This window comes from Rattus norvegicus, chromosome 7 (assembly GCF_021556685.1).
Source record: "Rattus norvegicus strain SHRSP/BbbUtx chromosome 7, alternate assembly SHRSP_T2T, whole genome shotgun sequence".
Classification (NCBI taxonomy): Eukaryota; Metazoa; Chordata; class Mammalia; order Rodentia; family Muridae; genus Rattus; species Rattus norvegicus.
Window position 1 is genome coordinate 98,635,798 of NC_141540.1, and position 69,720 is coordinate 98,705,517.

The 69,720-nt window shown below is 40.5% G+C and overlaps 1 protein-coding gene and 1 long non-coding RNA gene across 4 annotated transcripts; one reads left to right on the forward strand and one right to left on the reverse strand.

Annotated features, from left to right (window-relative positions):
- Positions 1 to 25,414: 25,414 nt before the first annotated feature.
- Positions 25,415 to 54,389, reverse strand: LOC134479733 (uncharacterized). Its single transcript, XR_015625524.1, has 5 exons — positions 54,300 to 54,389; positions 34,598 to 34,798; positions 32,036 to 32,203; positions 30,999 to 31,127; positions 25,415 to 26,558 (listed from the first exon to the last, which is right to left on the reverse strand). It is a non-coding gene; the product is annotated as an uncharacterized LOC134479733 (long non-coding RNA).
- LOC134479734 (uncharacterized) lies at positions 30,792 to 54,922 on the forward strand. 3 transcript variants are annotated; one of them, XR_015625523.1, is made up of 5 exons: positions 30,792 to 30,846; positions 35,680 to 37,383; positions 39,531 to 39,581; positions 42,000 to 42,095; positions 42,895 to 43,539. XR_015625523.1 is itself a non-coding variant. In XM_087559765.1 (5 exons), the coding sequence occupies exons 2-5, from the start codon at positions 37,361 to 37,363 to the stop codon at positions 43,056 to 43,058; spliced, it is 240 nt and encodes a 79-aa protein (XP_087415891.1). In that variant the 5' UTR covers positions 35,680 to 36,544; positions 37,284 to 37,360; the 3' UTR covers positions 43,059 to 43,539. The 3 variants fall into 3 exon arrangements, 2 of the variants coding, with proteins under 2 accessions (XP_087415891.1, XP_087415892.1); XM_087559765.1 differs by lacking the exon at positions 30,792 to 30,846 and having other exon boundaries at positions 35,680 to 36,544; positions 37,284 to 37,383; positions 42,989 to 43,539; XM_087559766.1 differs by lacking the exons at positions 30,792 to 30,846; positions 42,895 to 43,539 and adding an exon at positions 54,443 to 54,922.
- The last annotated feature ends 14,798 nt before the right edge of the window (positions 54,923 to 69,720 follow it).

Consider the following 69,720-nt stretch of genomic DNA (forward strand, 5'->3'; position numbering starts at 1 on the left):
GCTTTTGGTAAAATGGCCATTTTTACTATATTAATCCTGCCAATCCATGAGCATGGGAGATCTTTCCATCTTCTGAGTTCTTCTTCAATTTCTTTCCTCAGTGTCTTGAAGTTCTTATTGTACAGATCTTTTACTTGCTTGGTTAAAGTCACACTGAGGTACTTTATATTATTTGGGTCTATTATGAAGGGTGTCGTTTCCCTAATTTCTTTCTCGGCTTGTTTCTCTTTTGTATAGAGGTAGGCAACTGATTTATTTGAGTTAATTTTATAGCCAGCCACTTTGCTGAAGTTGTTTATCAGCTTTAGTAGTTCTCTGGTGGAACTTTTGGGATCACATAAATAGGTGGTTGCTTCTTAATAGTAACACACCAAACACTTCCTTCTTCCCTCCTGACTCTATGCATGTGCTCTTCCCTGCCCTGTATTGAAAAATCCACCACATTCCTTTGTAGTTACTGTATTAAAGTCAGTTCGTTTTCTAGTTTTGAGACAATGTGCACTTCTTGCCTATACCATTAAGTATCTTGGGAGTCATTATTCTGAAATTACCATGAGAAAAGACAAAATTTGGTTTTAAAAAATGTAGGCTGAACAAGCCATCAGGTGTATACCCAATAAGCAGTATTTTTCCGTAGCCTCTGCTTCATTTGCTATCTCCACTTTCCTGCTTTTGAGTTCTTGCTCTGACTTTCCTTCATGATGGACTGTAAGAGTCAGCTGAAATAAAGCCTTTATTCCCCAAGTAGTTTTTGAACATAGTGTTTTAACACAGTAGAAACCTAGTAAGGCAAACATGACATTGCAGAGTTTGTCTTATGATTTGAATCTGTACATAGGGTATAATTCTCAAATGCATAAGTATTGTAAAAAAACATGATTTTCAGTGTCAAGCCATCTATTAGTTATAGAAACCCATTCTCTTATATATTATGTATGAAGGCACTTCATAGACATTTTTATTACTTTGATCAGGCTCTGATAACTTCATATGACTGGAAGTTACATTGATGAAATTATAAGTATGCTTTGAAAAAACTGAATCATCCCTTTCCACATCCTCACCAACATATGCTGTCACCTGAGGTTTTGATCTTAGCCATTCTAACTGGTATGAGGTGGAATCACAGGGTCATTGTGATTTGCATTTTTCTGATCACTAAGGATTTTGAACATTTCTTTAGGTGCTTCTCAATCATTTGAGATTCTTCTGTTGTGAATTCTTGGTTTAGTTTTACACCCCATTTTTTTGATTGGGTTGTTTAATTTTTTTTGGTTGTTAGTTTCCAGAGTTCTTTATATATTTTGGACATTAGCCCTATATGGGATGTGGGCTTAGTGAAAATTCTTTCCCAATATGTAGGATGCTGATTTGTCTTATTGAATATGTTCTTTGCCTTACCAAAGCTTTCCAGTTTCATGAGGTCCCAATTATCAATTCTTGATCTTAGAGCAAGAGCTATTGGAGTTCTGTTTAGGAAATTTCCCCCTATTGGCTAAGATGTGGAGAAAGAACATTCCTTCATTGCTGGTGGGATTGCAAACTGGTACAACCACTCTGGAAATCAATTTGGAGGTTCCTCAGAAAATTGGAAATAGATATGTCTAAAGACCCAGAAATGCCTCTCTAGGGAATATATCCAAAAGATACCCCACAATGCCACAGGGGCACATGTTCCACTATGTTCATAGTGGCCTTATTTGAGATAGCCAGAAGCTGAAACAACCCAGATGTCCCACAACAGAAGAATGGATACAGAAAATGTGGTTCATTTACACTATGGAATAGTACTCAGCTATTAAGAACGAGGACATCCTGAATTTGGAGGCAAATGGATGAAACTAGAAAATATCATCCTGAGTGAGGTAACTCAGTCCCAAAAAGACATGCACAGTATGTTCTCACTGATAAGTGGATATTAGCCAAAACAAAAAGTTCAGAATACCAAAGATGCAGAACTGGAAAAGGTCAACAAGCTGAAGGGCCCAAGTGAGAATGCCTCAGTCCCACATGGGAAGGAGAAGAAAGCTACCACAAAGGGGAAGAGAGGGACAGCAGGGACAGCAGGGACAGGAAGGAAAGGGGATGGGGGTAGGGGAAGAGGGGAACATGGTCTGGTACTGGGTGGGAGAAAAGGATTGAAGCCTTGAGGGCCAGCTGAAAGAAGGGAAGCAGGCGACCTCAGGAGGAAGGAGGTTGGGAGGACCCTCTAGGATGTACCAGAGACCTGGGAAGTGAGGGACTCTCAGGACTCAAAGGTGTGGGGGGCCCTAGATGAAATGCCCTACAATGGGGAGAGGAAACTTATTGAACCCACCTCCAGCAGAAAGACAGGGCATCAAGTAAGGGATGGGATTGCTATCCCACAGTCAAAGCTCTGACCCATAATTCTTCCTATCTGAAAGAAATGCAGAGATAGAAATGGAGAAGAGCCTGAGGAAAAGAAGGTCCAGTAACAGGCTCAAAGTGGAACCCAGCTCAAGTGGAGACCCCAAGACCTGACATCATCATGGAGGCTATAGGGCATTCACAAAAAAGACCTATCTTGACTGCCCTCTGAAAGACCCAACAAGCAGCTAAAAGAGTCAGATGCAGATTTGTGCACGTAGCCAATGAACAGAAGCTGCTGACCCCTCTGGTTGAACTGGGGAAAAACTGGAGGAAGCTGAGGAGGAGGAGGGTGATCCTGTAGGAGGACCAGCAGTCTCAGCTAACCTGGACCCCTGAGATCTCTCAGACACTGGGTCACCAACCAGATAGCATGCACCAGCTTATATGAGGCCTCCAACACATATACAGCACAGGACTCCCAGATCTGTGTTCAGTCAGAGAAGATGCACCTAACCCTCAAGAGACTGGAGGTCCCAGGAAGTTTAGAGGTCTGATGGGGTGGGTGGGGTGCGGTCATCCTGTGGAGACACTGGGGAGTGGGGAGGAGGTATAAGATGTGAAACTGTCACTGTCGGGGGAGTAGACTGGGAAGGAAATAAAATCTGGAGTATGAAAATAAATAAATAAATAAAATTTTTAAAAAGACTAAATCATTTCCTTCTGGATGTGATGTTACATGGGCATCACTATCCTATAGAAAAGTGGTCAATTACATCTGATTACCACCATTGATTTATTGATTTAGTCAATAATGTGGAGGAAAAAGTGTGTCTTTAAATAGCCATTAAAATTATTATAATTTGCTTGAATGTTACAATGTGTATGTTTATCACCTTTAATAAGTTTGTAATTTGAAGCAAAAAAAAGCAGAACAGATTATCTATTGGGAGAAAAATAATCTCTCATATGCTCAATCAATGTTTTTCTTCAGTATTTGAACCCAGAAATCTAGCAAATGGAGAGACTGAAGCTCTCATTCTTCTGATAACTGTCACTTTTTCTCTATAAGGAATATTCCACATTAACTGTGGCAGGGGACTAGGCTCTGAACTGAAACATCAAGAACAACATATGCAAGGAACCATCTATAGAGGAACACTGGGTTCCTTCTCTGCCTGGGTTGCTTCAGAGAACAAAGCCTGTCTGAAAAGCCTGTGCCACACAAGCCTGAGAAAGGAGGGTGTTACGAAAATAACCCATAAGAAACAGTCGTGGGCCACATAGCCCAGCACTTTCTGGGCACTTCCTTCCACTCCCTTCTCTGCTTCTATTCTTGAGAGTGATTTTCCATTCCTAAGAGAGGCTACCTCCATTTCTGTTTCTAACCATGGGTCTCTGGTGTAATCCTTTTGTTCTGGTCACAAAAGCCTGGGACCTGCTGCCTTCTGAACTCGGATTTACAGCTCATCACTCCTAAACCTGCTTCCTTGACACTCAGTTTTCTTGCTGTTTCTCTGACCTCCAGAGTGACTTAAATGCCACAACTGGTTTTCTCATTTCCTCTCCTCTTGCCAACTTTGGGGATTTTCAACTTCCAGTCCTATTGTTTTCCTCCAAAAGTTTAACAAAAATTATCCCTGAGCTGAGTCTGGTTTTAAATCTTTTTATTAATATGACTGAAACATCAAAAAAGAGGATCTTAAATTCCCTAGTAACAAAACCAGCTAAATGGGTATCACCTGACAGTGCTGTAGCCAGTTTCCAGCTTCAGAGGAACTAGACTCTATCTTGTAAAAGTGGTATCATGAACCACCTATCCAATCAAATAATATTTTAATCAACTAGAGTGGACCCTGGCTTCTGCACCTTCATAGCCAGAGCATACCAGCTAGATCCTTTCCTCTCCCAGGGACATCTGAACGGGCAGCAGATTTAGTCAAGCACCTACACTATCCAAGTGACTTGTTTTGTGAGTCACACCAATCTACACCACCAAATTCTTGTTTCCTAGTCTAGATCCCCTTCCTCACCAAAGACCCAGCTTGATAATCCTGACTTCTTAACCCTGAATCCAGTCCACATTTGCTTTAGATTTCATTATTCACCCAACCACTTTCTGATAGTTTGGATTTTATTAAGGTAAGACAATGTGTAGAGGCAAGAAAATAGCTTAGGGTGAACAATTGGCTTTCATCTCTTTCCCAACGTGCAAAATAAAATAGCCAGTAAATTTGGGAAAGCATCGAAGGACGCTGTGTACAGAAATAGGGTGTGATTTTCAAAGCATGTGTCACTGCCACGGTAATGTGTGGACAGATCCCTATTGTAAAGGCACTGCTGTAACAGAGAGCCAGATTTCCTGTGAGTGGGCTGTTGACTGTTTGCTTGTTGCTACAACAAAAGCCTTTGAAAGAACATCAGGGGAGGTCAGGGTGGAAGGTCCTCCTGTGCCTAAGTACAAGTCTTTATTCTCTTCCTTGGAACTAGTCAGTACCTTGCCCACTAGTACACACAGTAAAACCTGAGCCAGGGAAATGTTGAAAGTGGAATGTCTTTGGCTTCTTTTCATCTTATTAAGAGTTGGGATATACAGCACTTCATTTCAGCAAAGTCCTTACCAGGCAGGCATATGTTTCAAGATCTGTATAAGATCTGCCTCATTGGTTTTCCTGTTTCTCCCTTGCTCTATCTGAGTCACCTTGTGACTCACACTATCTGTTCCTGGTACTCTCTTTCCTTCTAAGTCGGCCTCTTTCGATTTTGTCCTCATCTCCCTCTGTATCAGTTTGTTTCTACCCTATCTGACTGTCTGCAGGATTCTGCATCTTACCCCTATTCCAACTACTCCTTAGCCTCACTAAAGATACTCTCTAGCCTCTTTGTTATGTCATGATTTCTAAAACACTTCTCTTAGAAGGGCCCGTCTAGCTGTGTATAGTATCTTCCACACTTATCATGCTTCTGTATTTCCCAGTATAATACTAAAGACCATGACTTTATACATAGAAGAGGTGGGCCACAGTGGACTTTCTTTTTCATCCATTTTGAGTATTTCCTATACCAGTGAGAAAAACAGCAGCATGTTAATTAGATCCCTTCATTGACTGCACATTAGATGCAGGGTTGAAGTTCAGGTACACCACTCTTAGGTATGGCTAGGTGACACACTTGTTCTACCTGACCTGAAGTTTTCACTCATCTGACTCTATGGATCATAACATTAAGCCAACTAATCCTTACAAGTTTATATGGGGGTGGGGAGACTGACAAGAAGTTCAGCAGTTAAAAACACTGAGTGTTCTTCTAGACACTCTAAGTTCAATTCCCAGCAAATACATAGTGGTTCACAATGATGCGTAATGTGATTTGATTCCCTCTGCTGATGTACATGAAGGCAGAACACACACACACACACACACACACACGCAAACACACACACATAAACACACACATAAACACACACACAAACACACACATATATTTGTGAAAGTAGTTCACTAAACTCAAAATATTTATAAAAGTAAAGAATAAAATTAGTATAAACATTGCCTTCAAGAGGAAGCTGAGAATTGAGGCAGAAATAAGCAAGCTATCTTTGCACGTTACTGAAAACATGAGGAGGGCAGAAGAGCCACACATCTGAGGATGATGCCGAAGAGAAGAGCCTTGAAGCCTTAAAGCCTGAGTCACAAGGCTGGATTCTCCACTTTTTTTTTTTTTATTAACTTGAGTATTTCTTATATACATTTCGAGTGTTATTCCCTTTCCGGTTTCCGGGCAAACATCCCCCACCCCCCTCCCCCCTCCCCTTCCTTATCGGTATTCCCCTCCCAACCCTCCCCCCATTGCCACCCTCCCCCCAACAGTCGAGTTCACTGGGGGTTCAGTCTTAGCAGGACCCAGGGCTTCCCCTTCCACTGGTGCTCTTACTAGGATATTCATTGCTACCTATGAGGTCAGAGTCCAGGGTCAGTCCATGTATAGTCTTTAGGTAGTGGCTTAGTCCCTGGAAGCTCTGGTTGCTTGGCATTGTTGTACATATGGGGTCTCGAGCCCCTTCAAGCTCTTCCAGTTCTTTCTCTGATTCCTTCAACGGGGGTCCTATTCTCAGTTCAGTGGTTTGCTGCTGGCATTCGCCTCTGTATTTGCTGTATTCTGGCTGTGTCTCTCAGGAGCGATCTACATCCGGCTCCTGTCAGTCTGCACTTCTTTGCTTCATCCATCTTGTCTAATTGGGTGGCTGTATATGTATGGGCCACATGTGGGGCAGGCTCTGAATGGGTGTTCCTTCAGTCTCTGTTTTAATCTTTGCCTCTCCCTTCCCTGCCAAGGGTATTCTTTTTCCTCATTTAAAGAAGGAGTGAAGCATTCACATTTTGATCATCCGTCTTGAGTTTCGTTTGTTCTAGGGATCTAGGGTAATTCAAGCATTTGGGCTAATAGCCACTTATCAATGAGTGCATACCATGTATGTCTTTCTGTGATTGGGTTAGCTCACTCAGGATGATATTTTCCGGTTCCAACCATTTGCCTACGAATTTCATAAACTCGTTGTTTTTGATAGCTGAGTAATATTCCATTGTGTAGATGTACCACATTTTCTGTATCCATTCCTCTGTTGAAGGGCATCTGGGTTCTTTCCAGTTTCTGGCTATTATAAATAAGGCTGCGATGAACATAGTGGAGCACGTGTCTCTTTTATATGTTGAGGCATCTTTTGGGTATATGCCCAAGAGAGGTATAGCTGGATCCTCAGGCAGTTCAATGTCCAATTTTCTGAGGAACCTCCAGACTGATTTCCAGAATGGTTTTACCAGTCTGCAATCCCACCAACAATGGAGGAGTGTTCCTCTTTCTCCACATCCTCTCCAGCATCTGCTGTCACCTGAGTTTTTGATCTTAGCCATTCTCACTGGTGTGAGGTGAAATCTCAGGGTTGTTTTGATTTGCATTTCCCTTATGACTAAAGATGTTGAACATTTCTTTAGGTGTTTCTCAGCCATTCGGCATTCCTCAGCTGTGAATTCTTTGTTTAGCTCTGAACCCCATTTTTAATAGGGTTATTTGTCTCCCTGCGGTCTAACTTCTTGAGTTCTTTGTATATTTTGGATATAAGGCCTCTATCTGTTGTAGGATTGGTAAAGATCTTTTCCCAATCTGTTGGTTGCCGTTTTGTCCTAACCACAGTGTCCTTTGCCTTACAGAAGCTTTGCAGTTTTATGATATCCCATTTTGTCGATTCTTGATCTTAGAGCGTAAGCCATTGGTGTTTTGTTCAGGAAATTTTTTCCAGTGCCCATGTGTTCCAGATGCTTCCCTAGTTTTTCTTCTATTAGTTTGAGTGTGTCTGGTTTGATGTGGAGGTCCTTGATCCACTTGGACTTAAGCTTTGTACAGGGTGATAAGCATGGATCGATCTGCATTCTTCTACATGTTGACCGCCAGTTGAACCAGCACCATTTGCTGAAAATGCTATCTTTTTTCCATTGGATGGTTTTGGCTCCTTTGTCAAAAATCAAGTGACCATAGGTGTGTGGGTTCATTCCTGGGTCTTCAATTCTATTCCATTGGTCTATCTGTCTGTCTCTGTACCAATACCATGCAGTTTTTATCACTATTGCTCTGTAATACTGCTTGAGTTCAGGGATAGTGATTCCCCCTGAAGTCCTTTTATTGTTGAGGATAGCTTTAGCTATCCTGGGTTTTTTGTTATTCCAGATGAATTTGCAAATTGTTCTGTCTAACTCTTTGAAGAATTGGATTGGTATTTTGATGGGGATTGCATTGAATCTGTAGATCGCTTTTGGTAAAATGGCCATTTTTACTATATTAATCTTGCCAATCCATGAGCATGGGAGATCTTTCCATCTTCTGAGGTCTTCTTCAATTTCTTTCCTCAGTGTCTTGAAGTTCTTATTGTACAGATCTTTTACTTGCTTGGTTAAAGTCACACCGAGGTACTTTATATTATTTGGGTCTATTATGAAGGGTGTCGTTTCCCTAATTTCTTTCTCGGCTTGTTTCTCTTTTGTGTAGAGGAAGGCTACTCATTTATTTGAGTTAATTTTATAGCCAGCCACTTTGCTGAAGTTGTTTATCAGCTTTAGTAGTTCTCTGGTGGAACTTTTGGGATCACTTAAATATACTATCATATCATCTGCAAATAGTGATATTTTGACTTCTTCTTTTCCGATCTGTATCCCCTTGACCTCCTTTTGTTGTCTGATTGCTCTGGCTAGAACTTCAAGAACTATATTGAATAAGTAGGGAGAGAGTGGGCAGCCTTGTCTAGTCCCTGATTTTAGTGGGATTGCTTCAAGTTTCTCTCCATTTAGTTTAATGTTAGCAACTGGTTTGCTGTATATGGCTTTTACTATGTTTAGGTATGGGCCTTGAATTCCTATTCTTTCCAGGACTTTTATCATGAAGGGGTGTTGAATTTTGTCAAATGCTTTCTCAGCATCTAATGAAATGATCATGTGGTTTTGTTCTTTCAGTTTGTTTATATAATGGATCACGTTAATGGTTTTCCATATGTTAAACCATCCCTGCATGCCTGGGATGAAGCCTACTTGATCATGGTGGATGATTGTTTTGATGTGCTCTTGGATTCGGTTTGCCAGAATTTTATTGAGTATTTTTGCGTCGATATTCATAAGGGAAATTGGTCTGAAGTTCTCTTTCTTTGTTGGGTCTTTGTGTGGCTTAGGTATAAGAGTAATTGTGGCTTCATAGAAGGAATTCGGTAGTGATCCATCTGTTTCAATTTTGTGGAATAGTTTGGATAATATTGGTATGAGGCCTTCTATGAAGGTCTGATAGAATTCTGCACTAAACCCGTCTGGACCTGGGCTCTTTTTGGTTGGGAGACCTTTAATGACTGCTTCTATTTCCTTAGGAGTTATGGGGTTGTTTAACTGGTTTATCTGTTCCTGATTTAACTTCGGTACCTGGTATCTGTCTAGGAAATTGTCCATTTCCTGCAGATTTTCAAGTTTTGTTGAATATTGGCTTTTATAGTAAGATCTGATGATTTTTTTGAATTTCCTCTGAATCTGTAGTTATGTCTCCATTTTCATTTCTGATTTTATTAATTTGGACACACTCTCTGTGTCCTCTCGTTAGTCTGGCTAAGGGTTTATCTATCTTGTTGATTTTCTCAAAGAACCAACTTTTGGTTCTGTTGATTCTTTCTATGGTCCTTTTTGTTTCTACTTGGTTGATTTCAGCTCTGAGTTTGATTATTTCCTGCCTTCTACTCCTCCTGGGTGTATTTGCTTCTTTTTGTTCTAGAGCTTTTAGGTGTGCTGTCAAGCTGCTGACATATGCTCTTTCCTGTTTCTTTCTGCAGGCACTCAGCGCTATGAGTTTTCCTCTTAGCACAGCTTTCATTGTGTCCCATAAGTTTGGGTATGTTGTATCTTCATTTTCATTAAATTCTAAAAAGTTTTTAATTTCTTTCTTTATTTCTTCCTTGACCAGGTTATCATTGAGTAGAGCATTGTTCAATTTCTACGTATATGTGGGCATTCTTCCCTTATTGTTATTGAAGACCAGTTTTAGGCCGTGGTGGTCCGATAGCACGCATGGGATTATTTCTATCTTTCTGTACCTGTTGAGGCCCGTTTTTTGACGATTCTCCACTTTCTTAGTGATGCTGCATCAGCTGAAGTCCCACCAAAAAGATGGCATACTCAATTAAATGAATATTTTAATAAAGGGACTATTTTCAAATAGCAGTATGTAGAGAAACTACATGAGACACTTGCTAGGGCTATAGACTGAGAAGGCAGGTCTCACTCCTAGTCCTGAGAAATGCAACTAGTAATAGTGACCAGTATAATATCTGAAGAGAGCAAGCTACTGTGACTTTCTGGTGATGTGGTCATCGAACTTATGGAAAACATACCAAGAGAGCCAGAGGCATAAGCATCCTGATCCTAACTGCTTTACTCCTATCAGAATTCTACCTTTGGCTCTCCAGTTCTCAAATTGTAGCGAAAGGAGAATGTGTGGAAGCCATTTCTGTGTTCCTTGCAGAATAAACCTCCCATGGCAGAAAGGAAAATAAAGGGCCAATCTTTCTTGTGGAGCATCGTTCTTGGTGGAAACACGAGATAACACACATTCCTAGTTTCAGACAGGTCTTAGGCACATGCTGAAAGGTACTTCATATTTCTCAGAGTCCCAAGCTCTGAGAAATTTGAAAATTCTGGGGCTATGTTACCACACCAATGAAAATGTCTGTTTAATCATGAAACCCAGAGGAGTTCCCAAATTATGCTTATTTTAACTGAGTACCCAGAGCTACCAAAAATTAACTCAAAGGATTTCATGTGGATTTGAAGAGGCAGAAGTGCCAATCACTCCACTGTTTACTCCCTTATCTGTACCGTTTATGCAACATCAGTACCACACTGCGAAGATTCTTATTCTCCCAGCCATTGACATGGACAGAGACATTCAGATAGCCCCATCTGTACCACAACTACCAACACCCTTAGACTGAGGATCCTCCTGGAAACGCATCTCTATAAAACTGGTGTCCATCTGTTTCACCTTTCTTTGCCCTACAACCACATTGTTCTAATCTTTAAAAGTGGTTCCTTTCCTCATCTCAACAACTAAAAGAGGTAACAGATGTAAGTGTGTAGAAAACAGGAAAATGAATCTTAGTGATGTGAGATAAAACTATGGGACAAATTTCCACAACAGCCTTTGGGATCTAGGCAAGCCCCATTCTGACCAGTGTTAAGGTATAATGGTTTCAGCAAGAGCAGCCTGCTCGGAGGGTGGTGTTGTTAATGCTGCTGAAGGGAAAAAAAACTTTTAAGAGATGGGGCCTGCCTTCCCACTCTTCAACTTGCTAAGAAAGAAAAGAAAATGCCACACAGGGAAATAGAGGTGATTTTAAAACTTTGAACAATGCTGCCTATTGATAAAAGCATGAATGTTTGTTTTCTTTTTTTTTTAAAGAAAGGGTAGGAGGCAAACTCCTTTTTCCCTTGGTAGAATTTCATGGCTGTGGAATACACTGTATCTTGGTAACTGGATCCTCACCTTAGAGACAAAATAGTCAGAAAAGGAAACTAAAAAAAGTAGAATGCAGCTCTGTTAAACACACACAGATAATATACACAAATACCACACACATAAGGGGACCCAACTGATTTTCCCTTCTTGGATGATAAATTCATGGGCCCCACCCATGAAGCAAGAACATCAAGAAAAATTTAAACATAAATATTGTCTTGGCTGCCTCATATTTATATGAACCATGTGAAAATTATTTAATCTCTCCAAAGCTTGTCTATAAAGTGAAGAAATCAATACCTGTTACTTTGTCTTGCTATGAAGAATCAATAAGGAAACATTATATTGAAGTGGTGATAATTGATTTCCCCTCCCTGAGGCCTACTTAGGACAGATCTCACTTGTAGGTTTTCATGCGCAGTGTAGTGACGACGCTTTAATATCAGAGAATATAGATTCAAATCCTGGCATAGTCCACTCATACTTCAGTGGTTTACAGCAAGGAATCCATTCGCTTTTGAAGTATAAGAAATAACCAAAGTCTCTCCACAATAAATAATAATAAATAATGACAGGATGAAACTCTACAGACCAACTAAAAATTGGCTGGCTAGGTTGGTCTCAACTGAAAGCCTTTTGCTATAATCCCTGTCATTGACTTTTTGCCATTGGATAACCAAGTAGTGTGCTCTTTCCTGGGAAAGACTATTTCTTCCAGTCTAGTCTCAGCATTTCATAGTTACCTCATTGCCCCCCTCCTGGTCACTCCCTCCCAGAATCCTTCCACCTTTTCCTCCTCCCCTTCTCCTCTGAGCAGGTGGGGACCCCCAAGTTTCCCCTCCACCCTGGCACTTCAAGTCTCTGGGAGGCTAGGCACTTCCTCTCCCATTGAGGCCAGACAAGGCAGCCTAGCTAAAAGAACATCACCCACTTACAGTCAACAGTTTTTGGGATATCCCCACTCCAGTTGTTTGGGACCAACATGAAGACCAAGCTGCACATCTACTACATATGTACAGGTCCAGCCAGTGTATGTTCTTCGGTTAATGGTTCAGTCTCTGAGAGCCACAAGGGTCCTGTGAAGATCCTATCCCCTTCAGGGCCAGCAATCCTTCCTGCTATTCTTCCATAAAAGTCCCCAACCTCCATCCACTGTTTGGCTATGGGTGTCTACATCTGTCTGAATCAGCTGCTGGGGAGTGTCTCTCACAGGACAACTTGCTCCTGTCTGAAAGCATAACAGAGTATCATTAATAGTGTTAGGGGTTGGTGCTTGCCCATGGGATGGGTCTCAAGTTGAGCCTGTCACTGGTGGGCCACTCCCTCAGTTTCTGCTGCATCCCTCATGCCTGCTTGTAGACAAGATAAATTTTGGATTGAGGGTTTTGTGTGTGGGTTGGTGTCTCTATTGCTCCACTGGTATTCCTTCCTGGCTACAGGAGATGATTTCTTCATGGTCCATATCCTCAGTGTAGTGAGTCGCAGCTATGGTCACCCCCATTGATGCCTGTGGTTCCTTATGTAGTGTGGAGGCTTCAGATTCTCAGACAGAAAAGAAGCATCACAGTAAACCCCAGGGTACATTGGGTTGTTGTCAGTCATTGGCATATCCATTCACCTATGAAACAACTGCTATCCAGCTGGGGTCAAGAAGGATGTGTGACTCCTTTCCTGAGGAAAAGTAAGAGAAATCAAAGAGAAAGGTGGGATAAGACACATGATAAGCAAAGGTAAATTAAAGACTCACGTGAGAAAGGGGAGGACGTTCAGCACTAAAGCCTGGAGGGAGATGATAATGAAAAAGAAAATTCCATTGTCTTCAGGATGGCCTCGTTTCTTATGAAGGAGCTTGGATGGTAGATCAATAAGCATTGGGGAACCGTGGCAAGATTTCTTAAATCCTATCTTTTGCAGCAACACAAATGAGACTAAGGGACATTGTGTTGTATGAGAAAGAAGTGTGGCATGCTCCACCCATGTAAAAAGTCGAGTGTAGGAAATTAAAGAGCAGAAGCATGGTCAACATGCAGGAAATGTGAGTGGGTAAAGGAATGGAAAGGGATTGGTTTCAAGTAGCAAAATACAATTAGCTGCAAAGAATAAGTTCTAGTGTCCTGTGGCACAGTAGGATGACTCTAGTTTAAAATAATGTGTTGTTCCTTTCTCACCCCATAGGAAAGGAACTTCTCCTGGACACGGATGGAAACTGTTACAGAAAACCACAACTGATCAAAAGGCAGGAAGCAAGTGATTGTGGGATACACCCCTAGTGACACATCTACAGCACAACTTCTTCACCTAAGGCTTAGAGATCTTAGAAGAAGGTACGAAAGATTATAAGAACCAGAGAACTGGGAAATCTGCTGAGATTGTCTCCTAGAAATCACAGAGAAGCTTCACCATGGTACCTCAACAATGCCATTGCCTAAATAAGACCTGAATAAGGATACTACTAATAGGCATGCTAACATGGAAAGGGGAATTTCACAGGGCCCCACCCACAGTTAAAAATCTACCGACATCTAAGGAATTCTGGGAGAGGGAAAAAAGTCTTCCTTAGGGATGAGTCCTCTAATTGGTTATCTAACACGAAGGGAACAGCCCTCCAATTATGGGCATGGGCACACAGAAGACACTCAGAGGCCTGCCCACTCTGTGGCCTACTGGCAGCAGGGGCCACTATGATGTGCAAGTTTATGGTGGAGAGATGGGAGAGAAAGACATGCTGAGTGATCTGAGCACTGTGAGGAGAGGAGCAGCTGAAGACACAGGGTAGTGAGGAACAGCCTGATCTGAGTAACCTGCCCTGCCACCTGAGGCACTAGTGCAGTTCTGGCCCATGCTGCCACTAAGATCCATGTCAAAGTCTGTGGCCATTCAGATGTCACTGGTCTATGATGCCACCTGGGACCATGTTGATAGCCAAGGGATGCACAGAGCTGGCCCCACCACTCACTGACTGTAGCAGTCAGGAGAGCAGGCCTCAAATCATACCAGTAACTCATTGCAATGAATATTTGTAAGTAACAATGTCTCAACTAAAGGGTATACTGTGTGGCGAACTGTGCTACACTATAGCTTCTAGAATGAAAATTTGCATTTTATTTTATTTTATTCAGGGGGGGTGGCTGCAAGTGGAGGGTGGATGTAAATGGACAGGAAGATGAGTGGGCTTCACAAAGAATCAATGAAGAGTTAATCTAAAAATAAATAAAAGGGCTAGTTGCCTTGATTTGATCATTGCACATGATATACTATACATGCATCAATATATCATACCAATATATGCAATTAGAAGCCATTAAAATGTTACAGGTGATATGCTGAAAATGACTCTGAACTTTCTAACTCAACTTCTACAAGCTATGTAGCTTAGAGTTCTAAAATGGTATATCATCACAGAACAACTACCAAGGGTCCTTCAGCTTGGCTACCATACACACTGAAGAAGCAAGAGGAAGGGTTGGGTCTGCTGGAGGTCAGCTCGTCCTTACAAAGAATCTGGTGGGGAAACAGAAGAAGAGTCAGCTGAACAGATCTGAACGTAGCAGCTTTGAACCGCTGAGTCACAAGGAACTGAGGAGGTGGTTTTACTAACTACAATTGGGGAGAAAAACATTACTCAATGGGCTCACACGGGAACCTTCTAAATCCCAGACAGGTTCTTACCTCACCCCCATTCATATCTTTCACCTCATCCCAGGCCATCAGAGTACCTGAGGTCTTAGTATACACAGGCATTACAGGTAGAGCTTGAGACCCATGCAGTTGTCTCAGGGATCCCCAACTGTTCTTCACTTGTATTCAATCTATCTCCCCTGTAGCTTTACATTTTTAAATTACTATTTTTTCAATGAGATGGCAGAAAAAATGTGATAAGAAATAGTCTGAGTGGTAGCCTTCATGTTTTTTTCTTGGGAAAGGCACTCCTCAACTTATACTCCTGCACTCTGGGCCCTTATGGAAACCCAAGGGACACAGCAACCAAAGGCTGGCCAGCATCAAATGTCCTAGGAGAACATCCTCAGGTGACTAGAACACAGATGAGAGAGATAAAGGCTAATGCTGTGAGGAGCTCACCATGGAAAGTGTGACTGAACTCTGTGGTTCCAAGAAAGCAAGATCTCTAGGGCAGTACTCTATCCCCGAAATATCACAAATACCGCAAAAGCCTTTCAGAGTCCCACTGTTGCCTATTAAACTCATTTGTCCTAAGGTGATCTCTTTCATGTGACTCCTCAGTGTTCACTCAGCCTTCACCATGTAGCAGACACTACATTCCGCCTTCCTTGACCCTGAAGTCCAAGGTTTCTGGGACTCTTTCTCACCACTGATATCTCCAACCAAGTCTTCACTCCCCACCTAAGTTTTCCATAGTCACCCAATTCTCCAACATTCCCAGCAGAAACTGTATTTGAAATATACCAAGGAAAGTTCTCTCTTTTTAACAAAAAGCCAAGTGTTACCATAAATCAGAAGGAAATCGAGGGGGAAGGTTAGAAGTATAAATCTAAAGAAATACATCTGGTGTTAATACTCTGTTGGCACATAGTCTTCTCTTGTTTTCTCCAAAGATCTCTGAAAGAAGCAGTGTATGCAGAAGCCTCCAGTGGAGACAGACTAGCTATGAAATAGTAGTCCAAAAGACAAAGGCGAGGACCCTGCTCCTGTGCCAGCCCTGCAGTACCTCAGACAATTGTGCCAACTCTGTAGGCCTCAAATTCTGCTCTAGGAACAGAGGCAGTCAGACAAGGGGAACCTCAAACACTAGGATTCTATTATTTTAATCCAAATCACAACAAAGACCTACTAGAAATCAAGGTTCATGACCGTCAGGGGAACGCAAACAGATTCTCTGTAGTGAGTTTCATCGTTTCTTTGTTTCATTTAAGTCTCATACTTAGGTTGAATCTACTTTCTCTATAGCTTTAAATGTTATTTTTTAAGTGTAAAATTAAAGTGAGGCGTTAGGAAAACAGGCTAAAGAAGAGCTGCCCTGGATAGCACAAGCTGAGGAGTTTGAGCTAATTCTTGCTTCCAAGATTTTCCCAGCAAGTGTGAAGGTTCAGAGGGAACCACGGTCTGGGCCGCCCTGAAGTCAGCTCCAGGGCTGCTCAGGCCTGTCTCCTGTTACTAGCTGGCTTCACATCCCTGGGTCAGTTGCATCCTCGTGCGGTCCCTATGATACAAAGGGGCACATGCACTGTCACTCACACTCCACAAAGGTCCCTGGGTATGCAGAGTCCCACAAGCTACCTCACGACAAATGCAGAAAGGCAGAAAGGAACGTATTTGATGGCATCTTCAATACATGTCAGGTTCTCTGCAGCTGATCTTGAAATAATCTAAACATCATTTCTGTTTTCCACTCTCCCCATCTCTACACCAGAAAAGAAACCTTAACTGGGCCCCAAATTGGTTAGACATATGGATTTGGAGAATTTTTAACACTAGGGGGTTTAACCACAGAAACTGAGTAACTAGATATTACCTAGATGTAACAAAGCTCTTCCTTCCAGGAAGGGAGCTCTTATTACAGTGCAATGTATATGCCCTGGGTGCCGCGTGAAGCATTTGATCCTCACAGGGTTGCCTAAGGAAGCATTTAAAAAAAATCAATGGCTGTCTTTTTCAGCAATTTTTAAAGAAAAATTAAGCAAAGATGTAGAGCTATGTGTGCACCCCACCCCCATCTCCCCTGTAAGTAACGCATCAGGATAAAGCATTTGTTACACTGCAGATCAGTTTGATATATATTAGGACCTATGAGCCACACATACCACTAAGGTTTAGTGTAGGTGGATATGCCCCAGCATTTGGGAAATGTATCCACCTAGAAAACACCCCATCCCCCCTGTTTGTTCCCTTCCCCAAAGCCTGAAAATCACTGACCTTTTAGCTTTCTTAAGAAAGCATTTACATCTGCTATTTTCATCTTCTTTCATGTGTATATTTTAATAATTAATTTTATCTGATTGCTCCATACAATGTATTTTGATCATGTTCTTTCCCCATTCCCATCCCCACAACTCTTCCCAAGTCCTGCCCACCTCCCCACTTACCCAATGTCATTTTTCAATTACGCTATTTATTCACTTTACATCCCAATCTCAGCATCCCTCTCCTCCTTGTCTCCCGCTATCATATCAATTCACCCCTCCCTTTCTCTTCTGAGAAAGCAGAGCCCCCTTGGGTATCACTCCCTCTTGGCACATCAAGTCACTGCAGGACAAAGCACATCCTCTCTCACTGAGGCCTGAGGAGGTGGCCCAGCTAGGGGAACAGGATCCACAGGCAGACAATAGATTCAGAAACAGCCCTCACTCAATTGTTGGGGGACCCACACGAAGAACAAGCTATCTATATTCTACATATGTGCAGGCAGCCTAGGTCCAGCCCAGGCTCACTCTTTGGTTGTGGGTTAGTCTCTCTAGGAGCCGCAAAAGTTCCAGGTTAGTTGCCTGTTTATCTTCCTATGGAATCCCTGTCCTTCAGTCCTTCCTCTGACTCTTCCACAAGAAGTTCAAGAATGAGAAGAAAGAAGTTAATTTTCACCAGGAATCTTTGTTGTTGTTGTTGTTGTTGTTGATGTTGTTGTTGTTGTGTTGTTGTGTTGTTGTTGTGTTGCTGTTGTGTTGTTGTTGTGTTGTTGTTGTGTTGTTGTTGTGTTGTTGTTGTGTTGTTGTTGTTGTGTTGTTGTTGTTGTTGTTGTTGATGATGATGATGTTGTTGTTGTTGATGTTGTTGTTGTTGTTGTTGATCTACAGATTGCTCAGTCACCCTGAATGACAGACACTTCTCTCTTTCCCTCCCGATGGCATTCATCACTAGTCTACTGCCTTTGGAATAGATTTCTGATAACTCCCTGTATTCTGACTTGCTTTTGGCTTTTGCATATATTTTGAGTTCTGTGGACATAGTTAGTAACCCTGTTTCTCAAATAAGCCATGGACTGCAGGCATCAGAAAATCTGTGGGAATAGAGATGGAGGTTCTTATTGGCATGAACATTCCTGGTCCTTGCACCAAATCTACCAAAAAGGACTCAGTGGAGATAGGACGTTGATTCTGCACCTGTAACTATTTCCTTCACTCCCTGCAACTCAAACAACTCAAAGCTCACCAATTGAAAACTCAACAAGCCAAAAGGAGCAAGGTAGCATATGTACCTGTGGTAACGGCATTGAAGAGGCTAAGACAAGAGGACTGAGAGGTTAAGACCATCCTGTAGACTCTGTCCCGAAGACACAATACAAAAACAGCTGGTCTTCACATGAAGACCAATGTCAATATTATCTATCATTAGGCGAGGATGTGGAGAAAGAGGAACACTCCTCCATTGTTGGTGGGATTGCAAACTGGTACAACCATTCTGGAAATCAGTCTGGAGGATCCTCAGAAAATTGGACATTGAACTGCCTGAGGATCCAGTTATACCTCTCTTGGGCATATACCCAAAAGATGCCCCAACATATAAAAAAGACACGTGCTCCACTATGTTCATTGCAGCCTTATTTATAATAGCCAGAAGCTGGAAAGAACCCAGATGCCCTTCAACAGAGGAATGGATACAGAAAATTTGGTACATCTACACAATGGAATATTACTCAGCTATCAAAAACAACGACTTTATGAAATTCGTAGGCAAATGGCTGGAACTGGAAAATATCATCCTGAGTGAGCTAACCCAAACACAGAAAGACATACATGGTATGCACTCACTGATAAGTGGCTATTAGCCCAAATGCTTGAATTACCCTAAATGCCTAGAACAAATGAAACTCAAGACGGATGATCAAAATGTGAATGGTTCACTCCTTCTTTAAAAGGGGAACAAGAATACCCTTGGCAGGGAAGAGAGAGGCAAAGATTAAAACAGAGACTGAAGGAACACCCATTCAGAGCCTGCCCCACATGTGGCCCATGCATATACAGCCATCCAATTAGACAAGATGGATGAAGCAAAGAAGTGCAGACCGACAGGAGCCGGATGTAGATCGCTCCTGAGAGACACAGCAAGAATACAGCAAATACAGAGGCGAATACCAGCAGCAAACCACTGAACTGAGAATAGGACCCCCATTGAAGGAATCAGAGAAAGAACTGGAAGAGCTTGAAGGGGCTCGAGACCCCATATGTACAACAATGCCAAGCAACCAGAGCTTCCAGGGACTAAGCCACTACCTAAAGACTATACATGGACTGACCCTGGACTCTGACCTCATAGGTAGCAATGAATATCCTAGTAAGAGCACCAGTGGAAGGGGAAGCCCTGGGTCCTGCTAAGACTGAACCCCCAGTGAACTAGACTGTTTGGGGGAGGGGGACAATGGGGGGAGGGTGGGGATGGGAACACCGATAAGAAAGGGGAGGGGGGAGGGGGATGTTTGCCCGGAAACTGGGAAAGGGAATAACACTCCAAATGTATATAAGAAATACTCAAGTTAATAAAAAAAAAAGAAATGTATATAAGAAATACTCAAGTTAAAAAAAAACACACAAGTCAAAGATAAGCAGGTAAACAGCCTAATTAAAATACATAAAATGTGAATCCAAAATGTTGAATGAATATAGTATACCTGTCGCTTTTAAACTCTGAGCAGATTACATTTCATGAACTTTCTCATTCAGCATCCTTACTAAGTCAAAACAGAACCCATTTCTCTTCTATTATCTTATTACTATATTAAATCATATATTACTTGGTAGGATCCAAGTTCTACCTTTTTCAAAAAACAAAACCTAAAGTTGAGTGTTCTGAAAAATTTGGAAAAATCCTCACATTCAGACAAGATGTGCCTGAGCAAACAAAACTGCTTAGTCTTTAGTCAATGCCAATGTTGTATGAAAAAAAAATATTATCTAGCATTAGAGAGGAATAAGAGAAATTAATGGGGTTTAATAAATCACACTGCAAAATATATATATACACACACATATATATATATAATTCTATATGTGTTATTCTATACATGCATTCTATATGTAATTGACAATAATAAAAGAAAAGGATTCAAATCCTACCCAGGCTCTGTCAGCCGTTAGTAGTGCATATAACTGTCCAAGTCTCTGGGTGCATCGGTACAAGAGGTCAAATACAATATTCTCCAAGTTTATGATATCTATAGAAATTATGGAAAGAAAGAAGTAGGTGGATAATTTTCTAATTTAGATCCAAAAGATATCTTCCAAATCATCTAGTTAATAGTATATGCTAAAAAGGTTCTCAGACTAAATCCAGTCTGCAGATATGTGTGCTGTAGAAGTCCCAATACCTAATGATACCATAACACTTGTAGGGACATAGGTGGGGGGTGTTGCTCACACTTCTGTGATGATGCTGATGCATATAGACCTTCTTGGGTCTCAGCATTCTAAAAGTTCCATATACATATATATATACATATATAGATAATTATTTATATAGACTACACAGTGTCTGATATCTATAATAAAAGATTTTTACTGGTATGTATTTTCAAAAAAACATTCTCTTTTTTAAACAGAAAGTACTTATTGTATGGCTCCATTCATGTAAAGGCCTGAAAAATCACAAAGTAATCCATAGTGATAAAAAAGTGGGTCAGTGGTCCCCGAGTAAACAGGCAAATGGGACACTCTGGCTTAATAACAGGGCACATCAGAGTGCTGATTGGCAAACTGTCATAAACTGACAACTGTCTTGCACTGAATTTTGAAAGGATTATTAGAGGATGAAAAGGTGATAGAAAGGTTCTATATCTTGGTATGAGAGATGGCGGCACCAAAGTATACACTTATGAAAACTCATCAAATACTACACTTCAAAAAAGGACATTTTCATAAAGAAAAAATACCTCAAAAGTGCATTTGTACATACACATACACAGGAACACACACACACACACACACACACACACACACACACACCCATGAACTCAGTGTGGTACTCTCCATGGTTCCAGGCATCTGTGTAATATATTAGAATGCATTCCTGTTGGACAAGGAAATGTGACTATACATATACTTTTAAATTTCACTTTGCCTCAGAAATCTCAAGAGAAAAACTACTTAATACATACATGAACAGACACGTTTGGGAAGAAGACCCTCTGTCCACTCTGTGATGACCTCCCTCCTCTTTGTAAAAATTTCCAGAGCTTTGCATCCACTTTAGCCTCAGTCTCCTCCTTTGTTCCACAAAATTGTTTACTTGCAAGGTACAGTGTCATCCGTTGGTCCTTGTGTAATCTTCTTTTTATTGTATTTTTAAATCAATATTTTGTGTCTTGAATCTGCCACTCACCCCAATAGGTAGAACACTTATTGCCTCTGCTATATATCCTTTTATTTGTACGTCAAGACTCTTCCTTTAGTCATCTCCTGGGATTAAATTCTTAGTGTCCATCATGTCCTTTGTGTTTTGTTTTATTTGGATTAAGCTTTTTTTAACTAAAAATAATCTGTTACACCTCACTACTAAAGTTGTAATCCACTATGTTCAGATAGCCCCTCTAAGCTTGGCGTAAAATGGAAGGCTCCTTTTTCTAATGAGACTTCCTCTTCTCCACCAGATCTGGAGATATTCTACCTGAGGAATGTCACATGGTCCTTTAAAAACCTGCAAGTTCAACTTCCTCTTTCCCCTGTAAGAACCTGGCCAGCAAGTACCTGGGATTTCTGGAATGCCTCTCCATAAAAATGAGGCATTCACAGTAAGATAAGCTCAAACCAATAATGTTACATTTACCCTGGAAACTCTTTCCCACTCTCCAAGGTTCATATACAACCCTTGGTCACCCCAAATACACTGTATACACACCAACTATTTCACTGAAAATTGTTTAAGAGAGCTGTTTTGTTGAGTATCCTCTAAAAGATCTGTAACACTAAAATCCACAGAAAAGGCCATTCCCCCTTCCCCAACCCAGCACTCACTCCCAGTTGGATCAGGATATTGCAGACCCCACTGATTCCTGACTTCAACCTTCCAGCCTGGTGAGCAGTGACACCTGAACACCCTGAGCAAGGAAACAAAAGATGAGGAACCACAGTGGGTCCCTAATATAGAAACTCACACACAGACCACAATTACCTTTAAATTATTCCTTTGTAGCTCATGGTTCTTTGCTTATATAGTTTCCAGTTCTGAAATGCCATTGGACTGTTCTGTGTGCCTTGTAAGGAAAATATAATACAGTTCATTCACTTTTACAGGTGCATATAGTCCAACGTGCACACATTCACAATATTGAAATCATCTTTGTTTGAGTGTTTATGATGGTCTTGGGCTTTTCTATTATAGAGTTTATATATGAACACTATCATTGTAAGTCCCAGGAGGTTCTCTTGAGCAGTTAAAACTAGGATTAAGATCACAGGACAATAGTTTATAAATGCATGAATCTATAAGCTAATAAAAAATTGCTTCTCAAAAAAAATACTAGAGGAAAAAATTTCATTTTGTAAAGAGAATGGTATATTCAAGGGAAAAATGAAAATACTCTTAGCTTCTTTAGAACTTTTGGTTATAGATAGACAATTAAATATAAGAAAATTAGCCATATGCCATGTTTCGCCCAGCTTTTCCACAAAATGGTGCTTGGAACATTTCTTTTTTATTGGATATTTTTATTTACATTTCAAATGTTAATCCCTTTCCTGGTTTCACATCAATAAGCCCCCTATCAAATCCCCCTCCCCTACTTCTATAAGGGTGCTTACCCTCCCCAACTAACCTTCCTTCCCACCTCCCTAACCTGACACTCCCCTACACTGGGGGGTCCAGCCTTGGCAGGAATAAGAGCTTCTCACCCCATTGGTGCCCAACAAGTCATCCTCTGCTACATATGCAACCGGAGCCGTGGGTCTGTTCACGTGTGCTCTTGAGGAGTGTTTTAGTCCCTAGGAGCTCTGGTTTGTTGATATTGATGTTCTTGTGGGGTTATAAGACCCTTCAACTCTTCCATCCTTTCTCATATTCCTCCAACTGGGACGCCATTCGCAGCTCAAGGGTTGGCTGCTAGCATTCACCTCTGTATTTGTCAAGCTCTGGCAGAGCCTCTCAGGAGACAGTTATATAAGGCTCCTGTCAGCATGCACTTCTTAGATTTATTAATATTATCTAGTACACACACACATATATATACATACATATGTATATATATACACACACATTATATATATATATATATATATGGACTGGGTCTCGAGGTGGGAATGGTCATTCCTTCAGTCTCTGCTCCAAACTTTGTCTCCATATCCCCTCCTATGAGATTTTTGTTCCCCCTTTTAAGGAAGACTGAAGCATTCGCTCTTTGGTCGTCCTTCTTCTTGAGCTTCATGTAGTCTGTGGATTGTATTAAGGGTGATCCAAGCTTTTGGGCTAATATCCAATTATCAGTGAGTGCATGACATGTATGGGGTTTTTTTGTGATTGGATTACCTCGCTCAAGATGATATTTTCTAGTTCCATCCATTTGCCTATGAATTTCATGGTCATTGTTTTTGATAGCTGAGTAGTATTCCATTGTGTAGATGTACCACATTTTCTGTACCCATTCTTCTGTTGATGGGCATCTGGGTTCTTTCCAGCTTCTGGCTATTATAAATAAGGCTGCTATGAACATAGTGGATCATGTGTCTTTGTTGTATGTCAGAGAATCATTTGGGTATAAGCCCAGGAGTGGTATAGCTGGGTCCTCAGGTAGTTCAATGTCCAATTTTCTGAGGAACCTCCAGACTGATTTCCAGAATGGTTGTACCAGCTTGCAATCCCATCAACAATGGAGGAGTGTTCTTCTTTCTCCACATCCTTGCAAGCATCTGCTGTCGCTGGGGTTTTTGATATTAGCCATTCTGACTGGTGTGAGGTGGAATCTCAGGGTTGTTTGATTTGCATTTCCCTTATGACTAAGGATGTTGATTAGAGCATTGTTTAACTTCCTTGTATATGTGGGATTTCTGTTGTTATTATGGTTATTAAAGACCAACTTTAGTCCATGGTGATCTGATAGGATACCTGGGATTATTTCATTCTTCTTGTATCTGTTGAGGCCTGTTTTATGACCAATTATATGGTCAATTTTGGAGAAAGCACCATTAGGTGCTGAGAAGAAGATATATCCTTTTGTTTTAGGATGAAATGTTTTATAAATATCTGTTAAATCCATTTGGTTAATAACTTCTGTTAGTTTCTCTATATCTCTGTTGGTTTCTGTTTCCATAATCTGTCCATTGATGAGAGGGGGTGGTTGAAATCTCCCACTATTATTGTGTGAGGTCCAATGTATGCTTTGAGCTTTAGTAAGATTCCTTGCATTTGGAGAATAGATATTCGGGATTAAGAGTTCATCTTGGTGGATTTTTCCTTTGATGAGTATGAAGTATCCTTCTTTATCTTTTTGATAACTTTTGGTTGAAAGTCAATTTTATTTGATATTAGAATGGCTACTCCAGCTTGTTTCTTGGGATCATTTGCTTGGAAAGTTGTTTCCCATCCTTTTATTCTGAAGTGGTGTCTGTCTTTGTCACTGAGGGTGTCTCCTGTATGCAGCAAAATGCAGGTCCTCTTTATGTATCCAGTCTGTTAGTCTCTGTCTTTTTATTAGGGAACTGAGTCCATTGATGTTGAGAGATATTAAGGAATAGTGATTGTTTCTTCCTGTTATTTTTGTTGTTAGAGGCAGAATTATGTTTGTGTGTCTCTCTTCATTTTGTTGCAAGGAGATTACTTTCTTGCTTTTTCTAGGGTGTGCTTTCCCTCTTTGTGTTGGAATTTTCCATCTATTATCCTGTGTAGGGCTGGATTTATAAAAAGATATTGTATAAATTTGGTTTTGTCATGGAATATCTTGGTTTCTTCATCTGTGTTAACTGAGAGTTTTGCTGGATATAGTAGCCTGGGCTGGCATTTGTGTTCTCTTAGGGTCTGTATGTCATCTGCTCAGGATCTTCTGGTTTTCATAGTCTCTGATGAGAAGTCTGGTGTGATTCTGATAGGTCTGCCTTTATATGTTACTTGACCTTTTTCCCTTACCGCCTTTAATATTCTTTCTTTGTTTTGTGCATTTGGTGTTTTGACTATTATGTGACGGGAAGAATTTTTTTTTCTGGTCCAATATATTTGGAATTCTGTAGGCTTCTTGTATGTTTATGGACATCTCTTTCTGTAGGCTAGGGAAGTTTTCTTCTATAATTTTGTTTAAGATATTTATTGTCCCTTTAAGTTGTGAGTCTTCACTCTCTTCCACACCTATTTTCCTTAGGTTTGATCTTCTCATTGTGTCCTAGATTTCCTGGATGTTTTGGGTTAGGAGCTTTTTGCATTTTACATTCTCTTTGATGGTTGTGTCAATGTTTTCTATGGTATCTTCTGCCCCTGAGATTCTCTCATCTCTTCTTTCTATTGGTGATGCTTGCATCTATGGTTCCTGCTCTCTTTCCTAGGTTTTCTATCTCCAAGGTTGTCTCCCTTTGTGTTTTCTTTATTGTTTCTCTTTCTATTTTTAAATCCTGGATGGTTTTGTTCAATTCCTTTACCTGTTTGGTTGTGTTTTCCTGTAATTCTTTAAGGGATTTTTGTGTTTCCTCTTTAAGGGGTTTCTACTTATTAACTTGTGTTGTCCTGTATTTCTCTAAGGGAGTTATTTATGTCCTTCTTAAAGTCCTCCATCATCATGATTAAATATGTTTTTAAATCCAAATCTTGCTTTTCCAGTGTTTTAGATATCCAGTGTTTGCTTTGGTGGGAGAATTGAGCTCTGATGATACAAAGTAGTCTTGGTTTCTGTTGCTTAGTTTCTTGTGATTGCCTATCATCCTCAGGTTGTTTCTGGTGTTAGCTTGTCATAACCCTCCTATAAGCCTGTGTGTCAGCCCTCCTGTAGACTTGTTTTCTCTCAGGTGGATCTGAGAACAGAGAGCTGCTCTTTGGTTTGTGTCTCCTGAAGCCTCCACTCAGCATTCCAGGTGACTGACTTTCAGCTTTTGATGCAGGCAGAAACTGAAAGGGCCTGCTCCTGACTGCTCCTAGGTGTTCCCAGAGAGCACAGAAGGCACTATGTGGGTTTCTCTTGGGTCAGGAATGTGGGCAGAAGTAGTTGTCTTCTCTGAGTCCTCAGAATTGTCCAAACTTCTGAGAGTCCAGCTCTCTTCCCCAAAGGATTTGGATACAGAGAGCTGTAGGAGCAGTTCAGCTCCAGGTGAAGTCAGCAACTGGAAGTTAGAACATTTCTTATTAATAGTAATAATATTTATCATATTTTCTAGAAAATCAAGTCATAGTCATTGTTCTCCTTTAATAAGCTGTTTAGAACAAAAATAATAGTAATAAGAGGGTGCATAAGAACAACAATGCCAAACAATCAGAACTTCCAGGGACTAAACCACTAAATCCAAACACTATACATGGACTGACCCTGGGCTCCAACTGCATATGTAGCAGAGGATAACCTTGTTGGGCACCAGTGGAAGGGGAAGCCAAGGTTGGACCCCCAGGGCAGGGAATGTTGGGGAAGGTGATAAGGAGGGATGGTAAGGGTGGGGAACACCCTTATGGGGGAGGGGGAGGGAATAGGGGCCGTATGGACAGGAAACCAGGAAAGGGAATAACATTAAAATGTAAATAAAGAAATATATCCAATAAAAAAATAAAAATTAAAAAAAGAGGGTACATACTGTCTATGGGTTGTGCTTGTGTATACTAATTTGCATGCTGTTTAATTCTTATAACAGCTAAATTAACTGTATCATTATTATGACAACACAAAAAGACACTGGGAATGAGACAAGGGAAAACCCATGAAAGATAAAATGAGTGTTCAAATCTACTATCATCTTCCCAATGGAACCACAGCCTTCTTAAGCCTTGCATAAATCGTGACATTGACATAGGACCCTTGGTTTCCTCTTTGTGGGTTTCATCAAAAACCATATCATCTTGAGATCTCTCTGTTTATTCACTCATCACCATGCTGTTCTTTGTCTCCCTCTCACTTTTCAACATAACTGCCAACAACTAGCCACAAAATCTCCCTTGGAACCATGCCTCCTCCACTTGACAATTCCTTCCAGATTTAAGATTCACACATACTCACACACATGCAAGTTCACCCACTTTCGCTTTGTCCCTCTGAGGATATTTATGTAGTCTTTATAGTCTTGGCTTGCTGTTGCAAAAGAGATGTTGAGCTGGCAGTGTTCATAAAGAATGTGTTCTTCATCTGCAATTAACTGCACATTCTGAGCAAATCCTTTACTCTCTTTGAAGCTATTATTATTACTGTGAAGGTCGAATGAAATGTCATATGCGACCCCACTTGGGAAATTCGAAGTACTTAATAAAAAGACAAGTTTTTGTTTCTGATATTGTCCACTTTTGGAGAGAAAAAATCAAAAACTATTTAAACTATAAATCAAATGATCATTTGATTATCACCCAAAAACCTTGCTGGGACAAAGCAGTATTGTAAAGAAAAGGAAGCAGTAGAATATAGCACTTCTGATCATCAAACTAGATCATCAAACTACCAGGTGCATGATTTCAGCCCTAACAATCTCAACACTACTGGCCTTAGAGGGTCTGTGTAATGATTATCTATAAGGTTTGCATAAAGCATCTGTGATAGGTAGAATCTAAGGTACCCTTAGGATTCTTGCCTCCTGTTCTACATGCCCTGTTAGCATGCCTAATACCATCCATTGAGTGTGGGTATGGTTAGATTTCAGTCATTTGTTAAAATTACAAATAAATCAATTTTGATAAATATATAAATCATCATAGATTCATCTGGCCTTTAATATACACCAATCCCTTTCTAAAAGAAGAGAGACAAAAGACAAAAGAGATAGAGAGAGAAATATTGATGTGACTGATTGATTTTCATGATAGCCATGAAGAATTAAAATGTCATGTTGTCTAATACCTGAGTTAGTTTCTAGGAGCCCTTAGAGAGCTTACTAACAGCCCCCAAGAAATCAAAGATATGAGCCCCACAGCTGTAAAGGCCCTAACTCTTACCTGTAACCAGAATGATGTTGGAAACAGATCCTTGCCCAGCCTCCTAATGGGAACAACGTTCAAGAAACACCTGGATTCTTAATCTGTGAGATCTAGTTGAGCCACTCTGTAACTGTGACCCAAGAAGTGTAAGCTGACAAGAGCCTGATATAGCTATCTGCTGAAAGGCTCTGCCAGAGCATGACAAATACAGAGGCAAATGTTTGCAGCCAGCCATTGAACTGAGAACAGGGTCTCTATGGGAGGAGTTAGAGAAAGGATTCAAGGAGCTGAAGGGGTTTGCAACCCCATAAGAACAACAATACCAACCAACCAGAGCTCCCAGGGACTAAAACCGCATCCAAAGAGTACACATGGACAGACCCATGGCTCCAGCTGCATATGTAGCAGAGGATGGCCTTGTTGGGCATCAATGGGAAGAGAAGCCCTTGGTCCTGACAAGGCTGGACCCCCCCCCCCCCAGTATAAGGGAATGTCAGGACATGGCAGCAGGAAGGAGTAGTTCGTTGGGTGGGAGAAGACTCTCATAAAAGCAGGGGGAGAGAAACTGAGAAAGGGGATAACATTTGAAATCTAAATTTTAAAAATCCAATTAAAAAAAGATAGTAAATCATTGTGTAGCTGTTAACTGTGCACCAATAGAAGACACATGGCATGCACTCACTGATAAGTGGATATTAGTCCAAAAGCTCAGGATGCCCACAGTACAACCCATATGGTTGTTGCTTTATTGCCTGGTTCTCCTTAACCTTTGCACATTTTACACTCATCCAGTTCCTCCTTACTCTTTGTGCTCCCCACATTGGAAAAGCTTTCTGTGTCCAAGGAAACTAAATTACATTTAAATAGAATTTCATACCTACTTAGCCATAGAACTGAGACCAAATTCACAGTTTCTTGATAGCTACAAAGCCAAAAGTTCCTTTGCTCCCATTTTCTGTCTGTTCTTCTTCCTTCTCTGAGGATTCTGGATCTTCTTATTCATTTTGCTAATTCTGTTCATGTTTATCTCTTTGGTTTTTTTTGTTTTGTTTTGTTTTGTTTTTGTTTTCCAACATGGAGAGGTTTAATGAGAGAAGAAGAGTAGAAGAGGGGAGAAGCAAGGAGGCTGGCCATGGGCACATGGAGGGAAGTGGGGAGGGGAATAGGGAGAGAAGGGACAGAGACAAAGAGCATGAGAGCAGAGAAGAGAAGAGCAAAGAGAATCATGTTCATCTCTTAATGCAAGAATTTCCGGGGTTGGGGATTTAGCTCAGTGGTAGAGCACTTGCCTAGCAAACACAAGGCCCTGAGTTCGGTCCTCAGCTCCGAGAGAAAAAAAAAAAAAAAAAAAGAAAGAAGAAAGAATTTCCACTACTATAATGTAAATATTTGTCTCCTCAGAATCTATACTTTAAAGCCTTAATCTTCACTGTGCCTGTATTTGTAGATGATACAAAAGAAGTAATTAAGGTTAAGTGAAGTCATAAGAGAGGAACTTCGTTAAAATAGAATTAATGTCCTGAAAGGAAGCAAAATCAGAACATTCTCTCTATGGGACAATGGACCGTGCCAGGAACCTTGGTAAAGTTGATTGGTTTGGAAGCCCAGGAACCTCTGAGAGGATGGTAGGAGCCTCACCTGCTTTTGACCCGGCCTCTGTCACACTACCTATCATCACCTAGATTAGAACAAAGTTCTCCATGTTGATGAGGTGTCTAGAGGCCTGGGAGTTTAGCCAATAAGCTTCCCTTCCCAGACACTTCTTCCAGTAAAAAGTATTTTTAATCTCGGGTCCAACCTGAGGAGGTAATATGTACTCATATTCCATGATGAACAGTCTATAAACAATATGGATAAACACTGACTGTCTCTTTCATCATCTTCAAGGCCATACCATCTTAGTCTCCAGCAAAAGGCCCCTCCATGATCCCAGACAATCATAGATGAGCTAATCTGGTGTTCCCCAATCACCAGGTCCCAGGTTCATCCTCAGCCTATGGGCCTCCTCTGTTCTTGTCTCCTCTATGACTTCCAGTGGCATCTGGAGGTCCAGGAGTCTGAGAACCCTCAGCCCCAGCCTCTTTGCAGGCCCTCAGGCCCCCTTCATTCCCAATCTCATGTGGTTTTCAGTGGCAACTGAGTACTCAGGAGCTTGGCACTTGGGAACCCCAGCTTTGGTCTTAACCTATGCTGTTTTTCACTCAGGCTGGGGCCCCCTCCCAAGGCTGCATCCTCCTCCCCGCTGAGCAGGGCTTCAAGGCTTCCTATGAGCCCATCACCCAACGGCAGGCATAGGGTAAATGCAGTGGAGCAGCATCTCCCATTTTGTCTGATAAAAGAAGTTCCTACACCCTAGTGGCGGGGTAGACTGTGGAACCTCGCACTCTCTGACATCACACTGAACCACACCTCATACTCTCTGACATCACACTGAAAATATACAACCCACAAGCCAGGAGAGAAAGGCATTGTCAGAAGCAAACATGCCGCCACCTTCGTCTGGTACGTCCAGCCTCAGACTATTAGAAAGCAAGTTTTTGTTCCTTAAATCACCCCAGCCTACGGTTTTGTGGTATGGAAACATAAGTCAACTCTGGTCCTTCCCCAGTGTCTAAAACAAGAAACTCTTCCACCCAGACAGTTTGAGAACATACCAGTTTCAAAGTAGCTTTATAAGATAGATGGCTCGGCAGTTAATTTTACGGTTGATCTTCCAGAAGAAGCTGCTTCTGTTTTCAGCACTCACAGGGCAGCCCACAGCTCTCTGTCTGTAACTCCAAATCCTAGAAGATCCAATGACCCTCTTCTGGCCTCTTGAGGAATTGTATGTGTGTATGCACATGCATATATGCAGACAAAATACTCATAAAATAAAATAGATAAATCTTTTAAAAATAATAAAATAAAGTACAATGAATAGAACTGGCCTTGAGGCTGTGATCCAACCACATCACACCTTCTATGTCCTGTAATGCATACACAACAGGTACTCTCAAGTAACTCTCCCAGCAGAACATTGGCTCTTGCTTTCATGTTTTATACTAAGAAAAGCTAAATACCTATTCATCTACCCTGTCAACCATCCACTGCTAATCCTTTTCACAGTAAAAAATATTATTAGGGCATTGCTCTGAATGAGTGATCTTTAAATGTGGTTTAATATACCAGTGTTGCATATTATTAGCTAACTAGGTATATTGCACAGAAGCAAGCTGGTTAATGTGAAGATTTTATTAGAGAGTTAAGATCCTTGAAAAAAATTCCCAAGACTCTATGCACACTTCTATTAGAAGAGAATATGTTTTTAAAAACCCAGGGGTAGGACAATATCATGGAGGAGAGAACTCCTGGGCTTAATAAGGACAGAAACCATTCAATGCAGGGTGTTGTAATAAGCAAAATACTTCTTTGTTGCCATTTGAGGACTAAAAGAGTATTATCAAACTTGACTTAATGGGCTAAGTGTGCAGTGCTGCTAGAATAGACGTTTCCACTCATTTTTTCAACACTTTCCATGTTGATAATTGAAGCACATGAAGAAAGGATTGTAGGAGGCTGTCTAGATGCCATCTGCACTGCATAAGATACAATGATGTTCCATATAAGTGCTGTGATGCTGTCTATAACATCTTGATTAATAAAAAAGAACAAATTTGAGCTTTGGAGATGGTGAAGTCAATAAAGTACTTACCATGAAGCATGAGGCCTCAAGTGTATATATCCAGAAACAATGTAAAAGTCAGTTGTACCAGTATATACTTACAAACCTAATTCTGAGCAGACAGAGAAGTGTGGATCCCCAAAGGACACTGGCCAACCAGCCTGGCCTGTTTAGGAAGCATCAGACCAGAGAGAGAACCTGTTATAATAATAATAATAATAATAATAATAATAATAATAATAAAGTTTAATACCACCAAGGAATGATACCCAAGATTCACCTCTGTTACACAGGTACACATACCTACACATATGTCCACATTAACACACACATACCAACGCAAAGAGCACCCTCACAGAAACAGGGGGAGGGGAATGGAATAGGGGTACTGGGAGGGAGATAACATTTGAAATATAAATAAATAAAATAACCAATAAAACTTTAAAAAAAAAAGAACAATCTTTGGCTAGCATCTTGTGTAGCGTAGGTTTGAAATGTTCCCTAAAGGCCGATGTGTTTCAGCACTTGCTCCTCTGCTAATACACTGTTAGGGAGGTTTCAGAGCCTTTGGAGAACCGACATAGCTGGAGTAAGCATCTCCAGAGACCAGACCTAACAGATTTTAGCCTGGCTTTAATTCTGACCCAAGCACTGTGCTTCTTTTGCAGCACCATGTAATATCTGCTATATCATGCCCTTCCTGGCCCAAACAGGAGCTCTTTCCTCGGTGCATCCCGCGCCTGTGCTGTGACAGACTGTACCCTCTAAATTTGTAAGCCACAATAAATTCTTCATCCCTTGAATGGCTTCTCTATATGGCAATTTTAACACAGCAATGAGAAAAGCAACCAACACTCATTGTAATGCAGAAGGTAAATAACAGCTATATTTGGCCCATTGTTTACTTTACTATTATTTACTTATTTGATTTCTTATGGGGGGGGTCTTCTGAACCACATGTGTTCAGATCCCCTAGAACTAGAGTTGCAGCAGCTCTGGATCACCAAGTGGGTGCTGGGAATTGAAACCAGTTCTGCAAGAGCGGTAAGCAGTCTTAACTGCTGAGTCGTCTCTCTAGGCCTTACTTGTCAAATGATATTTTGTCTTGCCTTTGGGTTCCCCTCTGTGCAGATCATCCTCCTTTCCATGCATTTTGTTGGAAGAGGCAACCTACAGGAGTCATATACATGTATGTATGTGAGAGATAGAGATAGAGATAGAAAGAGAGAGAGGGGAGAGGGAGAGAGAGAGAGAGAGAATGTGTGTGTGTGTGTGTGTGTGCATTTCTTTAGTTGTTTTAAAAATTATCCCACATGTTACCTACATTAACATGTATTTCATCAACTAGCATGAGTTATGCCTTCTGTGAGTTGGACACTGCAGTGGACATTATGTCTAAGCAGAATGAGTCTAAATAGTTTAGTATTTACAGAAGTTATGAAAGAACAGGACACAGATACAGAAACATACATATACTCTGCAAGGGCCCTCAGCATCATGCTGAAAAGAAGCACAATCATAGCAATTTGTTCTTCCAGAAAAAAACAATGAAATCATAATATTTCTATGAATCCAACATGGAAACAAAAGTATGGATGCCCTATGAAATGTGGAAGCTTAAAGATCCAGAAACAGAGGAATGAGTAAAGGAAAGATTGGATGACCAGTGAGCTGGATAGTGGGATACTGCCCTTCTCTACCATAAGCAAGAAAGGAAACCATGAAGGTCATAATGTAGAACGAAACTCGGTGGTAGCCAAGGTACATTGTTCCCAATTCCAAATTCCTTCCATGTAGTTAAAAGTAAGCACTACTCCTCTTTTCTTCTAGATTTCCAACTAAAGTAAGGTACTTTCTGTCCCACTGATCCTGGGTCTGGCTTGCTTTAGTCAATGTAATGTTGGCAGAGTAGCAATGTCCCATTATAAGCCAAAGCCATCAGAGGAGTCACATGGTCTCTGGTGATTTATTCTCCATCCTTTGAAGAGCATGCCTTAAATATCTGTGTCTCTGAGCCTCAGATGGAGAAGACTTGCAGTGGTCACAGGCTTGAGTGAAAGCCTGATACTGAGCTGAATCCGAGATGCTCTACCCCAAACCAATGTCCTTCTGAGATCTTTGTTTGAAAACGTCTAAAGCTTAAAGCACAGTGATTTTTTTATATTGTTTGGAGCAAAGTCTGAGTCACACATCAAAGACCTTACTGTAGCCACTCAGCTGTTTAATTAATGCCTATTGTCTTGTACTTCATGCAAGACATTATTGGAAACTGGAGTCACATCTGAAAGCACAGGAGATATAAGTCCCAAAATGCACCTTAAACTCGCATGACAGCAGTTGTCCATGGGAGAAATACTCAGGAACAATGTTGAGACAATGCCCTTGGGATGGGAGAATAGTAAATCCTATCTGACTGCAAAGAGTTCTGGATGCAGTTGTAACAACCAATATAAAAACACGCATCCAGTGAGTGCTGTGCAGTTACACCCAAAGGAAATGAATCTTAAGAAGGCTAGACAACTAATCAGGAAGAAACATACAAGAAACATAGCAGGAATACCTTTGCAAGTACAAAACAGGATCTCAACCTACCTCAAAATTTTCTGCAGTATTTTAAACTCCTTCAGTAGTGCAGAACTCGTGGGTTCTGATTTAACTGCTTGAGACTCAGGCATCAGTGTCATCCTGTACTGTTAACTTTTCCAGTCCACTTTAGTGAGCTGCCAGACTTCAAAAGCACTGTTACATTCTCTGCTTCACAGAGGAGACTGTCCTTAGCTGGCCAGACACCAACTGCAATAGAGGCAATGATGTCTGTAAATGATAGCTTCAATGCTGTGCATGGCAGCCTGGGGCTCAGGATTTCCCAGATTCCCATCCAGGTCAGAGATTCTCCAGTGTCTAAACTGTCACAAAAGGGCAGCATTAATCTTTTTGTGATGAATACTTCAGGTACTTCAGTTAGGGATTTCTGTCCCTTCAACAAGCAGTTGAACATTCAAATACGGTCAATTTGAGTTATTCATAACATGCACCAATACAAATGAGGATACCTCTAAAACTAGGTTCCTAGGTGGCAATTCAGAAGGAGAGACCCGGAAACCTTTTGGTTAGGTCGTAGATTTCACCAAATGTTCTTAAAGTTATTTTATGAGCTTTGCTTTCTTCCCAAACAATTTTGAGAGGAGACTCCCTGGAAATCAATCAAATTGTTTCCTCCCTTGTGCCAGGAAATAACCAATCTTCTTCCAATTCTCATTGTCAGAAATAATTTCTCTCTAGTTGTAATTTGTCAACAGTTCCAAGGATCAGTGACCAGCCATTCAGAGGAAGAGTGGTATTGGCTTGCATTTTGGGTTGATTTTTTTTTTTTTTGGTTTGGGGTTTTTCCTCTTACCTTCTGTCTGTCAAGTAGGGGATAGTGGGAGTAGACTCACAGAAAAGAGTTCTTAATATCTTAACACAGGAAAGCCTTCCTCTCTGTGGCCTCTAGTCACACTCTCAAGTTTATCAGAGTTTCAAGGAGCAATCAGCCAGTAAACTAGAAACCAGCCCATAAGAAAGAATGCCAAGCCAGTGTAAGGTCACTGACTCAAATTCACAAAGGGCATCTTCATATTGGTGTACTATGCGGAGAGCTTATTTAATTATACTTTCCTTTCTCTGGCTCCCAGGTTGAACAGGACATGGTCACATCGATGAAAATAAACACCACCTATAAATATGTTAGTTCTCTGCTGGTTTTAGTCTACATTTGACACTCACGTGTATTCCAGGATAGCTCCGCTCATTTTTTTACAAAAGAGTGACAAAGCAAAGATGAAGAGAGGCCAGAAAATTAAACTGGTGACCGAACGATCTGGCAAGTGGCCAAGTGAATAGAGAGTCCAAAATGAAAGCAGAAGAGAAAAACAACAACAAACGCTGGAAGGGTGATCTGGTGGACGTCTATTAAACTATTACAGATGTGGACCGAATCACTCTGTACTGGTTCCACAGATCTCAAGTAGCAGCCCTGAACACATCACCCTGAATTCTAAAGGCGGAAATAGGAATAATCAAGTACACACTGATGTCTAATAGACAAAGCGACAACTCATCGGGACCGAGCTTTCTTTCCTCTGATTCACAACAGTCCTGAAATTAAGATTTAAAGAACCTCACTGAGGTTGCAGAGCTGGCCTATCTGAACATAAATAATAAGACCTAACACCTGTTGGGCTTTTACCATATGCTAGATATTTTGCTGAGCATTTTTGTCCCTTATTTTGCCCCCTAATTCTTTGAACCCTTACTATCTGTTTTATACTGTGAGGAAGCTTACTCTTATAAACGTCCATGTGAATGTCTCCAAATTACACAGCTAGTGAGTAATGGAAGGAATTTTGGAAGCCAAGCCATCTGATTCCAATATTCACAAGGATCCAGCCAATGACTCCCAAAACCCCTACTCCATTTCCTTTAGTGGATGTAGAAACTCATATGTATGCATCCCTCCCCCCAAAAAAGAGAAAAGGATTTGATTTTTATCAACACACAGTAAGTGACAACTCTGAGATTAATATTTGAATAAGTCTCTGGTTCTTTCCACTAAACTATGATTATTTTATTTTGAAGACAAATAGGGAAATTTTTTAGCATAGCAGGACTTCTTAACACAAAAGTAATGGGTTAAGCTAAAATATTCAGTAGTTGCAAAATGTGCATTAATATTTAACAAGGAAAATTGTGCCTTTGGCATTCATTCATGACCTTTGACAGGAACATCAAGTACAAATGCTTTGCCCCCTCACACCCTAACCTCTTAATAGACAAAGTGTTGATCGGCTAGTTAGCAAGACTAGTACACAAGTCATTCTCACAGCTTTAGAGAAAAAATACTCAAATCGCACAGAGAGAGAGAGAGAGAGAGAGAGAGAGAGAGAGAGAGAGAGAGAGAGAGAGAGAGAGGTGGGGCAATAGGGTTAGCAGAACACCAGGCCCAGCAACAAGCCCTAAATCTATAAAATGGCGATCTTTCATTGGACTATGGCTATGAGGTTTCTCTAGGGAAAGAAAAGAAAATATAGAATATAGAGCCCAGTGTGTCTTGAAGGACAAGGCTTTCCTTAAGACATGTACCCATGCTTACTGTGTACACTTGGACAATATCTCTCCTCTGACTTCTGAGAACGGCAAGAGTCAAGGTTACTCTCCAACTCTCCACTTTCTCTATATTAACTTTCTTACAAATTGTAATTTCTCCCTCCTCATATTCAAATGGACAATGGAATTACAGAAGATTTGCATACCCAGAAGAATCTAATAACTATAACAGATTAAGCAAAACGGGGTGCTTTCATCTATAGATTTGGCATGCGACTGTGGAAAACGTCAAGGTGAGCAAGACAGACGCCTGTATTCATTAAAAAGTCTAGCAGATGACACATGCCCTGGTCTCTGTAGTATGTAGTTAAGAATCTCAGCAGTGAGGCAATCATACCACCACCTTGATGCTATACTGATTAACTCAGATCATGCATGTAAAATTAAATGCTATTGGAAATCAGAGAGTGCATTCACTATGAGATGCAAGGACATAAACCCAGAGGCAACAAGCACACAGGTGGCCAGAGGAGATCCCAGGCAAACATCTGGAATATAATCTTCTGAAAGGCATCTACAGTAGAAACACAATTTAATAAAAATCATCATTTTCCCTAACTGTACCCCTCTGCTTTCCCATCATAGCTAAAGAGGACTCCATGGTTTCTTAGAAGCCTTGCCTACACACATTTAAGCAGCTATAAAACAGGAGACGCCTAGACAATTGATCTGGAGGTTTCCCATGGGAGAATGTGGTCCCTTTGGAAGGCAAATCAATGGTCATTGTGCTCTCTTTGTGTGTTCTGAATTTCAAATATCTCTCCTGGTTGTATTCAAACCCCACAGGTGATGAAGGAATGGTTTGCAGAAAGGCTCCAGCTCAAATAAGTTCCATTTCAGCCCAGGGTTATTGTGTCTCAGGACTGGTGTTCAGTAACCATCACTTTATCTAGATTGTCTTTTCCCCAGCTAATGTCCAAGCTCCCAGAAATCCAAAAGACTGAGAGTTGCCTCAAACCCCAACTGATGAGTGGAGTTCAGAAAGACTAATAAGCCTTCGACAGAGGCTCAAACTGTAGCAGGCCAAGAGAGGGAGTGTTTGAACATGATTCCGCACTTTAAGCCCTGTCTCCTCTTTCCTCCCTCTTCTCTCCGTAAGTTAAAAGTTGCTTCCAAGGTCAAGCAGAAAACCTGAACCATTTGCTTACATTTACTCCTTTTCCATATAATTTCAATACTTCTGTATTAGGAAGAGGAAACTGGAGCCCTTCAAAAGGACATTTTTTAACTTTTTACTGACTGGGAATTTCACATCATGCACCCCTCTCCTGCTCATCTCCCTATACCTCCATATCTGCCCTTCACCCTTGCAACCTTCCTCCCAAAAAAGCAAAAATATAAATAAATAAACATATAAATAAGTATATAAATATGTATAAATAAATAAGTGGATGGATAGATAGATAGATAGATGATAGATAGATAGATAGATAGATAGATAGATAGATAGATAGATAGATAGATAGATAGATAGAAAAACATCTAACCATGGAAACTGTGATATGTCATGGTGTGTCAAACAGTATACCTTTTTACCCAAACATCTTTACTTGCAAATGTTCATTGAAATCAGTCATTGATCTTCTTTGAGGCCTCTGGCCTCTGCTCCACTATCAATATTGAATGCTCCCCAGTAGTTCTCTCACATATCCTGTTGTTGCCCTGTGTCATGAAGATCCTACAGCTTTGGTTCTCAGGACAGGCTGGGCCTTCAAGTATTTCAGCAGTTCATAGATGAGGTAGATGTCAGCTGCCACAAGCAGGGGAGCTGGCCACAACCCTCACCTGGGCAAAGTGGAAGAGCTGGTCCTCGTGGCATGGGCACAGGAGAGCTGATGGGCTGACCAACTCAGCCACCACTCAAGCCCAAATCCAGGGCTTCAAAAGGACTTTGTCCAGCATTCCTCCATAATTTCAGATCTTCCAGCAGTATTTCATGGAGCCTATTCCATTAATCAATCCCATTTTGTAATGGAAGCCTTTAGGCATGAAGGACTGGGGATAAGGGACTTGCATGGTCTGATATAGTAATGGTGGCATGGCTAACACTCTCACTCCACACTGCATTTCCTCTCCTGTGCCTCAAGGGCCTCTTTATGGAGACTTACATGATTCCAGTTATTTATGAAAATACATACAGCAAGGATAAGAGATAAATCTTCAAGGAGAAGAAATTCAACAAGATAAACCTAAATAATTAGGTAATTAACTAGTCCTTAATGTAACATTTGTCACAGAAATCTGCCAACAATGAAAGATATGTGAAGCCCAAAATATATCTATATTGATATCTATAATCACCTAATGGAATAGAGTCAACCTCAAAAAGTTTCAAAGATATAGCTGATTCTCACTTATTTTTCTCTGTTAACTTTTCTAGTGCAAAGACTTTGGCTTCTCCTCAGTCATATCACAGGGTAAGCACTCCTAGGTAAGTGACCACAAGCTAATCTGTTTCATCTTCTGGTATCTTGCAGAGGAAATTACCAGAGAGTCCTTTGTAAAACAGGATAAACCACTACAAAGTCCCACAACTATCCAAAGAACAAGAATGACTTCAGACTTTTTACTAAAAGTTCAAGTTCATTTAAAGACACTAAACTCATATTGTAGAAAGGTTGAAATTTGTCAACAAAGCTGAACCAATTGGCACACATATTATCCTCTTTCTCCGTCTCAGGCAACCCACTGCTCCATGGACCCAGTTGGCTTTGTCCCAGGTCACTGTATGCTCTCCAAGCCCACTGAGGTCCACTAAAAGTCCTTTTCTCTTCCCTTGACATTTCCCACAATCTCTCTCCCCTACAAACGGGGAATGAGTACATAAGTATTGTAATCACTGTGATTGGTATTTCCATAAGTAGTTGAGTTATTATTATTATTGTAGGCCATGCACCTTGCATACTTCAATCTTCACTAGGATAAATGCCCTACCTTTGTTTCATAAAAAATCAATGCCATTCAACAAAACAGTCAGTTTAGTGCTATCACTGCTTAAATGTACAGGATGTAAAATACACCCATCCCAGAACCTTTGGTCCATGGGGAGACCAATTAGCTTTTCATAGTTCTTCTTCCCCTTACTATCATGCATGAAAGCTATGATGATTGCCTGGATCTGCTCTAGACACTGTGGATAAAATAGCTAGCAAGATACACAGAGTCCTTGGACTTTCCATTGTGAATGCTCATTGGGGAAATAAATAGGCAATTTCAAATAAACAACTGGAAGAGCGGTATGTTACCATACGGGGAATGAGACATTTCCATGACAAGTCACAAGGAAAGGAGAGCTGGCTTCTAGGCAGTACAGTTAGAGGTTTCACTGAAGTGGCAACAGGATCCAGCTATGTACAGATGGAACTAGAAGAGGCCCTTTCCCTGAAGAAGAAAGTGACAGTGTAGATTCTCAGAGAAATGGAGAAATAAAGTATGTGTGGCGCTTAGTGTGTGAGGGGGAGAAGGAGAAAGCGGATGGTGCTCCTCTTGAGCCTTCCTAGCTCTCTCCCAAGTACATGAACTTCACTTCTACTCTCTAGACTCTGTAAGAGAAGAGAGAAAGATCCAAGAAAATGAGTATCAGTAGTCTGAATGCAGACATTCAGGCACAGTCATAATGCTAATGAAACTTGGTCCATCACTTTTTAATGTCATTTAAGAAAAACTTAACAGGTAGGGTGAGATAGATGATGTAATTCAGAATAAAAGAAAATGTCTCCCTGGAATCAAAGGGAATTTAGTATGCAAGTTAACTTAAACAGCATCCCTTAACTCCACTTTTTTTCTTGTCACTTATGACCATTTCTTCTTGTATAATCCTGACAGACATTACAAACCACTTGATTACTTGCAGAATACCCTCAGAGGGACTATATCTCCTCAAGAATCAATCTCTCTCTCTCTCTCTCTCTCTCTCTCTCTCTCTCTCTCTCTCCCTCTCTCTCTTTCCCTCTCTCCCTCCCTCCCTCCCTCCCCCCTCCCTTCCCCTTTGAGTACACCTTAAATATCTACCAGTAAGCTTTCAGGCTAGGTGTTCCACACTCCTCACAGCATGAGTTTAATGCCATCAATAACTAACCACAAAGTAGATCTCTCTTCTCCAGGAGCAAATCCCTGAATCTTAATTTCCTCCCATGCCCATCCTGATACTGTTTTCCTAGCAATACCATCCCAGCCCAGTCAACTATTTGATTTCCTCAGAGCTTCTGACTTCATAGAAACCACCTCCAGACACACCCTCTATGTTAAACAAGATCACTCATACCCAATTGAATGTTACTATCAGAGACTCTTGTCAGAGTACCAAAAATAGATGCTAAAGTGTTCAAACTAAAGGAGACATCTATATCAACCCTTCCAATGTTCAAGGAAAGAATATAAGAACCAGAGGACATGGAGGTATGCTTTTTAATAAAAGGCATCTTCCAGACATGGTATATCATTCTGCTCATAAACTCAATCCAGCTGTGGTTAACTACGCAAGACCTATACAAGATAGGGGAGAGCTCATGAGTATCCATTCTTCCCTGAGGGTCTATTGGCAGTTGATGGTTGTTAAGCGTAGCCACTGAACAGTTGTCCATGCTTCAATAAACAACCTCCTGCCCAAGTTTATGCTAGCAGCCCTAACTAAACTCAGTGAGTCATTATATAATGTATGGATTTGACAAATAATCAATTTGATAATTGATCTTTAAAACTCCAGAATTTCTTCCAAGTCACACCAATGCTTCTTTAACTAAAGGTTGTCTTCTAATACCTGGCATCATTCACTTACTAGTTACAGCCAATTCTGCTGGTACATTTTCATCTGTGCTTCCATATCCACTCTCCACCTCTCTCTACATAGCTTCCATCACTTGCAAGTCTACAGCATGTCAGGATCCTTTGTTAAATCACTTAACCCAAAGCACATTGCTGGAGGTGTTCCCCAGAATCTCTCCAGGTAAGCAATCTGATTTTTTTTTCTTCTACAACTCTACTGCCTTGTTCTGTTTTGTCATGTTATGATAGAATGCTTGTGACTAGGATATTTATAATAAATGGAAAAGTATTTCTCTTATTTCTTGAATCTGATATCCGCACATGGTATGAGGCAGACAGGAAAAAAAGACAAGTACTGTGTCTTCACATGGCAGAGGAAAAGAGGAAAAAGATGAATATTTTGTCTTCACATTGCAGGGGAGTAGAAATAGCAAGACTCCTACAAATATCATTCTATTTATCATAGCTATACCTAGTGATCTAAACACTATCTATTTAGCCTTCTTCTCACTGCTTGCTTTATTGATTACATTTCCAACATGTTCATGAATACTGAAGGACAAAAACATTCAAGCAGCAACTAATCGATACCTAAAAACCCAGTTTATATGCAGATCTTTCCCTCAATAGAAGGTCATTCTAACTTCAGATCTCAAATCTAAAGCAATGTGCCTCATTATTTAAAAAAGTTAACAATCAGATTTACAGACAAGTCAAAGCTCCTGGGTTTCTGCTCACAGTATTTCCTGTTTTTATCTCTAACCTCTCCCAGGCTTAGGAGAGATGAGCTCAGCCATCTTAACTAGTTTGTGCCACTCTCTTCTTATTCCTGTTGCTTTTCTTTGCTTTGAGTATATTCCATAGGTCAGTCCTAATTCTTCTGGAATGCCTATCCAATTAGCTCTTTTATAATAGCATTTCTTGGCCTAACTTACATGCCTCAACAACCCAGAATTCCTGCTGTCCTTTGCTATCTCCAGTTCTCTGTATCATCATGGAACACCTGTCTTCCAAGTCATATGAAACAACGATTCCCACATGTGAGCATAATTCAAGTTCTGTCCCTTACTCTAGCCAACATGATGAATCCCCACGGTTCCCCCACCTAAGAATTGTTTTCAATAAACTGGAGCCACATGACTGAAAAAAAAATAAGCTTGCTACCTGGAGATGACATCCATCATTCATAACACGACAAGAGAGCTTCTGCATGGAGAATACAACTGGACGAAAAGAAAGAGCTCCTGCTCAACAACAGATGTACCTAAGCATCTGCATCCCCGCACAGCCTTTCCCAATTAAGTGTGCCTCCAGAGACTCAGAAAAAACCTCAATCAACATTCCTTCAGCAAGGCCAAATCCCCGCCAAAGAGCGACAAGCAGTCACTGGCCAGAGCTAGATCTCCAACTCTGCTTTTCTCATCAACTACACCTGTGCCTGAGCCCTTGCCCTCTCCCCAGTGATGGGAACCAGAGAAGGAACACACAGGACTCAAGGACATTGGTGCTCTCTCACCCTTGCTAGTCAATCCCTTGGAATCTTTTCACTTAAAAATTCATTTATTAAACTCTGTGGACCAGACTCTATGACAACCCTTTCACTTATAAAAACCTAAGTGAAGTTACCATCACTGGATTCGCAGTCATTGTTATTTGTAGAGGGTTAAAGGTGCATAATATATTGTTATAAAACACTGTGATATGTAGGATGCTTTTAAATACTGGGTGAATACAAGTGAGGAAGCAATAAACCCTCCCTTGCATGACAGTTGATAGAGAAGAAAAAAACTGGGAGAAGTAAAAGGAAGAAGGAAAACAATAAAATGCAAAACAAAAATATTTTCAGGAAATACATGCACCAAAACTGTAAGAATGTAAGAAACTTACTTACTTAAGCATGTAAGAAACTCCATTCACCTTGATGAGAAGCATAATATTTGGGTTCTAAACACAAGAATGTCCTTATCATGGGTACTTCTAGTTTATAGTGTGTAGGCTGAAGAAGAATTCCACTCTAAGTGTCATTCAGAGACTATAGCATAGGCACCACCAGCCCATCTAGATAAGGACTGGAACTGAGACAGAATCTTCAGCTTCACAATGACAAGACACCCTAGAGCGTGATCTCTCTCTCTCTCTCTCTCTCTCTCTCTCTCTCTCTCTCTCTCTCACACACACACACACACACACACACACACACCCTTATAGTGAAGGCTGTCTAGCACTCAGCCATGAGAACTACAGGCTCAAGAAATGTACCTTAGCCAGCTAGAAGTTGAGCAGTAATTCATACACTGCTAAGTTTCATGAGTTACTGGCAGTGGTTGGAAAGTCTCTGCTGTAAGGTTCCAAATCTCTGACTGCTGATCCTCTCATACTTTTTGCTTACTTATCCCTTCATTCACCATCCACTTTGTTAATGGCTGCCTTCAGTCTGCCACAGAAATGTGTCCATAATTACATAAATATATGCATAAGTGAGGGGAAAGTGGCTTGGGGATAACTTAATCCAAAATTGGACATACATTTAAAAAATCAACAGGGGATTTATTTAAAAACACAAATTGTTGATCCTGACATTCAGAATGTTGAATGAGACAAAAAGTGAGTCCTGTCTGCAAGTACTTCTTGGCATCAGCAATAGTGTTGGGGTTTGGTGTCTGTGAATGAAATGGATTCCAAGGGGGTCAGGCTCTAGATACCCTTTCCTTAGGTCTCTGTTCCATGTTTTTGTTCCCATGTTTCCTTTATACAAGATTTTGAAATGTGTGGATGGCCCCATCCCTCAACTGGGGACCAGGTGTGGCCACCTCTACTGGAGGTGGTTCTATCTCCCTGCTGTTGGAGACTTTGGCTAACGGCATCCCATTGTGTCCTGGGAGCCTCTCACATCCCTAGAATCTGGGACTTTCTAGTAGTTCCCCCACCCCCACTCCTACCCCCACTACATATTTCTATTCATTCTCCTGAACCTCTGGACATCTCTCCTGTCTCTTCCCATACCTGATCCTGCCCCCTTTCCAGCCCTCCCCTCCCCTCCCCCACCCAGGTTCCTTCATCCCTCTACTTCTCATGATTATTTTGTTCCTCCTTCTAAGTGGGACTGAAGCACCCACACTTTGCCCTCCCTTCTTGCTAAGCTTCATATGGTCTGTGATGTGTACCATGGGTATTCTATGTTTTCAAGCTAATAGCCACTGAGAGATTCTGCCAGCGACTGTCTGAGACATATACTCACATTGGACTGAGCCTGGGGACCCCAATGGAAGAGTTAGGAGAAGACTAAAGGAGTGAATGGGATTGCAAACCCATAGGAAGAACAACAATAGCAACTAACCACCCCAGAGCTCCCAGAGACTAAGCTACCAACCAAAGAATATACATAAGTTTGTCCATGGCTCCCCAGTAGCACAGAACTGCCTCATCAGGCATCAGTGGGAAGGGAGGCACTTGGTCCAGTGGAAACTTGTTGCCCCAGCAAAGGAAGATGCTAAAGGGAAGAGGCAGCAGTGGGTGAATGGGTGAAGGAGCACCCTCTTAGAGGCAAAGGGGGTTGCGGAGGGGAGACTAGGAAGGGGGACAACATTTGAAATATAAATAAATAAAATAATTAATTTTTAAAAAGTGAGTCCTATGCATTTGCATGTCCACCAAGGACTCCAGCAACCCTTGAATTATATTTTGAGAAACCCAGACTCCTTCTAGTCCTCTCAATTTATAAAGACATTAAGAATCAAATACGGTAATGCCCATATGTTTAGTTTTTATACAGTTTTTGTGCCCTCATGCTTTTGCTTTTCCATCTTTTGAGATCACCCATCCCTCCAGCTTCTTGGCAGCCTAGCAATCCTTACTCGTCCTGAAAGAGCCACCTCTGGCACCTGCAGCCCTACGGAATTTAATAATGCATCTCTTTGCTGTGGTAAGCCATGTTCTGTTCCATACCTTTTTTGTAGCTGTCACTGGATCCCTTGTAATGATTTGCATACATGTCCTTATTCTCCACTAATAAAAATTTTAGGGTAACATTTGTGACTTTCACATATTTTATGCCCAGAGTCCACTATAAATGTCTCCTTGCTCTACTAAAACTAGATTTGATTGACTAACTTGGGTCATAAGATGCTTCACCCATCACGTGGCATAGGACATTCCCTGCAACTTGGATAGTGTGATCCATCCTCTGAGAAGAAGGGAAAGAGACGAGAAGAAATAATAGTCCTGGCTGTGAACAGCAAGAACACTCTACTAACCCTATTCTGCCCTCTTAGCAATGAGACTCCTGACTTTAAAGAATGGTTCAATCTAGAAGGTTGGGTATGAACCTGCATATCAAGCCATCTACAGTATTTCTTTTTGCAAGAAATTGCATGTGGTCTTTTTAGTACAGAAAGAACAAGGAGGGGACTCCAGAAGGAGCCTCTGAGATACATTTTTCCATGGGTGGAAGGTTGCAATGCTTTACTGCACATCAAGAGAATCTGTAAAACTCTGGATCAGATGCGACCCACCCAACTATAAAACTGTCGACAATATGATATCATTTATACTCATGTCTCAAGTATTGTTTAGAACTGCCTATATATGCTGGACAGCTTCCTTTCATACCACCAATTCTGAAGTTTTATCATTTATCATTATACTTGGGGGTTTCTTTGGAATAGCTAACAAGAGATAAAAGGGAAACACAGTAAATTCTCAGAAGCTTGCAAACAAGAAAGAGCCTACACAGTCAGTATTCTGGCTCCCTTTCCACATCACATATGTTTGTCGTGTTTTATCTCATTTACCCTGGGAAGGGAGGGAATCCCAGACTGAATGTTATAAATTTACTTCTGAGCACCAAGATTTTAAAGGAAAAAACATATTATTACTAATATGTTTTACACAACTTCCTGACAAATATAAGTATATATGTACAAATGTGTGCATAGACATACATACAAACATATGTGCATACATACATATATGTACATACATACGTATGTACATATATGTATACATGCACACATAAACATACATATATACACACAATGTATTCAAATACAGCTCTGGTCAAAACCTTTGAGTACTGGCAAAATCTTCACAAGGACTATTGAAGCTAATACCTGACCCAGCTGTGCGAGTCTCTCATCAAAAAATCCACTTCAATATTCCCTCCTGACACAAGTTTCATGCTGCTTCTCACAGGCCAAGTGGGACTGGTCACTCAGCAGCTTAGTTTGGATTCACACTCTCAGATTTCCTTATTTCATTTCATCTTTGTCCCATTTATCTCCTTAAGTAATGAGTGCTCTCTGGACAAAGTTCACAACTGAATGGAAGAAAATAGAGAGAGGAATGTATTATCTCTTTGTTCTGTCTAGACTAGACAAAGCATTCTAAAGACTGTTCAAAGTGTTAGGAGACAGCAGGAAATTCTAGTTGATAGAACAAGGAAGCACAAAGGTTCAGATGCAGGACTTGGCCTGTAATTCATAAGGACCATAAAGGATTCCAGGGTACCTGAAGTTAGAGCTAAAGTACTTAAAGATTGTCAAATAATGATGGGGGACTTGGGCCTAAGGAAGATTTTTGAATTTCACAATTAAAGACATAAAAACCCAAGGAAGATACAGAGCCATGAATGATCTCATTTTACCTTCGGAAGAATCCTTTTTTTTAAATGAGGAACTAACATAGAAGATGGCTTCCAATTGAGAACTCCTGGGGTAGCACAAGGAGAAAGAGCAACGCTGATCTGGGAAGGGGTAAAGTTGCCAATGCACCTAAAGTGCTTAACATAGCATCTTAGATGATAAAATCCTTCCATATGCTAAGGCTGCTGTCATGAATGTTGTTAATATCTGATCTTAATATAGGGCAAAATATCCAATCTTAATATAGGGCAAAAGTTGGAGATACAAATCATAAAAATAGGTCTTTGGCATAAAAGTGGCCACTTTCACTTCCTTACATTTTATATATGATTTTGGAAGATTAGAAAGGTTTGCCTTATGTTTGCCATATTGTTAAGTTGGATGAAATTGTACTATTGCTATCTCTTCTAGAGGAGGAGAGAGCTCTATAAGGGACATATTCTTTATTCTTCACTCATACAATACATTCCAACAACACCCTTCTCTCCCTCCACTTTCCAGCCTCCTCCACTTTCCAGCCTCCTCTACCTCCCCTCCTCCATAGATCCAATGCTCATTCATTTCTTCAGAAAAAAGCAGGCCTTCCAGTGATATCAACTTGACATAACAAGAGGCAATGAGACTAGGTATAAACCCTCTTCTCAAGGCTAGATGAGGCAGTTCAGTAGACAAAAAGGGGTACCAAAAGCAGGTGTAAGAGTCAGATACCCCCATTTCCATTGTGAGAAGTCCCACAATACCCACAGTATGCATGTAGAGGGCCTAGCACATACCCATCCATGCAGGCTTAATGCTTGTCATTTCAGTTTCTGTGAGCCACTATGAGCCTTTTCTACTTGATTCCATTGGCTGAGTTTTCCTGGTGTCTTTGACTCCTCTTGCTCCTAAAATCCTTCCATTCCTTCTCCTTTGGGGTTCCCCAGGCTCTTCTAATGTTTGGCTGTGGTCTCTTTATTTGCTTACATAAGCTTCTGGAAGAAGCCTCACTGATGATGATTGGGTTAGGCACTGATAGATGAATATACCAGAGTATCATTAGGAATAATTTCATTGCTCTGCACAGGGACCCCAGAGAAGGAGGGGCAGGCCCTTCTGGTTGTTGCCCTCATAGAGAGTTGAAACCCGGCCCTGAGAAGTGACGTCAGGCCTGAGACCAGAAGTAAGACCAACTTTTCTGCTACAAGTGACCTGCCTGGTGGACTCAGGACACACACCCACAGGAACAGCTGAAAGCTAGTGGACAGGAACGAGTACATGCCTGAAAGCAGAACACTCTGTTCCCATAACTGACTGAAAGAAAACAGGAAAATAGGTCTACAGCACTCCTGACACACAGTCCTATAGGAAGGTCAATTCACTGCCAGAAATAGCAGAACAAGGTAACACCAGAGACAACCTGATGGAGAGAGGCAAGCGCAGGAACCCAAGCAACAGAAACTGAGACTACATAGCATCATCGGAGCCCAACTCTCCCACAAAAGCAAACATTGAATTACCAAACACACCAGAAAAGCAAGATCTAGATTTAAAAATCACATTTGATCATGATGATGGAGGACTTTAAGAAAGACATAAAGAACTCCCTTAGAGAAATGCAGGAAAACACAAGTAAACAAGTGTTCCCTTAGAGAGGAAACACAAAAATCCCTGAAAGAATGACAGGAAAACACGATCAAACAGGTTAAGGAATTGAAAATGGAAATAGAAACAATAAAGAAAGCACAAAGGGAGACAAACCTGGATATAGAATACCAAAGGAAGACACAAGGAGCCACAGATACAAGCATCACTAACAGAATACAAGAGATAGAAGAGAGAATCTCAGGAGCAGAAGATTCCATAGAAATCATCGAAACAACTGTACAAGATAATGTAAAATGGAAAAAGCTACTGGTCCAAAACATACAGGAAATCCAGGACTAAATGAGAAGATCAAACCTAAGGATAATAGATATAGAAGAGAGTAAAGACTCCCAACTCAAAAGACCAGTAAATATCTTCAACAAAAACATAGAATAAAATTTCCCTAACCTAAAGAAAGAGATGCCCATAAGCATACAAGAAGCCTACAGAAATGCAAATAGATTGGACCAGAAAAGAAACTCCTCCCATCACATAATAGTCAAAACACCAAATGCATAAAACAAAGAAAGAATATTAAAAGCAGTAAGGGAAAGAGGTCAAGTAACATATAAAGGCAGAACTATCAGAATAACACCAGAATATGAAAGCCAGAAGATCCTGGACAGATGTCATACAGACCCTAAGAGAACACAAATGCCAGCCCAGGTAACTGTATCCAGCAAAACTCTCAGTTAACATAGATGGAGAAACCAAGATATTCCATGACAAAACCAAATTTACACAATATCTTTCTACAAATCCAGCCCTACAAAGGAAAATAAATGGTAAAGCCCAATACAAGGAGGCAAGCTACACCCCAGAAAAAGCAAGAAACTAATCATTTTGCAACAAAACAAAGAGAAGACGAGGACACAAACATAATCTCACCTCCAAATACAAATATAACAGGAAGCAACAATCACTATTGCTTAATATCTTTTGACATCAATGGACTCAATTCCCCAATAAAAAGACACAGATTAACAAACTGGATATGTAACAAGGACCAGCATTTTGCTGCCTACAGGAAACACACCTCAGTGACAAAGACAGACACTACCTCATAGTAAAAGGCTGGAAAACAACTTTCCAAGCAAATGGTCTGAAGAAGCAAGCTGTAGTAGCCATTGTAATATTGAATAAAATTGATTTTCAACCAAAAGTCATCAAAAAAGATCAAAGGAAAAATCCAGCCAGATGAACTCTCAATCCAAATGTCTATGCTCCAAAATGCAAGGGTACCTACATACATAAAAGAAACCTTACTAAAGCTCAAAGAACACATTGTATCTCACACAATAAAAGTAGAAGATTTCAACACCCCACTCTTATCAATGAACAGATTGTGGAAACAGAAATTAAACAAAGACATACACAGACTAACAGAAGTCATGAACCAAATGGACTTAACAGATATTTATAGAACATTCTATCATAAAACAAAAGGATATACCTTCTTCTCACCACCGCATGGCACTTTCTCCAAAATTGACCATATAAATGGACCCAAAACAGTCCTCAACAGATGAGAAAGATAGAAATAATCCCACACATCCTATCAAACCACCATGGGCTAAAGCTGGTCTTCAATAACAATAAGGAAAGAACGCCCACATATACATGGAAGTTGAGCAACGCTCTACTCAATGATAACCTGGTCAAGGAAGAATAAAGAAATTAAAGACTTCTTAGAATTTAATGAAAATGAAGGCACAACATACCCAAACTTATGAGACACAATGAAAGCTGTACGAAGAGGAAAGCTACTCTGTAGCTCTGAGTGCCTGCAGAAAGAAACAGGAAAGAGCATATGTCACCAGCTTGACAGCACACCTAAAAGCTCTAGAACAAAAAGAAGCAAGTACACCCAGGAGGAGTAGAAGGCAGGAAATAATCAAACTCAGAGCTGAAATCAACCAAGTAGAAACAAAAGGGACTATACAAAGAATCAACTGAACCAAAAGCTGGCTCTTTGAGAAAATCAACAAAATAGATAAACCCTTAGCCAGACTAACCAGAGGACATAGAGAGTGTGTTCAAATTGACAAAATCAGAAATGAAAAGGGAGACATAACAACAGAGCCAGAGGAAATTCAAAAAATCATCAGATACTACTACAAAACCCTATATTCAATAAAACTTGAAAATCTGCAGGAAATGGACAATTTCCTAGACAGATACCAGGTACCGAAGTTAAATCACGAACAGATAAACCATTTAAACAACCCCATAACTCCTAAAGAAATAGAAGCAGCCATTAAAGGTCTCCCAATCAAAAAGAGCCCAGGTCCAGACGGGTTCAGTGCAGAATTCTATCAAACCTTCATAGAAGTCCTCACACCAATACTATCCAAACTATTCCACAAAATTGAAACAGATGGAGCACTACCGAATTCCTTCTATGAAGCCACAATTACTCTTATACCTAAATCACACAAATACCCAACAAAGAAAGAGAACTACAGACCAATTTCCCTTATGAATATCGACGCAAAAATACTCAATAAAATTCTGGCAAACCGAATCCAAGAGCACATCAAAACAATCATTCATCATGATCAAGTAGGCTTCATCCCAGGTATGCAGGGATGGTTTAATATACAGAAAACCATCAACATAATCCACTATATAAACAAACTGAAAGATCAAAACCACATGATCATTTCATTAGATGCTGAGAAAGCATTTGACAAAATTCAACACTCCTTCATGATAAAAGTTCTGGAAAGAATAGGAATTCAAGGTCCATACCTAAACATAGTAAAAGCCATATACAGCAAACAAGTAGCTAACATTAAGCTAAATGGAGAGAAACTTGAAGCAATCCCACTAAAATCAGGGACTAGACAAGGTGATCCTAGTGAGGATTCCTAGTAATTGAGGATATGGAGCTTGACTGAGCACCTTCTTTAATGTGCATATTTTCAATATACAGTGGAACGAAGAAAACTTACCCATTCTAAAAGGGATGAATGAGGACATAGAAAGGCAGGGTAAGGCCAAAGCAAGATTGAGACCCAGCAGGGCAAACAGTAAATCCCCTAGCACCATGTCCAGCATCCCTGACACTTGGTGTCCTGATGTGAACTGCAATAGGCCTAACTATCCACATCCCTATGACTTTGCACTTTGCAGTTCACCCAGCTTCTCTTTGGAGCTGGATCCACCTGTCTGCAACTTTGTTCATGTTCCTAGCATGTCCAGTATCCAGGGGTCTATGTTATGGTTTAAGCCTTACACACAAACTTATTCATTGTCCCTTCAGAATTTGTCCCCCAAAGAATCCACCTATGTTACACATTTTCTAATATCTCAATTCTTCCGTAACTGTCTGAGCAAAAGACTTATTGGCTCTATAACTCTTGAAATCACCATGTCTGAAAATCTAGCACTGTGCATATAACACCATGTTCTGCTGTCATTCTGAAGAGTATGTGGGCTCCCTTGGACCTTGTCTGATGTGGCTTCTAAGTACTTGGGGAATGGAACTAAGGAGAATCCTTTCTTTAGCAGCCTTGTCAGAATGGAGTATACCAACAGCTTTCTCTTCTCCAGGATTTGTCTTTCAAATAGTTTACAGTTTCATAGTCTAAATGCTACAATGAGTGGGGCCATGTCAGTCAATAAAATACCCTTGAATCCTCTTTCTTATCTCATTGCAAAGTGCTTCATCTTTTACTGACATTAATGTCATTAATATCCACACCCTTCTAGTCCACAACTTTCAACTTCCTCCTTTTCTGGCCAGACTGCAAGCTTTTCAAATCCCCTCTGATTTTGCTTTCAAGTCTCCCTATAACCTAGATAAAGCAGTTATCAATAATCATGCCCCAGCTTCAAGATTATGCTTTCTTGAAATTTCTACTGCCAAATTAATTTGTCCAATACTTTTGAATTCATTCTCTCTCAAAATTGTGGGATATGACCAAAGTGTAGCTATACTCTTTACCAGAATATAACATAAACAGCCTGTAGGCCAATTGCAAATATAGTTTATGTTCCCAGCTGAAATCTCCTGAAGCTGATCTTCACTGTGCTAACCCCTTTGGCATTCTAACCTTTTGAACTCCCATTAAAAGCCCTTATTATGACTATCTTACAGAATGCCGGGGTTTTACTAGCCTGAATTCCCAAATCATTCTAAATCCCTTCTAAAAAATGTAAATGCCTAAGAACCACAATAGCTGATTTTGTCACAGTAGTGACCCCACTCCTGGAACCATTTTTGTGTCATTATTTTGTGTCACTATGACTACAGTGTCCGACAGAACAATGTAAGTGAGGAAAAATATATTTTGGCTCACAGTTTCGGTGTTCAGTATGTCACAATGAGGAGCAGAACAGTTCACAACACTGCTGGCCAGAAAGCAGGAGTAAAGGAATGCTGGTACACCCTGGCTCTTTTTTTTCTCATTTTATTCTATTGGATCAAGGGATGGCCCACCCACATTCTGGGTAGGTCATTTCCACTCAGTTAATCCTCTGGGAATGCCCTCACAAACACAGCCAGAGGTGTGCCCCCATCAGTGTCCTAGGAGATTATTAGTTCCACTAAAAGTTTCCAACTTTTATGACTTTTTCTAAGTATAATTGTCTCCAAAGGCCACATCTCCAAGCACCATCACATTACATGGGGTGGGTTAGGATGTCAATATTAGCCCTTGAGAAGGTGCAATTTATTCCACTGCAAATAGACATATTCAGCCAATGACAGTCAGTTCCACAAACACCCACTGACTAGCAAGATTGCTAGTGTCTCTGCTGGAGCTGTCAGCATCTCTGTCTTCTCTACCCCACCACCACCACCACCACCACACTCCACAGCCTGCATCATCAAACTCCATTATTCCTTTACTAGACATGATAATTAACACCAAAAAAACAAGAGAATGCTGTCCTTGTCGTCTCCCAGTTCTCCTTGATTTCTGAGATACGTCCCACCAAAACAGGGTGTTACCTCTCTCCTCTGCCAAGTAATTCTCCCTCACTTTGATGCCTTCCAAATGTTACCTCATAAATGTGAGAGAACCCATCAGGGGACAAGGGAGGGCTCCCCAGGAAGAGTTGCTTAATCCAGTGTCATCTGTGATGAGGGGAGATCGATGGTTTGCAGAAACACTCACTGGAAGTTATGGGCTCTGGCTCCACATTGAGCTGGAGACGGGTGCTCCTTTTGATCCTCCCATCTTTCTCGGGTGAATTTCTTCCTGGCTAAGGCTTTCTAAATTCACCCAGACCCTTGTTTGTTCATCTGTTTGTCTTTCAGGTGGTCTTGCACAAGAGCCTCAAAAATACACAGTGAAACCAAATCGATTTCTGAGTGATTGACACAGAGGTCACTTTCTAAATCTATGTCCCAGCACCTGCTATGGCAGCTAAGAAGAAGACCGTGCCACCAACAGAGGGTGCAGTGTGACTGACTCCCTGAACTCAGACGTTCTAGTTGGGAAGGGGGGAAACATCATGGGATTTGATTCAAAGTAGCCGAGTTGGAGCCCGGGCTTTTGTTCTGTAGCCTATTAGCTGTGATCTTTGTCAGCTGCTTTGACGTCCCTGAGTCTCAGCTTTCATAGACATTTGTTGAACATGTGGTAATTTCATGCAGGACTCCATGTCAGCACATAAGGTGGTAGAAGCAGCCTATGTCAGTCTTACCCCAGGCAGACAGAGCATATCGACACTGGCTGTCTACCTCAACCGCACTCACCCTGAGGGAAGTATTAAATTTGCTACCAAAAGGAGAAAAGATCGGGCTTTATTTTTTGTTTGCCCGTTTTACAACAAGTCATGTATAGAAATGTGTGAATGTATAGTAAATTAGAAATAATTTCTGTGTTGATATACAGGGTTCTAAATTCTATCATATTCTTAGGAAAGGGAAAAAAATCACACTTTCAACCTGAAGGAAACTCCTCCAAAACATTCAAGAAAAAAAATTTCCCTGAACTCACATCAAGAAGCCAGTTTAACATTGCTACTAAAACCTGGGATTTTGTTTTGTTTTGTTTTGTTTTGTTTTGTTTTGTTTTGTTTTAAGAAACCATAATTTGTACCAATATCCTCATTAACAAGCTAAGCATTTGTGGGTAAAATTAACTCATTCACACAGGTGAGAGAAATATAATTTGGAAAAGATAAGCAACTTTACCAGTGGCACAGAGATGTTAAAATACAAACGTGGGCCTGCCAGAATTCAGAATTCCCAATCCTGAACATTTGTTCCAAAGCCAGCCTGGGTGCCTACTCACAGGCAAATATGAGAGATCATTTTTCTACCTTGGGAATAGAAATTAGCCCTGGATGAACCTCTCTAAAAATCTAAAACCAGAAAGAGTATCACAATACAACTGAGCCACAGAGCCTTGGAAGTTCCCATTCCCAGAATACATTTGTTATTCATTTTGCATTCCTTTCACAAACACTTGCCCTGGGGACATGCTAGAAGTGTCTCCATGTCTGTTTAACCCACACTTGTACATATTTCTAAAACACATGCTTCGTCCAGGCAAGTGTAGAACAGAACCAGACTTGCCTAGTAGAGTAGAGACACAGCCCAAGAGTACCTAGGGCTTTATTTCTATTTCTCCATTTTCCTTACCCCTAGCAATCATATGCAAGTGCTTTGTCATCAAGCTGTACTACAACTTGAGCATCAATACCTAATCTGAAAACATAGGCAGATCGTAGTCTTTTGACATCAGTTCAGGTAGAAAGTGCTAATATACACATAAATATAGAGTACACACGTCTAAATGCTCATACATAAATGCAGTCACACACATATAGTCACAGATGCTCTCATTAATATGTGCATGAGCAAAGGAACACACAGACATGTATATATACTAGCATATACTCTTACAAAGGCAATGCACACACATTCTTACACACACACACATATATATACACATATACATACACATGTATACATGACCCCACAAACACACATACATGAGCATACACATGTGTGTATATTGCAGTGGACTGGACATTAGGGTCAGAGTCCTTGGGTTATACATTGCATAAGTGTGTGAAAGTCCATTTGAATCTTAGTTTTTCCAACATAGAAATAATTTACAGCATAAAATCTCATGTTACTATTATTTTATATCATCTGTTGTTCTGAGCTTCCTGTCTATATTAGTTACTTCTCTGTGGCTGTGATAAAAAATACCCTGGTAGAAGCAACTTACAGGAGAAAGGGCTTATTGTGGCGTACAATTCCCAAGGGAATACAATCAATACAATACATCATAGTAAGGAAAGCATGGTGGAAGGAACATGAAACTAGACCATCACATTGAATCAGCAGTCCAGAACCCAAGAAAAAACAAATCCTGGACAACTTATAAAACCTCAAGAGCCACCCCCAGCAAAATACCTCTTCCCACAATAATGGTGCCAATCTTTCCCAAATAACACCATCTGCTAGGGTCCCAGAAGACAAATACATGACCCTATTTGTGGGTGAGGAGACATGTCTTGTTCAACCCATAACATTGACTAATAATCTAGAATCACTAATTACCCTTGTGACAAAAACTAAAGAATTTTGCTCAGCTATAGAATGTCTTCTGTTTGTGTTGTACATAAGTTTCTCTTCTGAAAAGATTCTATCAATATTATAAAGCCCAAAGACACAACATATTTCATTTCTTTCATGTTATGCCGAAAACTTTTCATTATTCCAAAAAGTTCCCCTTGCTTCCCCATGGGATGACTGTTTCTCACTGAGGCTTGGGAAGAAAGAGAAGAAATCATAATTCCACTTATCAGGCAGATGCTGGTGATTAAATGTCAGCAATGAATTCCATATTGGTTATGCAAAACAAAGGAGTAGCTTTCTGTTTGAGGAACAGCCACCCTTCCACTAATCCCAGGTCCTTAAATCCTTGCATTGTTCAAGTTCTGAGAACTCCCATTCTTCACAAAATGAACATATGCAAAGCAGACTAGCACTAAAATTATAGATTTGGAACCTGGAAGAAAGCTTGGAGCTCATATGCTTCAACAATGCTATACAGATGAGAAACCAAGACAGAAGGCCTTGCAGCTACACAGCAATAGAGCTGAGAAGCAATGCCACCTCAGACTCACAGGCAAGGACATGGTGTGCTCTAGAAATGTCACTTCTGTCATTTCTGTCCACTATCATTCTTGACTTCAATTGTTTCACAAGATTCTATGCTTTAGTCAGTCTCCCAAACGATGCCACTTCTGTAAGAGGATACTCAGGGCCTTAAAGTGATTCACTAGCAAGGGCTATGAGTTCTTTGTTGTTATACTGGCTGTCATGTCTGGTGCTGGGAAATGGCAACATCAATGATGTGATATGGAAGAATTCACAGACTCTGATGCAGTGGAGAACGCTCACCTTAGGACCCAAAAGGAAAATATTCTTGCTGTGCATTTGGGTATACTCCAGCAGTTCTCAACCTGTGGGTCTTGACCTCTTTGGGGGCATCAAACAACCTTTGTACAGTGGTCACTTCTCAGATATCCTGCATATCAAATATTTGCATCATGATTCATAACACTAGCATAATTAGTTATGAAGTAGCAACACAAAACAATTTTATGGTCGGGGCCACCACAACATGAAGAACTGTATTAAAGGGTTGCAGCATTAAGAAGGTTGACAACCATTGGTGTGTGCACAAATGCCTGGGATCACAATAACAAGAAATGACTCTGATCCTAACACTGCAAAGTAGACAGATGACAATACAAAAATACATGAAAACAAAACACCTTGCATTTGAATAACTGTAGCTAATAAGCAGACAGCCAACCATTTTACAGAAGAACATTACGTTAGGGTACCATGGACCTATGATGTTTCCCTCCAAAATTCATGTTAAGGCCCTATCATCCAACACAATGCAATGGATCCATTCAGATAAGAAAAAGATAAGAAAGGAGAACTGTAGCTTGAAGCCAGTGATGGGGTATTTAGCTTTGACTAGAATTTCACGAATAGGTCTAATTACCTTCAATCAAGGAGAGGGCTTAACTTTATAGAAGTAATTAATTTGTATTCAGTAGGTGCAGGAAGAAATCTTACAGTCCTTGGATAGCAGAAGCTAAACTTTATAGGTTTGCTTTGTATTCTAAACTTCTAGTTTATAGAACTAATTGGTGGGGTTAAAGACTTCCTCAACCTTCAATTAGACGACATAGAATTATGGATAGGATGAAAGAAGTTAATGTTGATGAATTCATGAATTTGAAATAGGGTTCATGGTGGGGAAACTTTTTGCCATGTGAGTATTATACAAGTTTGGAGTGAGATGGCTTGAGTTACTTTAAGTAATTAAGAGTGGAATCATGGTAAATTTTATTCCTAGAGAGATGAAAGTTAGTGTAAAGATAAAGCTGTGAGTGTGAGCTTGGAAAACACATTTACCTAGTTTTTTATAACTTAATATGACACAAAGCAGGAAAACTATTGAGGCTCTTGCTTGTATTAGAATGTATTTTGCGCCTATGGATCCTGTTCTAAGTGGGCTGCTTTGTCTGGCCTCAGTGGGAGAAGATATGGTTTTGGTAAACAGACAAGGTTCTAGTTTGATGAGTTCCTTTTCTTTTATTTTTCTTTTTTTTTACTGTTTTTCATTTAATTTTCTATTTATTTCCATACAAATCTATGCTTATGTTCACTACTGATCTGCCTTTCATCTTTCCTGATGGTGCCATTTCCATAGTGCCTAAAAAATAAGTTTCTCTCACCAAAATTTCTATTAATCCAAATGACTTAATTCAAGTAATAAATATATTTTAGTTTAGGGTTTTTATGCTAGAGTTGATTCAGAGCATACATGCTTCTGGGGGGAGGGTAGACCAGATGCTTTTAAAAATTATGATATACTAAGATAAGCACACTTTCCAGTACGATTATCATGTTAGAGCTCATCGCCTCCCATAAAATGTTGAAATATAGGCGAAGAATATTTTTTAATTTGAGGAAGGTGACAGGCTGTGTGTGTGTGTGTGTGTGTGTGTGTGTGTGTGTGTGTGTGTGTGTGTGTGTGTGTATGTCATTGCTCAATTCAATTAGGTTCTCTATTCTTAATCCTCCTTGGTTCCTTAAGTTTCATAAAGATAATAATATGTGTGTTCTTGTTGAGAAAATATAGCCTATTACTTTCCATCCCATAGGCTACACCTCAACCTAACATTTTTATAATTGTTCATTTGCTTACTGCAATTCCGTTTTAGTGTTTACTGAAGACATCAGTACATAGGCTAAATTAGCAGATGGTAAGTTAACATGGGGTTTACGGGTTATAAACAGTTTCCATGAGGTCAGCGAGCTTCTTAATGCTGTCCCTTTAGTGTAGTTCCTCATGTGGTGGTGACTCTCAAATATAAAATCATTTCATTGCTACTTTATACTGTAATTTTGCCACTATTATGAATCAAAGCATGAATATCTAATATTCAGAATATCTGATCTACAACTCCTGTGAAGGGCTGCAATGCTCTTAGGGATTCTCAATACTACTCAGTACTGCTGCTTTAGGTGGATATAAAGTCCCTCCAAGTCCTTTGAGTATTAAGCTGTGGCTAATAACTCTCCCACATTTATTTTGTTGCTAAATTACTGCATAGTAAGGTATTTAGTACTAATTTATATCTTAACTGCCATGTATTGAGTCAATTAGAATCATTTTCATTAGTGGGTTTAAAACCAACTATGAATTTTCACATATAAATTTGCTTTTACTTCCATGAAAGTTTATATCTTGAACATGTTTTATGTAAAAAGTTGAGTTTGTCTATGACTGCTGTCAAGAAGTTTACCAATTCTAAAAGGTATAACTTACTCAAAGTCAAAGTCCTGATGCTGAGTCCCATAGGGATAAAACTAGGCAAGGTTTCTGAAGCTACTTACTGTATGCTAGACAATCTCCCCCCTTTTAACTTATTGAATGAATCTTAAGGGATTTTATACCAGTTCAGTCATTTCTGCCTAGTAATTATATTTTAAATTGGATAATTAATTATTAAAAATATTTATTAAATTATTAATCACAGTAAATTTGAGTAAATAAATTTGAGGTAAAATAAAACCTTTTTATGGGATGTTAAAAGTTCATCTAAACATTTTCAGTGCTGTGCTTTATCAACTAAATTTTGGTGATAGGTAAAACCACTAAAGAGGTTTTTGTGAAAATTAAGGTTTTGGGGAGTTAATTTTTTTGACATGAACTAGAATTTAAGTTCAAAATCTAGAAATCTCAAAGAGAAAATAGAATAAAGGATGTTCATTCACTAAATTTCTTGTTTGGGCAATTTGTTAAGAAAAAATAGTAAGGTGTTTAATTTTTCTAAGGCAGTAATGAACCAGGGTGGGTGAAATGAATGCTAGGAAATTTCAGTGAGGTGCAATGTCCAGTATCTGTTTGAGTCACATGCCATGAAAGCACTAACTGTATACTTAGCTATTCATAATACATGGATTTAAATATTGAACCAAAAGTCAGCTGCATAATCATTTGCCTTTCATGCCTTGATGGCTGTACTGAGTCACAGCATCCTGAAAATTAAGAATTACCAAATACACAACACCATAGTTATGGTGGCCATGGGCCATTACCATTGAGATGTTTTATTTGAGGGAACACATGGTTGATAATGCATTTAATGGCCCTAGAGTAAAAAGCAGATGTCTGATAAAGTCTCATATTAGCTACCCCCAAGTCAAGATGGGCCTAGAGCAGGAAGATGGGCATAGATTGTTGGGTTGTTGGTTTCTCAGAGGATGGTAGATGAACAGACCAATTGAGAAGGAGATAGCTATATGCCAAAAAAGTAATTTGACTAGAACGGTTTATGTAAAATAACATAGATATGTCTATGTATCGTTGATATGACATTGGATGATAATGGCCCTGTTAATGAAAATATTTACTTGTATTAGAATGTTTAGTCTTCTGTATTTAGTAGTTAGCTCTTTATTATATGGGAGGGGAAATAAATTAATATATTATATACATAAATGTAGTATGCACTATACACATTATTATGCACTGCATGCCAGGAGCATAGGCAGTACTATAATAAAACAATATTTTAAGAAAAATATCAGCTTTGGATGTAGAAGATAGAGTGTTTCTTTCTTCTTTGGTATCCTAAAAAGATTATTCATTTTTTGGTTTACATGATCAACGTAATTAACACACTATAAGGATTTTGGGTCCATTTTAGAATTTTATCTTGGTTAGACTAGAAGTGGGTGTTAAAATTAGAATAATGAAGAAGTGACTATGGAGGCTAATTGGGCAATAGTAATGAGTAGGTGATTGACAGGCTGACCACCACCTTATGTAAGAGTGAGGAGGAAAGCTATAAAGATTCAGATTAGACCTTGGGTGACTGGGTGGAATACTAGGCTATATTCTTTTAAAGTGTGTAGGAGTAAGAAGGAAGGGTGAGAATAGAGAGTATTAGAGCTAGTTTACCTCCTAGTTGACTAGAGATTGACAGAAGGATGTCATAGGCAAACGGGAAATACAATTCAGGTTTCCTGGTGAGGGGTGTTGAGAGGGAAGTGTGCCACTGTGGGTGGGCTTTGAGAGCTTCCTCCTAGGAGGAGACCAGTCTTCTCCTACTTGCCTTCTTATGAAGATGTAGAGCTCTCAGCTCATCCTGCTCCATGCCTGCCTGGATGCTGCCATGCTTCTTTCCATGAAGAAAATGTCTGAATCTCTGAAAGTGTAAGCCAGCCCTAATTAAATATTCTCTTCTATAAGAAAAAACGACGATTCCGAAGAGGTCAAGGAGAAATAGGACTGGAGAAAAGGGAATAAAAATAAAGCACCGAGGATGTCTTTAATTGTGTACTGATCTCTGAGAGAGTCAGAGCCCTTACAAATGGAGGCCCAAGAGATAGATATTTCCCCTTCTCTTCTTCTTCCTCCTCCTTATCTTCCTCCTCCTCATTCTCCCCCTCTTCCTCTTCACTTCCCATATTTTTCATCATTTTCTTATTATTGTTATTTTCCCTCTTCCCTCCCACACCCTTTTCTTTTCTATCTCCCTACACCAAGTATCAGTGCAGCATGAAGCAAACCCTGAGACAATAAATCCGCAAGTGTTTTGGTCTTGGACTTTTCATTCCCTAAAACTATGAAAAATGAATGACCATGGTTTAAGCCTTCCCATCTACTCCATTTGTTAAAGCATCCTGCAATGACTAAGACAGATGGAAAACCAAATAGATAAAGTTCTGCAGATTAAAATTTCTGCTATAGTCAAATGCCAGCACCAAGTAAACCACCATAGCCCCATTCAATGCTTGCAAGTCAGTCATTCTAGTTCCAATTTCCTACAAACACACATTTTTTCCTGTTCCCATTAGTGTGAAGTTCTTGCCTTCATATTGGACCACAATAAAATCCCTCATCCTTAGACTTCAGAGTTTGGCTGAAAGAATTCGTATATTAATGAATGTTTGAGGGTAGAGTAGAAGGAACAAAATATCCATGTTATTTTAGATGTTAGTGTTATACATGACGCTGAAGGGATCAAAGGGAACGAAAGGGTCAAATGTAGAGCATCTTGATATTTAATGACTAAACCCAGCCTTTTGTTTACTTTGACTCACAAAAACCTGACCATTGCTCTTTGAGGAAGCTACTGTGACTAACAATCTCTTGAGAATAAACTGAGATGTGAATATCACACCTACCTTGGCATCATACAGTTGTATAAAACAATTTTCTTGAATTTGAATTTTTTTCTAAGACTACTAAATGTTGCAGATGTTAATTCTTATTTCATACATCATTCTCACATTTCCTTGTTGGGAGCACAGTATTTGTTTCCAGTGGGAGAATGCAATGTCCTTGGCTTAGTCAACTTCAGCAAGAATAGGGCTCTGTGGATCTAGCCATAGTTCTAGCATGTAACAAATGTAGGGGTTACACAAAAGTCTGTGTCAGACATAAATGACAAGGCTCCTGCTGAGAAACAGATTGGAGAGCAAGGAAGAGCAAGATATGCTCCCTGCAGGTTATGTGCCGTGTGCTCCACTTGCCATTAATGAGAAGAAGATGGTGAGCAGGAAATTATTAGTTCTCCAGCTCCCCATTCAATCACTGAGCTATTTGTCATGTGCTTGCTATTACCAAGAAGAAGCATGACAGGAACAGGATAAAAACAGCAAAAATGAAAGAAAGACTATGGGACAAGACTCAAGCCTTACCTGGCTCTACATTGTGATACTCAATTGTCACCAATAGAATGATTTGACATATGAGAAAACTGAGTCTCAAGAAGGTTGAATAACCCTTCACCTATATATTCCTATAAGTGACTTTAATAAAAGTCATTGGTTTTCCAAGATTTGCTCTAATGGTTCTCTCTCTCTCTCTCTCTCTCTCTCTCTCTCTCTCTCTCTCTCTCTCTCTCTCTCTCTCCATGTGGTATTTTGGTATCTTTGTTCTGTCATCAGTTCGATACCTGAGATAAGTAGTTTGTTCGTGTGTCCATGTCTCCCCAACATAGTGTCAGCAATACCATTTCTTTAATGGTTCCTTATTTTCTTCTTCTCCTTCCTTCTCCTTCTCCTTCTCCTTCTCCTTCTCCTTCTCCTTCTCCTTCTCCTTCTCCTTCTCCTTCTCCTTCTTCTTCTTCCTCTCTCTCTCTCTCTCTCTCTCTCTCTCTCTCTCTCTCTCTCTCTCTCTCTTTCTCTTTCTCTCTCCCCCATATGATATTTTGGGTTTTGTCTTTTTTTTTCTAAATAAAGCTTATCTTGTTTAGTATGATAATCCCAATCTTATCCACTTTCCCACTAATGGCACAGTTTCATTCTTCTTGTGGCTGAATAAAGCTCTATTGTGTATATACATACTACTACATTGTCTTTTTCTTCTGTGGATGGGCACTTGGACTGATTTCATAGCTTAGCCATTGTGCACTGCAGAGCGCCTCAATAAATAAATACAGGTACACAGATTTCTCTGTAGTAAACCATTTCAGTCTTTTGAGTATAAGCCAGGAGTGGTACCACTTGATCATATGATAGTTCTATTTTTAGATTTTATTTTTAGGCACCTTCATTATGACTTTTTACATAGAGCATACACTAATTTACATATCTCCTGTGGTGGGTATTTTTAGTTGTCAACTTGACAAAATCAGTACAATACTAAAACCAAAGGTGCTGGGTACACCTGTTGGATCATTTGGCTAAAAAACCAGCCTTAAACCTGGGCCACACTTCTAATGGTAGCCTCTACTCAGAACATAGAAGAAGGAAGCCCTTGCTCTTTGCTTACCCTCATGCTCCCGGGCAAATCCATTCTTCCACTGGAATTAAAGCCTAATTCTTTGGAATTCCAGTGGATACTGATGACCCTTGTTCCCACTCCTTACACCCCTACCCTATGATATCTTTCATTTTCCCATTTTCATCACTTAAAAGCAGCTTCACTAAAACCACACAAGAGTGTTACATGGATGGACAACAGCATTTTGCTGTAAACAGGGTACAGAGGCTAAAATGAGTTAACTGCGTTGGTAAACAATGAATAAAGATCAGGAACATACATGGCCTCTTCATATGCAGAGCAAAGACAAAGCAAGGATGCTTCCTGATATGCTTGTGTGGTTTGATCACAATGGCCGTTTCTCATTGTGGTTGTTTGTGGGTAACAGTGGTCTTTGTTTCCTTACAGATGAGATGAACAGAAAGATACATCTTGAAATGATCACTTCTTCTGCAGAAAGAGAACATGATAGAAACCTAAAATCCTGTTCAGCTGCCTTTATTCCAACCTCCTTTTGTATGTATAGTATTTGCCAAAACACATTTAATCCCATAAAGCCACAAGATGTACATTTCTTGGCTCACGTAGAGACAGCCTTGTTCTATTGAAAAAAGATGTTGCATATCTTCCATTCCTGAAGTAATCTTGTCAGAATGGTCCGGCTGCTAGAGGTCAGAGGAAACCCACAGAGCAAGGTCAAGGAGCTTGTACCAGATGGTCCAAAGACATGGGGCATGGGCAAGGAAAGAGCTCAGGAAACTACAAGAGATCTTGGGACATGAGAGTGTGAGATAGGCTATGTTAGCATGACAGTCATTAGTCCCAGCCAAGAAGACAATGGCTCTAACAGGGCCTTACAGCCTGAGAAGGAACTGAGTCCTAAAAAGGGAGACCTCTGACTTAGAAAACCCTCTGCCTGCCTCCTAGAAACCGGCCACCAATTCACAGGGGTGGAATCCTAAGGCTGATTCACTTTTCTCAGATGCATCCAAATCCATCCACAGAAATCACCTACAGTGACCATCTCCAAACGCTGCTCTGCAAAGCCTCACTCTGAAGGTCTCTCAACGCAGGGAAGTAAGGACAGGCTTCTCCTTATGCTCTGCTGAGTCCTTCAAGAGCATAACTGGTTTTTTCCCTTTTTAATCCAAGGTTACACCTTCTCAGTGACTGATAAACCCTCATCAGTGCCAGAATAGCCATGGAATGTAACACAAACCCAGACTCTGACCTGCCTCCACCCTGCCTTCGTCCTCTCATCAAGTTTCTCAATCCACTTCCCTTCCGTATGAAGGGAATTTTACACCCAAATGGGTGTAAAATTCATGTAAAATCAACAAAGGGGGTAAGACGACGTGACAAATGCCCTGGTATCTGGAAGTGCACCAGAGGCTATGCCTCAATATCAGAGTGAGAGAAGCAGAGTAGCATGTCTCTGAAGGCTTCCCATCTGTACAATATGTATACTGTGATGTCAGTTCAGCCTTTGGGAGGTCAGTCAGGGGAGTTACAGACAACTAGTGGAGAGCAGACATTCCATATGAATGCATGTGAGGAAAGAGTGTATGAGGAAAGGAAAGCAATCACAAGGACAAGGCAGGAGACAGGACACAGGTAAAACACCAGGCATCAGCACAGTCAACTCAAAGACAATTAAAGCAAGCCAGCAGGACTGAGCACTGACCACACTCCACACATAGGGCAACATGCTCTCGTGTGGACTCTTTAGAGCACTGGTATAAAAACAAAACCCTACAAGAAAGGAAATGTGAACAAGGGTGGTGGACCTCCATCCGCACTTGAATGCCTGCAACTCAAATGGGAAATAAACAGAAAACTGGAAAAATGAACTCACACATCGTTGCTGCCTTGGAATCATGAGTGCGAAGGGAGGAGTTGCCACAAATGGAACCATTCTGGAGCCGTATGACATGATAATTGGCTTTTCCATGAAGGGCTGCTGTTAGGGCCCCACAAAGCAGAACCACACGCCTAGAACACTAGAACACTTAGTACAACGGCTATTGATAAGCTTTGGTGACCACAGCCAAGAATTTAAAAGAAAAAATTGATTTGATTGCTGAAGCTGTTTACTTCCAAGAAATCATACTATGATTCAATCTTAGCCTTCACACTGCCTGGGAGCATCTCCCTACTATGAATCCTTTCTGGATAATACCAAGACCTACTGCCTCTGGCTACTGGAATTTAGCCAGTCCTCATGTCCTATCCTTTGCCTTAGAAGGATGTGCTTGTCAGTATTCCTCAACTTCTTCCCAGCCTCTTCAAAGTAACCTGAGTGGTCTACCATAAGCCACCCATCAGTAGCCTAAGAGTACCACACCTACAGTCTTTTCCTGTGCCCAGAGACCTTGAGAAAATTCACTACTGTGACCCTGGGCCTCATACCTCTATTGGGTGGAAGAGTGATCTACAAACTCTGAATAGGCAGCATCAGCAAATCCCACCTGATCGGCAGAATCCTCCGTAAGAACTCAGCAGAAGCCAGGGGAAGAATTTCCAGTGATGCCTTTGGAAGGTAGCTCGCTCTGGGAGAAGGAAAACATGCTTTGAGCCCACTGACGATCTTTCTGGGTGTTGCATGCAACCTTAGATCTTCTCTTTTTCTGGAATATTCTGGTTGTCTGCCTTTACCTACTTTGCCCCTCATTTATCCATTAAAATCAAGCTGAGGCAACTTCCTGAGGTACACTCCATCAACATGAAGTCTGAGGGAGTTTCCCCATGCCTAGTTCTTTATTTCAGAGAGCTTCTGTCAGTTTACAACCCTCCTGTATCAGTGTGATTATGTACTATATATCTATCCCCTTTATCCCCAATTAACTGTAAGATTCATAAGGACAAAGAGTTTTCCTTGCTCAACAACTTTCTGAACTAGAAATTCATTGGGGTCTTAAGTGAAGCAGCCTAAAGTCAGGGAGGCCTCCAGGAGGGCACCTTCTCAAAGAATCAAATGAGAAAAGAAAGAACGGAAGGAAGGAAGGAAGGAAGGAAGGAAGGAAGGAAGGAAGAAAGAAAGAAAGAAAGAAAGAAAGAAAGAAAGAAAGAAAGAAAGAAAGAAAGAAAGAGAGGAGTTCAATGAATCCAGAAAAGAAGAGAAAGGCCATGCCCTTACAAGAAAATTCAAAGCAGGTGAACTGGGAAAAAAAGAAACTGGTGTCATTGACTATCCACTGAGGTTTTTATTTAAGTGAACATGAAATTTCATTCATGTCAGGATGAAGTGAATCTTGGGTTCAAAAATTACTTTCCACAGGGATGACATTAGCTGAAATAGCCCACAAAGGGGAGGGAGAGCCTGTGAAGACCATATCCAGAGGTTAGGCATGTCTCCAAAGTTGAGGGATTGGGCCACCCACCAATCTCCAAAATTTTAACCCAGAATTGCTCATGTCTAAAGGAAATACAGAGACAAAGAGTGGAGCAGAACTGAAGGAAAGACCATCTAGAGACTGTCCCACCTGGGGATCCATCTCACATGCAAGACACCAAACCCAGTCACTATTGCTGATGCCAAGAAGTGCTTGCTGGCAGGAGCCTGATATGGATGTCTCCTAAGAGGCTCTGCCAGATACTGACCAATACAGATACAGATGTTCTAAGCCAACCATTGGACTGATCACAGGGACCCCAGTGGCAGAGTTAGGAGAAGAACTGAGGGTACTAAAGGGACCTTTTCTTGCATCAGTCAGAGAGGAGGCCCTTGATCCTATGAAGGCTTGTAGAAAAATGCTAGGGTGGTAAGGCAAGGCAGGAGTGGGTGGATGGGTGAGGGAGCACCCGCATAGAAGCCTGGAAACCAGGAAAGGGGATAACATTTGAAATGTAAATAAATAAAATAGCCAATTTTTTTTAAAAAATTACTTTCCATCTCCTTGACTCCACCACAAAAGAAATAAAGCATTCCAGCACTGTTGGTTTAACTTTGTAATCAGTTAAAGGCTTTTTTGAAGAACCCAAGACCCAGAATGGGTATTTCCCATAGGAGTTAGCTAATTGATTCACCTTTTAGCTTTTGTTAACTTTGGGTCCAAAAGGCTTAGTTGATTGTATTTAGTTAGCAGTTTATTCTTTGGTTTGTGGATTTTGCTAGATTAAGGCTGGAAAGGAAAGGGAAATTAGCAGTTTAAGTCCCCTCTTCTGAGAGCTTGAGAAATTGCTAAAGTGTTAGCATTTGAAAGCTTTAGACTACCTCTTTTAGAATCTCCTTTCCTAATCTCTAACACCTTGCCTAGCCTAATGTTTGCACCATGCCTGAAGTAGTGTTTCTGGGGAGATGGTATGTTTATTCCCAGTGTGAAACCATACAAAGACAATTACAACATGAACTTTTAGCCTTATGCCTAGTCCATTAGGCCAATCTGCAGATTGCAGTGCCTTAATGGGAATTACTAAATGGCAGTGTCATTAAATAAATACTATAACTGTTACTAAATAATCTTTCATACAAGACTAATGTATAATTGTCTTGCAATATATACTATTTTATTCATTAATGACAAACTTTAGCTGGTTTTCTATTCTATCAAGAAATCACAGGCTCTAGCCAATACTCAGAGAGTTCTGTGAATCAAGTGTTTCCCAAGTACTACATCATCATTTTACTTCTAACTTAAGAACAATTTAATATTTTATTGTTCTGGCAACAGATAAAAGAATTATCTTGCTTGTACAGGTGTGGTGTCTACACTTTTGAATGCTGAGAATCATATCCAGTATAACAAAGTGGGAGAGCAATGGGTGACCCATATCGACATTGCTATTCTGGGCAGAAGATGCTCATCAGTAGAATAAAAAATGGAGTGAATTCAACAAAACATCAGGCAGAGCTCTGGGAGTCGTGTGGAAGAATGGGGGATAGAATTGAGGGAGCTGGAGGGGTCTAGGACACCACAAAAAGACCTACAGTCAACTACTCTGGGCCCATGGGGCTCACAGAGACTAAACTACTAACCAAAGAGCATGCAGGGGCTGGACCTCGGACCCCTACACATTTGTAGCAGATTTGTAGCTTGGTCTTCATGTGGGTCCTCTAACAGTTGGAGGCAGGCTGTCTCTGACTCTGTTGCCTGCCATTGGATCCCCTTTCCCTGGCCGGATTGCCTGGTTGGGACTCAGTAGTAGAGGATGGGCATAATCTGCTAGGACTTGATGTCCCAGGACAGGGTGGTACCCAAGATTTCCCCTTTTGGAAGGGGAGGGGACAATAGGGGAGGGAGTTGTGAGTGTGGGACTCGGAGGAGAGGAG

What these genes read in the sequence shown, in the direction of transcription:
- LOC134479734 (XM_087559765.1), top strand. Translation starts at nt 37,361, where the DNA reads ATGCGACTGTGGAAAACGTCAAG. An exon ending in CGACTGTGGAAAACGTCAAG is followed by an intron (nt 37,384 to 39,530) that starts GTGAGCAAGACA and finishes TAACTTTTCTAG; the next exon opens with TGCAAAGACTTTGGCTTCTC. An exon ending in GTTCCCCAGAATCTCTCCAG is followed by an intron (nt 42,096 to 42,988) that starts GTAAGCAATCTG and finishes CCCTTACTCTAG; the next exon opens with CCAACATGATGAATCCCCAC.